This window comes from Rhinopithecus roxellana, chromosome 2 (assembly GCF_007565055.1).
Source record: "Rhinopithecus roxellana isolate Shanxi Qingling chromosome 2, ASM756505v1, whole genome shotgun sequence".
NCBI lineage: Eukaryota > Metazoa > Chordata > Mammalia > Primates > Cercopithecidae > Rhinopithecus > Rhinopithecus roxellana.
Window position 1 is genome coordinate 185956521 of NC_044550.1, and position 72089 is coordinate 186028609.

The 72089-nt window shown below is 35.9% G+C and overlaps 1 protein-coding gene across 1 annotated transcript; it reads left to right on the forward strand.

Moving 5' to 3' along the window:
• The first annotated feature begins 19091 nt into the window (after positions 1-19091).
• On the forward strand, positions 19092-46420 carry UGT2A3 (UDP glucuronosyltransferase family 2 member A3). The gene is made up of 6 exons (XM_010370337.2): positions 19092-19831; positions 26412-26560; positions 42759-42890; positions 44278-44365; positions 44754-44973; positions 45429-46420. Exons 1-6 carry the CDS (start codon positions 19117-19119, stop codon positions 45706-45708), a joined length of 1584 nt encoding a protein of 527 aa, XP_010368639.2. The 5' UTR covers positions 19092-19116; the 3' UTR covers positions 45709-46420.
• The last annotated feature ends 25669 nt before the right edge of the window (positions 46421-72089 follow it).

The window sequence follows — 72089 nt, forward strand, 5'->3', positions numbered from 1 at the left end:
GTAAAAACCAAATCAAGCCCAGTAGGATTTCAAATGAAGGAGATTAACAGGTTTTGTCAAATGATCTCTAGACTTCAGAATAGCTTTATTCTGATTTTCTCAGAAGTGAAACTAGGAAACATTAATAACATTAAAAATTTGACAAAAGAGAATGTGTGTGTCAGATCAGGGAAAAAAAATAAAATAAAATAACGATTCCAGTAGGGTGCAAAATAAAAACATACAGAAAAGTGATAACCTGGTATTCTTTAGGAGATTATTGCAGCCAAGAAATGAGTCATGATTCAATCTGCATTCAAAAACAAAAGTCACTTTTCTTTTGAAACAATTTCTCTGTCTCTCTAGTTCTTTTTCATACTGAAAAAAACTTATAGTAAGAACAATTTGTGTGTAAAATAAGTTTCAGGATTATTATACTTGGCCTTATTATTCACAAAAAGTGCAGCAAGAATTGATCAACCACACTGGCTCTTTTCAAGTTAGCTTTGCTGGAACTTTACCTAAAAATATTCTAGTCAAAGCCTTGGTAAAATAACTAATGTCTCTCATTGTCCTATTTTAAAAATATGTATTTTTAGTAAACATGCCAATAACAATATTGTCACAAAATCAAAAGACTCATGAACAGTTTCCAAATTTTGGAGAACTCAGATAGAAAGGTAAATTTGCTTACAAAAGCAAATTTTACCCAATTGCTCTAAACTATAAAAAAGTCCATAAGAAAAAGATTTATTTGATGCTTCTTTAACTGGCTCAGCAGCTTTTCAAACAAGATGGTATCTGTTCACCTTTGAACTGCTATTCACAAGATAAACAGCTCTTGTAATAGTGAGAGCTTTCTATTAAGCACTGTAGAATATAATAGCTCCTTGCATAGTTAGAGTCCATCCTAAAGGAAAAAGAGTCTCCCTACTCATAAATATGTCCTTCTTGCATCCCAGGTAGCAATATCCTGTATAAACCATTTTTATTTTACCATGGAGCTCTTTCAGTCACCACTGTTCCCATTAGCATAGAGGTAGTTTCAGTTAACATCCCATGGCAAAGCTATAAATGTTTCTCAAGTGGAAATTCTCTAGCCCAAAGTCCCAGTAATTGTCATGTGAAAGTGTTCACAGGCTTTTACCCTAAGCCCCAATAAACTTTCCACAAAGGGCCATGAAGTGGAAAATTTGTCTCAACCAGCCCTTCGGCTAGTATTCACTTAGCTGTTCAAATAACATTTCTTAAAGAACAGGTTTACAGGCCTTCAATTTTATACAACTACATTGGAAAATATCACCCAGTCGGATAGAATACCCATTTTCATAAGACATTTAGTTAAAGGAGTCACAACCACCTTACATCCAACCTGTTTAAACATCTCAAATTTCAAAATCCTCGCAACATTTACAATTTTATGTCCTAATCCCAGGAGCTTTTCTTCTTTATCTTCAAACCAACTTATCTTTCCGGTAAAAAATAAACTCTCCTAGAATAGGGTTGAGCCAAGAGACTCAAGGTCTTTTGTTAATCTTTATCTAAACTTACCTCAACATTGCCACAGGCAATGTCAGCTTTTCCATTAGATTACAAACCTTGCTTTTTTTTTAGAGAAAAAAAATATCCAATCTAAGGCAAATACCAAAAAACTGGTATAGGTCCCTTTGATGTTTGGAGACCAGTAGGAGCTCCCTTTGGTTCACCCGACATTTGATAGCATTGTAAAAGCCTTTGTTTTAAACCTATCAATTTTTATTTTATTTCTTAATAATCATCTAAAGATTTCCACCTTGATGGGATGAGTCCTTTGACTACCTTTTGCCTTCCCCATTTTTTAAAATTACCCTATTTTTAAAAAATTTTATTATTATTATACTTTAAGTTCTAGGGTACACGAGCATAATGTGCAGGTTTCTTACATACGTATACTTGTGCCAAGTTACTGTGCTGCACCCATCAACTCGTCAGCACCCATCAACTCGTCATTTACATCAGGTATAACTCCCAGTGAAATCCCTCCCCCCAACCCCCTCCCCATGATAGGCCCCAGTATGTGATGTTTCCCTTCCCGAGTCCAAGTCTCTCATTGTTCAGTTCCCACCTATGAGTGAGAACATGCGGTGTTTGGTTTTCTGTTCTTGCGATAGTTTGCTGAGAATGATGGTTTCCAGCTGCATCCATGTCCCTACAAAGGACACGAACTCATCCTTTTTTATGGCTCCATAGTATTCCATGGTGTATATGTGCCACATTTTCTTAATCCAGTCTGTTACTGATGGACATTGGGTTGATTCCAAGTCTTTGCTATTGTGAATAGTGCTGCAATAAACATACGTGTACATGTGTCTTTATAGCAGCATGATTTATAATCCTTTGGGTATATACCCAGTAATGGGATGGCTGGGTCATATGGTACTTCTAGTTCTAGATCCTTGAGGAATCACCATACTATTTTCCATAATGGTTGAAGTAGTGCAAAAATCACAAGCATTCTTATACACCAGTAACAGAAAAACAAAGAGCCAAATCAGGAATGAACTTCCATTCACAATACCTTCAAAGAGAAAAAAATACCTAGGAATCCAACTTACAAGGGATGTTAAGGACCTCTTCAAGGAGAACTACAAACCACTGCTCAGTGAAATAAAAGAGGACACAAGCAAATGGAAGAACATACCATGCTCATGGATAGGAAGAATCAATATCATGAAAATGGCCATACTGCCCAAGGTCATGTATAGATTCAATGCCATCCCCATCAAGCTACCAATGAGTTTCTTCACCGAATTGGAAAAAACTACGTTAAAGTTCATATGGAACCAAAAAAGAGCCCGCATTGCCAAGACAATCCTAAGTCAAAAGAACAAAGCTGGAGGCATCACGCTACCTGACCTCAAACTATACTACAAGGCTACAGTAACCAAAACAGCATGGTACTGGTACCAAAACAGAGATATAGACCAATGGAACAGAACAGAGTCCTCAGAAATAATACCACACATCTACAGCCATCTGATCTTTGATAAACCTGAGAAAAACAAGAAATGGGGAAAGGATTCCCTATTTAATAAATGGTGCTGGGAAAATTGGCTAGCCATAAGTAGAAAGCTGAAACTGGATCCTTTCCTTACTCCTTATATGAAAATTAATTCAAGATGGATTAGAGACTTAAATGTTAGACCTAATACCATAAAAACCCTAGAAGAAAACCTAGGTAATACCATTCAGGACATAGGCATGGGCAAGAACTTCATGTCTAAAACACCAAAAGCAACGGCAACAAAAGCCAAAATTGACAAATGGGATCTAATTAAACTAAAGAGCTTCTGCAAAGCAAAAGAAACTACCACCAGAGTGAACAGGCAACCTACAGAATGGGAGAAAATTTTTGCAATCTACTCATCAGACAAAGGGCTAATATCCGAACCTACAAAGAACTCACCCTAATGTTTTAATAGCGTTGGTAAGATCCATGAGAGACAGCAAATTTGGGAAGGCTTCTCAAACACTTGTTTGGTTCTGCAGGAGTAATGTCACGGAGGATGCCCAGGTAGAGGGGGCTCAATTAACCATAGCATTTACTATGACCATGGTAATAGGTATATTTAATTGAATAACATTCTGGTCATCATAAAGCCAGTCCCATATGGCTTGCATATGAAGCATATCAGGGGCTTCATCTGGGGAACTCCACCTGGAATGTTACAGGGTGAGTTGGGCAGTCGCTTTCTCAGGGTAATATAACATTACAGTGGCAATTATTCAGTCCACTAGGCTACTTGTTTTCTTAGGAATCACTTTTTGTGAAGCTGAGTCACATATACTCCTCAGTGATTGTTTATTCGTGAGTTGTGGGACCTGCATAAACCCATGCTCATTCATTCTGCAGCACTTAAAATAAAAAATATTGGCTTTAAAGTATTTTTTCCAATCCATTACAGTACAGGTTTCTCAGAAACTGATTATATTACTCTACAAAATGGAGCAATTTCTTTACATTACACCCTCTGGGTTTAATAGCTAACTTGGTGTTCCCTTTCTCCACATTGACTACAGGATCTTGGTAACTACAGGTCTCAAAAGTAACTTTGTTGCCCTGGCTTAAGATGTGTGTGTGTGTGTGTGTGTGTGTGTGTGTTGTGTGTGTGTGTGTTGTGTGTGTAGCTTTGAGGCTAGCTGAGAAAGACCCATATAAATTTGGTCCAGTCTTAAGGCAAAACCCATTATTCTTTTTCTTTCATTTTAGTGGTTACAGACAGCACTGACTGAGGAAATTAACATTTTGTAGTTTTCTTATTAGTTTACACTTGGTTATGCATTCAGTGAACCAACTCCCTGGGAGTATGTCTATGATCCATCTCTAAATTCCACTGGTAACTTTTACCTTTAGTTCCTGAATGCAGTCCAGCTACAGCTCCTGAAGGTGGGTGATCATGTAGCCACCCAAGAGTCAGAAGTTTCTCATTCCCTGAGTTTTCATTTTTCTATTCATCCATTTGGTCTTATCTGTCTGTCTATCTATCTATCTATCTATCTATCTATCTATCTATCTATCTATCTATCTATCTATCTTTCTATGCTCCTGCATTTTTTTTCTTTTGAGACAGAGTCTCGCTCTGCCACCCAGGATGGAGAGCAGTGGTGCGATCTCAGCTCACTGCAAGCTCTGCCTCCAAGGTTCACACCATTCTCCTGCCTCAGCCTTCCAAGCAGCTGGGACTACAGGCACCCACCACCACGCCTCGCTAATTTTTTTTTTTTTTTTTTTTTTTGTAGAGATGGGGTTTCACTGTGTTAGCCAGGATGGACTTGATCTCCTGACCTCATGATCCACCCGCATCAACCTCCCAAAGTGCTGGGATTATAGGCATTAGCCATCACACCCAGCCCATCCTCCTGTTTTTATAAACCTGTCCCAAAAAACCTTTTTATTCCACAACTATTTTAATTCTTGGTAACATAAATTATCAATGACCGTACTGAGGGTTACTTAATTTAATATAACATAACTCAGATTTTATACTATTGGAGAGAATTTTGAGGTTAAATTTTCTAATTTAATGTTACCAAATATTACTATAGTCATGTGAAGTCAAAGGTATCCAAGCTAGCATTTATTAGTATGATAAGCAATTAACTTTTCTTTAAGTCAATTGATTAGAGCTCTTTCATAGATTTTGATATTTAAATATCACTTCTACATGACACAAGTAATATATAAATATAACAGAGATACAGACAAAGGCAGATATTGGAAACAAGCCTCCAAATATGGCCATAATGTGGTCCCAAAACTGGCCATAAACAAAGTCTCTGCAGCAATGTGACATACTCATGATGGTCATGACACCCACACTAGAAGGCTGTCAGTTTACTGGAATGAGGGCAAGGAATACCTGGTCCACCCAGGGCAGAAAACCATTTAACGTGTTCTTAAAACAAAGACAGAAGATGGCCGAATAGGAACAGCTCCAGTCTCCAGCTCCCAGCACGAGTGACACACAAGACAAGTGATTTCTGCATTTTCCACTGAGGCACTGGGGTCATCTCACTAGGGAGTGCCGGACAATGGGTGCTGGTCAGCTGCTGCAGCCCGATCAGTGAGAGCTGAAGCAGGACAAGGCATCGCCTCACCTGGGAAGTGCAAGGGGGAAGGGAATCCCTTTTCCTAGCCAGGGGAACTGAGACACACAACACCTGGAAAATCAGGTAACACCCACCCCAATACTGCGCTTTAAGCAAACAGGCACACCAGGAGAGTATATCCCACACCTGGCTGGGAGGGTCCCACGCCCATTGATCCTCCCTCATTGCTAGCACAGCAGTTTGCGATCTAACTGCACGGCAGCAACGAGGCTGGGGGAGGGGCGCCCACCATTGCTGAGGCTTAAGTAGGTAAACAAAGCCCTGGGAAGATCGAACTGGGTGGAGCTCACAGCAGGTCAAGGAGGCCTGCCAGTCTCTGTAAACTCCACCTCTGGGGACAGGGCACAGCTAAACAACAACAACAACAAAAAGCAGCAGAAACCTCTGCAGATGCAAACGACTCTGTCTGACAGCTTTGAAGAGAGGAGTGGATCTCCCAACATGGAGGTTGAGATCTGAGAACGGACAGACTGCCTGCTCAAGTGGGTCCCTGACCCCTGAGTAGCCTAACTGGGAGACATCCTCCACTAGGGGCAGACCGACACCCCACACCTCACACTGTGGAGTACACCCCTGAGAGGAAGCTTCCAAAGCAAGAATCAGACAGGTACACTCACTGTTCAGCAGTATTCTATCTTCTGCAGCCTCTGCTGCTGACACCCAGGCAAACGGGGTCTGGAGTGGACCTCAAGCAATCTCCAACAGACCTACAGCTGAGGGTCCTGACTATTAGAAGGAAAACTATCAAACAGGAAGAACACCTATACCAAAACCCCATCAGTACGTCACCATCATCAAAGACCAGAGGCAGATAAAACCACAAAAATGAGGAAAAAGCAGGGCAGAAAAGCTGGAAACTCAAAGAATAACAGAGCATGTCCCCTTCCAAAGGAACTCAGATCATCGCCAGCAACGGATCAAAGCTGGACGGAGAATGATTTTGACGAGATGAGAGAAGAAGGCTTCAGTCCATCAAACTTCTCAGAGATAAAGGAATAATTATGTACCCAGCACAAAGAAACTAAAAATCATGAAAAAAGAGTGGAAGAATTGATGACCAGAATAAATAATGCAGAGAAGGCCATAAATGAACTGACAGAGATGAAAACCATGACATGAGAAATACATGACAAATGTACAAGCTTCAGTAACCAACTCGATCAACTGGAAGAAAGAGTATCAGCGATTGAGGATCAAATGAATGAAATGAAGTGAGAAGAGAAGTCTAAAGAAAAAAGAAGAAAAAGAAATGAACAAAGCCTGCAAGAAGTATGGGATTATGTAAAAAGACCAAATCTACATCTGATTGGGGTGCCTGAAAGTGAGGGAGAAAATGGAACCAAGCTGGAAAACACTCTTCAGGATATCATCCAGGAGAACTTCCCCAACCTAGTAGGGCAGGCCAACATCCAAATTCAGGAAATACAGAGAACACCACAAAGATACTCTTCGAGAAGAGCAACTCCAAGACACATAATTGCCAGATTCACCAAAGTTGAAATGAAGGAAAAAATCTTAAGGGCAGCCAGAGAGAAAGGGCGGGTTACCCACAAAGGGAAGCCCATCAGACTAACAGCAGATCTCTCGGCAGAAACTCTACAAGCCAGAAGAGAGTGGGGGCCAATATTCAACATTCTTAAAGAAAAGAATTTTAAACCCAGAATTTCATATCCAGCCAAACTAAGTTTCATAAGTGAAGGAGAAATAAAATCCTTTACAGATAAGCAAATGCTTAGAGATTTTGTCACCACCAGGCCTGCCTTACAAGAGACCCTGAAAGAAGCCCTAAACATGGAAAGGAACAAACGGTACCAGCCATTGCAAAAACATGCCAAAATGTAAAGACTATTGAGGCTAGGAAGAAACTGCATCAACTAACGAGCAAAATAACCAGTTAATATCATAATGGCAGGATCAAGTTCACAAATAACAATATTAACCTTAAATGTAAATGGACTAAATGCTCCAATTAAAAGACACAGACTGGAAAACTGGATAAAGAGTCAAGAGCAATCAGTCTGCTGTATTCAGGAGACCCATCTCACATGCAGAGACATACATACGTTCAAAATAAAGGGATGGAGGAAGATCTACCAAGCAAATGGAGAACAAAAAAAAGGAGGGGTTGCAATACTAGTGTCTGATAAAATAGACTTAAACCATCAAAGATCAACAGAGACAAAGAAGGCCATTACATAATGGTAAAGGGATCAATTCAACAGGAAGAGCTAACTATCCTAAATATATATGCACCCAATACAGGAGCACCCAGATTCATAAAGCAAGTCCTTAGAGACTTACAAAGGGACTTAGACTCCCATACAATAATAATGGGAGACTTCAACACCCCACTGTCCACATTAGACAGATCAACGAGACAGAAAGTTAAGAAGGATATCCAGGAATTGAACTCATCTCTGCAGCAAGCAGACCTAATAGACATCTACAGAACTCTCCACCCCAAAGCAACAGAATATACATTCTTCTCAGCACCACATCAAACTTATTCCAAAATTGACCACATAATTGGAAGTAAAGCACTTCCCAGCAAATGTACAAAAACAGAAATTATGACAAACTGTCTTTCAGACCATAGTGCAATCAAACTAGAATTCAGGGCTAAGAAACTAAATCAAAACAGCTCAACTACATGGAAACTGAATAACCTGCTCCTGAATGACTACTTGGTACATAATGAAATGAAAGCAGAAATAAAGATGTTCTTTGAAACCAATGAGAACAAAGATACAACATACCAGAATCTCTGGGACACATTTAAAGCAGTGTGTAGAGGGAAATTTATAGCACTAAATGCCCACAAGAGAAAGCAGGAAAGATCTGAAATTGACACTCTAACCTCACAATTAAAAGAACCAGAGAAGCAAGAGCAAACACATTCAGAAGCTAGCAGAAGGCAAGAAATAACTAAGATCAGAACAGAACTGAAGGAGATAGAGACACAAAACCCCTGCAAAAAATCAATGAATCCAGGAGTTGGTTTTTTGAAAAGATCAACAAAATTGATCAACCGCTAGCAAGACTAATAAAGAAGAAAAGACAGAAGAATCAAATAGATGCAATAAAAATTGATAAAGGGGATATCACCACCGACCCCACAGAAATACAAACTACCATCAGAGAATACTATAAACACCTCTATGCAAATAAACTAGAAAATCTAGAAGAAATGGATAATTTCCTGAACACTTAAACTCTCCCAAGACTAAACCAGGAAGAAGCTGTATCCCTGAATAGACCAACAGCAGGCTCTGAAATTGAGGCAATAATTAATAGCCTACCAACCAAAAAAGGTCCAGGACCAGATGGATTCACAGCTGAATTCTACCAGAGGTACAAGGAGGAGCTGCTACCATTCCTTCTGAAACTATTCCAATCAATAGAAAAAGACGGAATCCTCCCTAACTCATTTTATTATGCCAACATCATCTTGATACCAAAGCCTGGCAGAGACACAACAAAAAAAGAGAATTTTAGACCAATATCCCTGATGAACATCGATGCAAAAATCCTCAATAAAATACTGGCAAACCAGATTCAGCAGCACATCAAAAAGCCTATCCACGATGATCAAGTGGGCTTCATCCCTGGGATGCAAGGCTGGTTCAACATACCCAAATCAATAAATGTAATCCAGCATATAAACAGAACCAAAGACAAAAACCTCATGATTATCTCAGTAGATGCAGAAAAGAGCTTTGACAAAATTCAACAGCCCTTCATGCTAAAAACTCTCAATAAATTCAGTATTGATGGAATGTATCTCAAAATAATAAGAGCTATTTATGACAAACCCACAGCCAGTATCATACTGAATGGGCAAAAACTGGAAAAATTCCCTTTGAAAACTGGCACAAGACAGGGATGCCCTCTCTCACCACTCCTATTCAACATAGTGTTGGAAGTTCTGGCTAGGGCAATCAGGCAAGGGAAAGAAATAAAGGGTATTCAATTAGGAAAAGAAGAAGTCAAATTGTCCCTGATTGCAGATGACATGATTGTATATTTAGAAAACCCCATTGTCTCAGCCCAAAATCTCCTTAAGCTGATAAGAAACTTCAGCAAAGTCTCAGGATACAAAAATAATGTGCAAAAATCACAAGCATTCTTATACACCAGTAACAGACAAACAGAGAGCCAAATCACGAATGAAATTCCATTCACAATACCTTCAAAGAGAAAAAAATCCCTAGGAATCCAACTTACAAGGGATGTCAAGGACCTCTTCAAGGAGAACTACAAACCACTGCTCAGTGAAATAAAAGAGGACACAAACAAATGGAAGAACATACCATGCTCATGGATAGGAAGAATCAATATCGTGAAAATGGTCATACTGCCCAAGGTCATGTATAGATTCAATGCCATCCCCATCAAGCTACCAATGAGTTTCTTCACCGAATTGGAAAAAACTACTTTAAAGTTCATATGGAACCAAAAAAGAGCCCGCATTGCCAAGACAATCCTACGTCAAAAGAACAAAGCTGGAGGCATCACGCTACCTGACCTCAAACTATACTACAAGGCTACAGTAACCAAAACAGCATGGTACTGGTACCAAAACAGAGATATAGACCAATGGAACAGAACAGAGTCCTCAGAAATAATACCACACATCTACAGCCATCTGATCTTTGACAAACCTGAGAAAAACAAGAAATGGGGAAAGGATTCCCTATTTAATAAATGGTGCTGGGAAAATTGGCTAGCCATAAGTAGAAAGCTGAAACTGGATCCTTTCCTTACTCTTTATATGACAATTAATTCAAGATGGATTAGAGACTTAAATGTTAGACCTAATATCATAAAAACCCTAGAAGAAAACCTAGGTAATACCATTCAGGACATAGGCATGGGCAAGGACTTCATGTCTAAAACACCAAAAACAATGGCAACAAAATCCAAAATTGACAAATGGGATCTAATTAAACTAAAGAGCTTCTGCACAGCAAAAGAAACTACCATCAAAGTGAACTGGCAACCTACAGAATGGGAGAACATTTTTGCAATCTACTCATCTGACAAAGGGCTAATATCCAGAACCTACAAAGAACTCAAACATATTTACAAGAAATAAACAAACAACCCCATCAAAAAGTGGGCAAAGGATATGAACAGACATTTCTAAAAGAAGACATTCATACAGCCAACAGACACATGAAAAAATGCTCATCATCACTGGCCATCAGAGAAATGCAAATCAAAAGCATGTTGAGATACCATCTCATACCAGTTAGAATGGCAATCATTAAAAAGTCAGGAAACAACAGGTGCTGGAGAGGATGTGGAGAAACAGGAACATTTTTACACTGTTGGTGGGATTTTAAACTAGTTCAACCATTATGGAAAATAGTATGGTGATTCCTCAAGGATCTAGAACTAGAAGTACCATATGACCCAGCCATCTCATTACTGGATATATACCCAAAGGATTACAAATCATGCTGCTATAAAGACACATGCACATGTATGTTTATTGTGGCACTATTCACAATAGCAAAGACTTGGAATCAACCCAAATGTCCATCAGTGACAGACTGGATTAAGAAAATGTGGCACATATACACCATGGAATACTATGCAGCCATAAAAACGGATGAGTTTGAGTCCTTTCTAGGGTCATGGATGCAGCTGGAAACCGTCATTCTCAGCGAACTGTTGCAAGAACAGAAACCAAACACCACATGTTCTCACTCATAGGTGGGAACTGAACAATGAGATCACTTGGACTCGGGAAGGGGAACATCACATACTGGGGCCTATCATGGGGAGGGCGTAGAGGGGAGGGATTGCATTGGGAGTTATACCTGATGTAAATGACGAGTTGATGGGTGCTGACGAGTTGATGGGTGCAGCACACCAACATGGCACAACTATACATATGTAACAAACCTGCACGTTATGCATATGTACCCTAGAACTTAAAGTATTAAAAAAAAAAAAAAAAAAAAAAAAAGAAACAGAACAAAGACAGTAGCATAAGTGATCTGTGCCTTAAGGACATGTTCCTGTTGCAGATAACTAACCAGAGCCTAACCCTTTGTTTGGGCTTTATTTCCCACAAGGAATAATTTTAGCAAATCTTATCACTGGCTTGCTGTCAATAAATATGGGAGTAAATCTCTGTTCCAGGCTCTCAGCTCTGAAGGCTATGAGACCACTGGTTTCCCACTCCACATGCTGTATTTCTTTGTGTGTGTCTTTAATTCCTCTAGTGCCGCTGAGTTAGGGTCTCCATGACTGAGCTGGTCTCGGCAGGCAGAACCAAAATATGTTTTTCATTTGCCTGTTTTCAAAAACTGTCTCCCATACTTTATTAATGAAAAGAAATGTTACAGAATTTAACAAAAGTTTAAGGAGAGAGTTACCACCCCAGGCCTTCTCAAAAGGGAGAAAGAGCTGAAGCAGCAGGTACAGCAGAAACTAAACTTCTATTAAACAGATTATACAGTTTAAAAATTGAAATATTCTTGTATTAATTCAATTTTTAATATAATTTTTTACAACCAAACATTAGTTTTGTATTAGTTTAATTTTAATATTAAAGTCCAATTACCAGAAAGACTATTATAGACTCCTTTTAATTATAGCCAACATAATCATATATATTTCATTTTTTTGAATACATTTCATTTTACTAAACTTACTATGACCTACACAGATTATTCATAACATACTTGAACATTGAAGTTTCTCTTAAACATCCATATTCTTAGACAACCTGTTATTTTATTTTAGAACACAAATTTACCATACAAGATTTATTTTCTTGTAATCTTTTTTACCGAAGGTAACTTTTTATATTGATGTTTCTTTAACTCTCTCTTATTCCCTAGTTTATTTTGTCTTGTATTATATACACCCTTTAAATAAACTTTGAACTAGAAAAATAATTGTCTTTTAATAAGAAAACATTTTTAAAGTTTCCTTATAATTTTTGGAATCAAATATTACCCATACATTTAACAAATATCTATTATTGAATATAATTTTTGATTACAAAATATATGACATTCATTTTATTTAAGTCACATAATAAATTTATTTAATAGTTTACCCAGATTATTTATAAAAACTGTGACAGTCATCATTTAGTTTTTTTTTTTTTTTTGTTAACCATTTTTATACCCTATGAATTTTAGGTATTTACCTTACTAAGAAACTTAAGGTTAAATATATGGGTATTTAAACTATCACTCAGGATTTAGTTGCCTCCATTAAGCCAATAATATTAAATGTCTTCTTTACTAAAAATTACGCAAGCAAAGATTATTCTGTTTGGGGCTGGGTTCATAGTTTTATAAACCTCATGCCAAATTTTGGCACCTTACAATATTTTGCAGGAAAAAAATATATTTGGCAAGAATAAATAAGAAACCATTTGATCAATAAGTGGAAAGAAAAATGGTGACAATTCTTAAGACATCTCTAACATTAGTTTACCAATAATTTTAAAGCTAGCTTATTCATTAAAGATTTTACTTAAGTCACATGGACTTGAAAAGCCATTAGGCTTGTTGTTTCCTTAATTTATGAGATGTCCTTAACTTTAATTTTATTTGGTTCCTTGTAGCTATAACACATAAAAAAAATACACATATGTACATGTAGACACATACACACTCATAAAAAGATTTTAGCACTTTTACTTTAGAACTCCAGACATGAGATGTTGATACAAACTCACTGGTTTACAAATAATAATAATCATAATAAAAAGAAAATCACCAAAATAATGTTTCTAGCTAAAAGGTAATTTTTTTTTTTTTCCTCAGTAGAAAACTGCCAGTAGACTTAAAGCAGGTAGGAAAAAAATATGTCAAAATAGAGAACCTAGAAACTTTCTAGTTAAATGTAAGCCTTTGGGTCTAAATTTTTACTTAGTGGAATTTGGCCATCAGTTTAAAATATGCAAAACAGAACATAATATGTAACTATCTGGAGCCCTAGAAAGTCTGATACTCCATTATCACACAGTTATAAAGAACTACCTGAGACTCGGTAATTTATGAAGAAGAGATTTAATTGACTCACATTCCACACGGTGTATAGGTAGCATGACTGAGGAGGCCTAAAAAAACTTACAATCATACCAGAAGGTAAAGTGGAAGCCAACATATCTTACATGGCTGGAGCAGCATGAAGGTGGCCGTGGGGGGGAGGTAATGCACACTTTTAAACAACCAGATCTCATGAGAGCTGTATCACAAGATAACACTAGGAAGATGGTGCTAAAACATTAGAAACCATCCCCATGATTCAATCACCTCCCACCAGCCTCAACATCTAGCACCGAAGATAACAATTCATAATAGTTCATTCTCATACTGCTAATAAAGACATACCCAAGACTGGGTTAATTATAAAGAAATTTGTAATTTATGGTTCAGTGGACTCACAGTTCAGCATGACTGGGGTGGCCTCAGGAAACTTATCGTTGTGGTGGAAGCAGAAACAAAGATGTCCTTTGAACAAAAGGGAGAAAAGCCCCTTATAAAACCATCAGATCTCATGAGAACTCACTATCATGAGAATGGCAGCATGGGAATAACCGCCCTCATGATTAATTACCTCCCCCTGGGTCCTTCCCAAAACACATGGGGATTATGGGAACTATAATTCAAGATGCGATTTGGATGGTGACACAGCCGAAACATTTCACAATTTAACATGAGATTTGGGTGGGAACATACACCCAAACCGTATCATTCTCTCCCTGAACCCTCCCAAATCTCATGTCCTTCTCACATTTTAAAACAAAATCATGTCTTCTCCACAGTCCCCCAAAGTCTTAACACATCCCAGCATTACCCAAAATGTCCAAATCCTAAGTCTCATCTGAGACAAGGCAAGTCTTTTCCATTTATGAGCTTGAAAATAAAAAACAAGAGAGTTACTTTGAAGATACAGTGGGGATACAGCAACTGAGTGAATGTTCCCATTTTAAAAGGAAAAAAATGGCCAGAAAAAGGGAGTTACAGGCCACAGGCAAGTTGAAAACTCAGCAGGGTACTCATTAAATCATAAAACTCCAAAATAATTTCCTTTGACTCTATGTCTCAAAGCCAGGGCACATCAGTGCAATGGGAGGGCTCTCAAGGCTTTAGGCAACTCAGGCCCTATGGATCTGCCTGTCCTTTTCTCATCTTCCTGTCTTATTCTGAGCCCTCCAAACTGTTCCAACCTCTGCCTATTACCCAGCTCCAAAGTTGCTTCCACATCTTCAGGTATATTTATAATAATGAACCACATCTCTAGTTTTCTGTATTAGTTTGCTGTTCTATTGTTCTCACATCTTCTTTATTACTTTGTTTTCACATTTGTTCTCATATTGCTATAAAGAACTACCTGAGACAGTGGTAATTTATGAAAAAAAAAAAAGAGGTTTAAATTACTCACAGTTCCCCAGGCTCTATAGGTACCACGACTGAGAAGGCCTCAGGAAACTTTTAATTATGAGGTGAAGGGGAAGCCAGCATGTCCTACCTGACTGGAGCAGGAGGAAGGTCGGGGGAGCCACTACACACTTTTAAACAACCAGATCTTCTGAAAACTCCATGACAAGACAGCACTGGGGGGGTGGTCCTAAACCATTAGGCGTGGAATGCCCTCAAACGTCTCCATTTTACACAAATGCTTGCAAATGGGAGCCCCATGAAACTAAAGAATTGCCCCAAAAGAGTTTTTGTCCTTGTCTTTCCTCATTCTTAAATTTTTTCCCACTTTTTTTCTTAAAAGGAGGAACTAAATTGTGGCCTAGGGTTTTTTGTGTGGTGCGTCAATGTGAGCTGAGTGTAAGTGAGACTCCACATATTTTAACGTTGAGTTGCTTCTGCCTGTTTACATGTCTTAGTGAATCTTTGAAATGCTTTTTCTTCAGTGCCACAAAGAAATAACACCTGAACATAAATTTAATTTCTTCAACAAGGCCATTTTTTTTTTTAACTTTCTGCGGAAAGTGTGCACTCACCAGCAGTTTAGTCCATGAAACTACACCGAACAAAGGAGACAGGGTCATTTATAAATTGACGTGTCCACCTTACTGCTGTGTCAGATTTGTACTGGAAGGAATAGGACCTCACATTCTGTATTAGTGCGGGTTGGCTATCAACTTAGAACTTTTTAAGAGGCAAAGGCAGAGGAGAACAAAGGAAGGAGGAAGTAACTTGTGGAATGCTGAGAAAGGTAGAAACACCTTCAAATAAGGAAAAGGAACAGGCTATTACCTAATGCTTGCTTGGAAGAGTGTTAGCATGCCAGGGCAAATATTTAGACTAAATTGTGGGAGTTAAAAACATAAAGTACATTGATGTCTTTATTACGGCTAGCAGATATTTAAGAATGTTAGCACAGGTCTTTGAACAAATTTTGCTTCTAAGAGAAGTTACTACTTATTCTTAATTAGATGGGGAGGAAAGTCTTTGAAGAGGAACCTCTACTTTACTTTTTACAGTGAAGCAGGCTAGGGTCACTGGAGTAGTCTTGTTGTTGAGGTATTACCGGGAGTTCTTGAGAGGGTTGTCATTTCACAGTTGAATGAGAAGACTTTTATAAAAAAAAAAAAAAAAAAAAACCTAATGAGGCAGAGTGTTTCATTTGCATAAGACATAAAAAAACAGTCAGGATTGGATGTCTTATTTGCATACATACAAATTCTTATTAGTTTCACTTCTTCCCTTTAGTGTGCATGTATATCCTTAGCCTGACTTACTGCATGTTGTTTTATTTTGCTTACTATGCATGTGTCACAGAGGCGTGTCTGGTTCTATGTAACTTTCCTTATGTATACAGCTGCAGGTCTGTCTAAGGCAAGCAGCCTGTGCAAGTTCCTTTATCCGAGTATGCCCCAAAAGAAAAGCAATGTTCTCACTGAAGGCCATCATATATAGGCAGAGCTCACTGTTTGCAAAGGCTTTGGACTTTGCTTCCTTACCTGCGCTTGCAGCTTGATTTCTTAAGCACTGTTATTTTTTGGGAGATGACTTCTACCAAGAACCTTGTCCTAACTATCTGCCTGTTTCCTTATTTTTTCTTCTCTCATTAGTTTCTCTCTCCAGACTTCTATCACCCCCATGAGGGCTTAAAACACTGAGTAACCAGCTCTTACATGCATTTTCTAGATGAGTTTTTTAAAACTCATTGTGTTGGGAGGAATTCTCTGTTTGACCACTATACATCATAAAGGTTTTAACACCCCAGACATTCCAAATAGGCCCCTTTGGCTGGGAGGAGCAAAATTTCCTTTCTCTTTAGTGCTGAGGAGCTCAGTCTCTCCTCTCGTATTTATCTTCAAAAATAATAGTTCAACTTCTCATGCAAATATGCAGAGAAGCCATTTGAGCTTATCTTTGGGAGAAAAGGCAATGGAGAGGACCCTTTAGAATGAACTCCTGAACTATAATTAGGATTCTAAAAGACAACCTCTAAGGAGAAAATTACAAAAAGTTCAGAATAAATCAAGGACTATAAACCAAAGAGAGATCCAAGGCTCAAAAGGACTTACCAGTTCCACTGGAGAAGCCGCTCAAAATTGGAGAGGCATTCAGTGGGCCTCTGTTGCTACTTTAGCTTCAAGTTTGGGCAAGTTTTATGGTGTTCTGAGTTTTGTCTGAGGCGCCAGATTTTCAAGTGTCAAGTTGTTATTGATGGAAAGAGTCAAACACTTTAAAATATTTGAAGAATTTTATTCTGAGTTAAACATGAGTCAGTAATGGCCTGTGACATATCCCTCCGGAGATCCTAAGAACATGTCATCATGGTGCTCAGGCTACAGCTTAGTTTTCATGCAATTTAGAGAGACATTAGACATCAATCAGTATATGTGAGTTATACATTGACTTGGTCTGGATAGGCAGGACAACTGGGAGTAGGGACTTCCAGGTCATAGGCTATTTCAAGGATTTTCTATTGGCAATTGGTTGAGTTATATTGTTGTCTAAGTCACAGAATTAATAGACAAGAATGTCTGGGTTAACATAAGGGGTTGCTAATACCAAGGTTTTATCATGCAGATGAAGCTGTCAAGCAATAGGCTTCAGAGAGAATAGACTGTAACTGTTTCTTATCAAACCTAATAAATCTGTTCTATTGGTTTTAAGGTCTGTGTTGATGGTAGTGCTAATAAGTTTTTCCTGAATTCAAAAAGGGAGGAGGGTATAATGAGGCATGTCCTATCCCATCACCCCACTTCCCATCATTGCCTGAACTAGTTTTTCAGATTAACTTTGAAATCCACTTTGTTGAGAGTAAGGGTTCATTTAGATGGTTGGAGATACTTAAGATTTTATTTTTGGTTTACATCTACATAGAGTTGTTGAATAATTAGAACAGTAACCACAGGAAAAATAACCCAGTTAGATCGTATTGATTCTGAAAACTGCTCTAAATTTTGTGCATAATATTTTACCTAATGTCATTATCCGCCTTCTGCTAATTAAGACAGAAAGAACAACCATGTATTTTCTCCTATACATTTTTTCCTATCTCAGATATTATCAGTAAATACAAATTTAAAATTAATTTTTTGCATTTACTGTTAACAATTTATGTTTCATTCCATTAGGTTGACATGTCTCAGTAACTAACATAAAATTGTTATCATTTTCCATGTTTTTAAACTCTTACCTTTACATATCACTCTGTTGAGATGCAAGAGTTTTTTGCTAAAGAAAAGCTTGATCTTGTGACTGTCTTTTAAAACTTGAGTAAATAATTATTTGCCTATAAATTATCATTCAAACTCATAATTGCTTATTTAAAACCATGTTCTCCTATTTCAAACTAACTTTCTTCTGAAACATCCTGCCCTGAACTTTCTCTGTGATCACTACTCACTGGAATGATTTTCAAGTATCCTATACTTTCATCATGCTTCTATTGATTGTGAAATGTTTCCTTTGGCAACAATAAATCCTACCAAAACTTTCATCTCACCTCCTGAGTCAAATGCCTTACTAAAGTTTTTATTAATTATCCCATATTAAAGCAATTGTGCATTTTTCCCTCTGAAATACTGAACACTTTGTACTTATTATATAAAATTAATCAAAATAGTTATCCAAAGTCCCCAAGTGTATTCTCAGTAAATCTTTGTATTGTCCATGTGAAACATGTGCTGTCCTAAACCATCTGATACTTTGCACTTAGTGTGGAATGAATGTAAGTGTGATTGTGTGCATGTTTCTGCACATGAATTATTAAATCTAAAGATTTAGAAATTTTTTCTTTATCATCAGTATAGATAATAAAAGTATCTTTATGTATTTTATAAGTTCTAGAAGGTTGGAACAACGTTTCCCTGTTACATTGCACTTCTTTTTGATACCTTCAATAAATGTTATACTGGCAATCAACCACTGAACTTTAGTCTTAAGATATTAATTTTTAACTTCTGTGCTTATATTGTCATTTCAACTCCATGCTTAGTAACTACAAAACCATTGCAGATCAGTGTGTGAGGGAACTGCCGCCATGAGGTCTGAGAAGTCAGCTTTGGTATTTCTGCTCCTGCAGCTCTTCTGTGCTGGCTGTGGATTCTGTGGGAAGGTCCTGGTGTGGCCCTGTGACATGAGCCACTGGCTTAATGTCAAGGTCATTCTAGAGGAGCTCCTAGTGAGGGGCCATGAGGTAACAGTATTGACTCACTCAATGTCTTTTTTAATTGACTACAGGAAGCCTTCTGCACTGAAATTTGAGGTGGTCCATATGCCACAGGACAAAACAGTAAACCAAGAAATATTTGTTGACCTAGCTCTGAATGTCTTGCCAGGCTTATCAACCTGGCAATCAGCTATAAAATTAAATGATTTTTTTGTTGAAATAAGAGGAACTTTTAAAATGGTGTGTGAGAGCTTTATCTACAATCAGACACTTATGAAGAAACTACAGGAAACCAACTATGATGTAATGCTTATAGACCCTGTGATTCCCTGTGGAGACCTGATGGCTGAGTTGCTTGCAGTCCCTTTTGTGGTCACACTTAGAACTTCTCTAGGAGGCAATATGGAGCGAAGCTGTGGGAAACTTCCAGCTCCACTTTCCTATGTACCTGTACCTATGACAGAACTAACAGACAGAATGACCTTTCTGGAAAGAGTGAAAAATTCGATGCTTTCAGTTTTCTTCCACTTCTGGATTCAGGATTATGACTATCATTTTTGGAAAGAGTTTTATAGTAAAGCATTAGGTAAGAGATTTTGTTTTATTTTTAATTTGGTTATCAAAAGAAATATTTTTAAAAATTGCCATACATTGTCTATGACATACATATGCAGGTCAATGAGTTTTCTTTTTAGAAAATGTTATAGCTGTTTTTCATAAAGAAAGTATATTTGTTCTTAATACCAGTAATATACTTAAAAAGATCGTCATTAACAGAGATTATATTTTATATTTCCTCCAAATAGCGCAAATCTACATCACATATTTCGAGAATTGATTGTTAATCTGAATTTTATACCATTTCTATTGAGATAAGATGCTAATAATTCTTTTATCTCTCATCATATATTCAAAAAACAATCTTCACAAAGTCCTCTTTGAATTATTTTTTCAAGAGTCATTAAAATGAAACATTTTCTAGAATTCTTTAATTTCTTAGGTGATTACTTAACAAAAACTTGAAAAAATTAATTTTTAACTTCTGTGCTTATGTTGTCATTTCAACTCCATGCTTAGTAACTACAAAACCATTGCAGATCAGTGTGTGAGGGAACTGCCACCATTTTTAATAAAAAATATTATTAAAAGTTAAAAACCTATGGTCTTGTGGGGCATGAGATAGTAGAATTTTTGCTTTACTGGTATACACCCCCATTTGACTTATTTTTATTTCTTTGCTTTACTGATAAAAACTTCTTTTGCTTTGCAATTTTCATATACAGTTGTGATCTGAACTAGTCAATGCAAGACACGTTTTTATCCAAATATGTTTGAGAAATATGTAGAAACACGAACAAAAGAGCAATCATATTAGACGCTAAAATACTGTTTAATGTATTCCGCTGAATTCTAATATATAGACTGTTTCACAGAAATAATATTCAGAGAATCCCACTTCACATGTCCTTAGCCTTAGGCATGATTTGGATTTACATGTATTGATTCACCTTAAATAATTTTGTATTCAGTAATCTCTGACTAGCAGCAAATAGCCCACCAGGCTATATGGATGTAGGTAAATAATTCAAAGACCTTGGGCTCAAGTCTATATTAAGATATGAATTGAAAGAGGTACAGCTATATGGAGATCACTGGCAAACTTTGGTAAATTATGACTATAGTTAAAGCCCCGTGATAAGACTGAATTTAAAATAAAACAAAACTGTTATCAAAGATGAATAAAGGGGTGAAAGAGTATTTTCCTATAAACAAAAGTAGGTTCTGGCCATGCGTTCAGAAAACCCCCAACCATTCTTGCTTTTTTGCTTTTTTTTTTTTTTTTTGAGACGGAGTCTTTAAAAATCATTACACTTGATCATTGAGCAGCTTGAAATAAGAAATTAAATTAATAACTAGATTTATTCCATAGCTCCAACTTACTAAATTATTGATTATTATATATTTTATAGGATTACCTATTGTGAGTCTAAATCAAGAGTACATATTAAAACAACTATAGGAAAAAGGATATCAATCAATTTCAATTCATGGTTTTATTTCCATAAGTTCTTATGCACAGGCATATTTCATTTTATTATACTTTGCTTTATTGTGCTTCACAAAAAATGAAATTTACAAGTTAAAAATTTTTGAAAACCCTGCATCAAGCAAATCAATTTTGCATAATATTTCCAACAGAAAATATGTACTTTTTGACTCTATCTCATATTGGTATTTATTGGACTTTTTCAAATGTTTCATTATTATATCTGTTATGGTGATCTTGGATCAGTTTTCTTTGATGGTTACATGTTTACCAGCTTGGGGACACCTTGGTTTCTTCCCGTATAAGACTGCAAACTTAATTATAAATGTTGTGCATGTACTAACTGCTTCACTGATTTGTTTCCCTATCCCACTTCTTCTGAGGCCTCCCTGTTCCCTGAGACACAGTAATATAACATACAATGACTTCTACATGTTCCAGTGAAAAGAAAACTAGCAGTTCTCTCAATTTAAATCAAAATGTAGAAAGAAATAAGTTTAACGAGTACTATAGTTTAGATAGAGTTTGCTTGTCTCTACAAAATCCTGTGTTGAAATTCGATCACCAATAATGGAGGTGGGTATTGATGGGAGGTGTTTGGGTAATTAGAGTAGATCTCTTATGAGTACATTAATGCTCTCCCTGGGGAAAAGGGTGAGGGAGTTCTCACTCTATTAGGTACTAGGAGAGATAATTATTAAAAAGAGCCAGGAACATCCACCCTCTTTCTCTTGCTTAATCTCTCATTTTCTGATCACTGCACTTGCTGGCTCCCAACATCTTCTGCAATGAGTGGAGGAAACCAGAGGTCTTCACCAGATGCAGATGTTGGTGCCATGGTGCCGTGTTTCTTGTATATCCTGAAGAATTGTGAGCCAAATAAAAACCTTCTTTTTTTACAAATTAGACATGCTCAGTTATTCCTTTATAGCAACAAAAAGGACTGAGACAGGCCAAAACCTACACCATTGTACCAAACAGTTAAACAGAATGTGAATACAAAGGAAAAGTTTTGGGAGGAAACTAAAAGTGCTACTCCAGTGTACATATAAATGATATTAATAAATAAATATTATCACTGCAGATATGGAGAAAATTTTAGTTGTCTGGAGAGAAAATCAAATCAGCTAGCTGGCTGCAGTGATTCATATCTGTAATCCCAGTGACTTGGGAGGCTCAGGTGGGAGAATGGCTTGAGCCCAGCAGTTTGAAGTCCAAGGCTGCAGTGAGCTATGATTGCTCCACTGCACTCCAACCCAGATGATAGAGCAAAACCACTTTAAAAAAAAAAAAAAAGGAAAGAAAAAAAAAGAAAAAATTAAACCAGCCACAACATTGCCTTAAGTTTTGGCTTTAGCTAAAAACTGATACATAGTAAAACCTTTACTATTCAATTGCATGAAGTCTCAGAGAGAAGAGGAAGGTGCAGAAAACAGACTGAAGCTAGCAGAGGTTGACTAATGAAGCTTACAGAAATAAACTGCCTACATGATGTAAAAGTTCAATGTGAATCAGTAGAAAGTCATGCAGAAGACTTAGCTAATATTCTCAGCAAAGGTGGTTGCAATAAACAACTGATTTTCCATGTAGACCAAACAGCCTTCTGTTGGAAGAAGATGTCATTTAAAACTTTCGTAGCTGGCCGGGCGCGGTGGCTCAAGCCTGTAATCCCAGCACTTTGGGAGGCCGAGACGGGCGGATCACGAGGTCAGGAGATCGAGACCATCCTGGCTAATACGGTGAAACCCTGTCTCTACTTAAAAATACAAAAAACTAGCCGGGCGACTGGGCGGGCGCCCAGGCTGAGGCAGGAGAATGGCGTAAACCCGGGAGGCGGGGCTTGCAGTGAGCTGAGATCCGGCCACTGCACTCCAGCCTGGGTGGCAGAGCAAGACTCCGTCTCAAAAAAAAAAAAAAAAAAAAAAAAAAAACTTTCGTAGCTAAAGAGGAAAAGCTAATACTTGGCTTCAAAGCTACATAAAACAGGCTGAATCTCCTGTAATGGCTAAAACAACTGGTAACAAAGTTAAAGCCAATGCTCATTTACTGTTGTAATAATTACAGAGGACTCAATAATTATGTTAAATCTACTTTCTCTGTGTTCTATCAATGGAACAACAAAGCCTGGATGATATCACATCTGTATATGACATGGCTTATTGAATATTTTAAGCACACTGTTGACCCCTAATGCTCAAAAAAAAAAAAAAAAAAAAAAAAAAAAAGGATTTTTTTCAAAATATTGCTGCTCATGGACAATTCACATGGTCACCAAAGAGATCTGATTAAGATGTACAGATATTAATATCATTTGCATGCTTGCTATCATTACATCCATATTACATTCCATGGATCATATAACCTTGACTTTCAAGGCTTATGTAAGATATATATTTTGTAAGACTATAGCTCTCACTAATAGAGAAAGTATATTAAAAATCTTCTCAAAAGGATTTTTCATTCTAGATTCCATTAAGTACATTCATGATTCATGAGAGAAATTCAACATATTTACATTAACAAGAGTTTGGAAAAAATTTATTCCAACTCTCCTGGATGATGTTGAGGGATCGATGCCATCATTTGAGGAATTAACTGTGGATGGGGTGGTCATGGAAAAAGAAATAAAATTATAAGTGGGCCTGAAGGTTTATCTAAATTGCTATAATATCATGATAAAACTAAAACCTGTAAAACAGGTGAAGAGATGCTTTTTAAACAGTTGCTTTTTGTAGATGAACAAAGAAATTGGTTTCGTGAGTTGGAATCTTCTCCCAGTGAAAATGCTATGAACGTTGTTGAAATGGCTACAACTGACTTAGAATATTACACAAACTTAGTTGATAAGACAGCATCAGGGTTTGGGAGAACTGACTCAAATTTTGAAAGAAATTCTACTATGGGTAAACTGCTATGAAACAGCATCATATGCTACAGAGAAATCTTTCATGAAAAGATGAGTCAATTCATGCAAAAATCTTCATTGTTGTATAATTTTAAAAATTGTCCAGCTACCCTGATCAATCAACAGTAATCAACAGCGAAGCAAGATCCTACACCAGAAAAAGAAACAAACAACAACAACCAAAACCTCACTTGCTGAAAGCTCATCTGACTATTAGCACTTGTTAGCAATACTTTTAACTAAGGTATGTGCATTGTTTTTTAAACGTGATGATATTGCACAGCTAAAAGACTACAAGATATGGTTAACATAACTTTTATATGTCCTGGGACCCAAATTTGTGTGAATCACTTTATTGGCATATTCCTTTTATTGAGATGAACTGAAATTTAACCTGCAATATCTCCAAGACATGTGTGTATGGCATTTCAAATAAGACGTAATTTATCTACTTTAATATAAAAAGCAAATTTAATTTTCCTTCCGTTGATCATCTTTATACACGTTACTGCATATTTATCCTTAAAATATTGAATGACTCCAATTGTTCAAAACTGAGTCTTTCTGAAATGAGAACTAATATCATATTAATTAAAAACACCTAGAGGATGGTAATGCAGGTAGCATGTGAGGCACAGAAAACAACAAATCTAGAGGACGTAAATGCATTTGCTTGGAAGTTGAGAGATAGCTCTATTCTAATTTCTGGTAACTTCAAACAGAGTATCTTCAGTACAATTTATTCAATATCAAATTAAAGGCATTTGGATTTATGACCTAGGAAATAACTCCAAACCTTAAAATGTGATGACCTTAAAAAAGAGGCTCTCCACACAATGGTGTATAACACCACCAACTTTGATTTGAATTTTAAAGAGAAAAGAATTCTCTTATGGGGTTTTATCTTTTTATCAGTTACAAAATATGTTTTTGTAAAGAGATACGAATTACTTCATTATTTGCAGTCAGCCATTCTTCTGATTAAAAGTGTAAAATTAAATCTTGAAACTGTGTTTTTCTTCAAAACACATCATTTGAGAGAAACACTACAGTAAGTATATGATAATCATAGTAGGTACATGGGTGCTTCACAACCCAAAAAGAGGATTGCTATGGGTGAAAATTAGTCAAGGAATTCCTACTAATAAAATGATAACCTATTAATTAAGGTAATGATATTCAATTCAGCATGTTAAAGGGAACTGATCCTGGTGGGATTATGGAAAGATACACCTCTGACTATAGATTAGAAAACACAGAGATGTTATTTGGTGAAGATATTGTGGGACTCATCTATCATCTACAATTAACTTGGAGAGGGAAAAAATGAGTAATAAATTTATTTGTATTTTGGAGTTGTGTCTTTTTTTAAGTTGTGAAAATACACTTAAATATAACTGTTTGTCATCCGCGAAGGCCGTTACCGTTCCTTCCGTGCAGGTCCGTGAGTAAGCGACGTAAGCCTTCCATCCTGCCTCCGAAACGTCCACTCTTCCTCCCGACGACTAAGGAACGCGGGATGCACTAGGACTTGGGGACTCCTTTCTTCCTGGTAAGGCCTTTGTTGTCCTGCCTCCGCTTTCCTTCCTTCCTTTCTCCCTTCCTTCCTTCCTCCTTCCTTCCTTTCTCCCTTCCTTCCTTCCTTCCTTCATTCCTTCCTCCTTCCTTCCTTTCTCCCTTCCTTCCTTCCTTCCTTCCTTCATTCCTTCCTCCTTCCTTCCTTTCTCCCTTCTTCCTTCCTTCCTCCTTCCTTCCTTTCTCCCTTCCTTCCTTCTTTCTTTTCTTCCTTCCTTCCCTCCCTCCCTCCCTTCCTTCCTCCTTCCTTCCTCCTTCCTTCCTTTCTCCCTTCCTTCCTTCTTTCCTTTCTTTCTTCCTTCCCTCCCTTCCTTCTTCCTTCCTTCCTTTCTCCCTCCCTCCCTCCCTCCCTCCCCCCCCCTCCCTCCCCTCCCTCCTTCCTTCCTTCCTTCCTTCCTTCCTTCCTTCCTTCCTTCCTTCCTTCCTTCCCTCCTTTCATTCTTTGTCTTCTTTCTTTTTTCCTTTCTTTCTTTTTTCTTCTGTATTATTTCAATAATTCTCCCTTTCATTTGACATCTAAAAGCCATGCTGTTCTAGAGGACTTAAACTTATTTTTTTCTTAATAGTTTATTGAAGAATTAGTGGTAAAATTGTTATTTAAATTGTATGTTAATTCATTCTGTTATTTATTTTATTTAGGAAGGCCCACTACATTATGTGAGACTGTGGGAAAAGCTGAGATATGGCTAATACGAACATATTGGGATTTTGAATATCCTCAACCATACCAACCTAATTTTGAGTTTGTAGGAGGATTGCACTGTAAACCTGCCAAACCTTTGCCTAAGGTAGGACTATTATATTAAGGAATATTATGTACTTTATGACATGACTTGTTTTCCCCTGAAAGATTACAACCTTAATTATAGAAAGATGATGTTGAATGTCTTCTGTTTGCAACTCTGTATTTATTTTCCATGCCACAGGGGCTTTTATAGGTGATATATGTGTTTTCTGCATTACAATAAGAAAGTAGGCAGAAGAATGTCATGATTAGAATAAATTTTAAAATACTAGTGTTACAATAGTTTGGATAATGCGTTGAATTAGTACAGAGTTGGAGCCATGAAGATCACTAAAAAGAATGTTCAATCCTTTCTCACAATCAAACTGGGCTTATGAACAAGGATATTTGTCATGATAGTACAGAAATAATCGTATTTTCATGAGACATATTGGATACATTCCACAGGAGTTGGTGAGTGAGAGAAAATAAGTGATGAAGGAAGACAAGAAATAAAGGAAATTTTCTATAAATGGAATGTTTACGTGTTTAAAGATAGTGATGGCTTTTACTCAAATAAGTACTTAGAAGTAATCTTGTTTGTGATTTGTGTGATGAATTCTGTATTGTGACTATCCACTTAGAGCTCATGAGAATTTTAGATGAGGTTTTATAAAAGCCACTTGAGAAAAACAAGGTTGCAATCTCTGTAGACAGAAATCTAAATATTGATAGTCATCAGGACAAAGTAGAGCTCATGGAAATGATTTTGCAGCCTGCGGGTTTCTTTTTGAGTGAAAACAAAATTGTATACTATATTCCTAAATGATTAGAGGAAAAAAATTATAGTTCAAGGAATGTTGAAACAGTATTGAGAAGCAAAAGCGAATAATAGCTGTTCTCGATTTTTAATAGTTTTGTAAGTATGTCTTGAGTTCATTGTCCCAAAAGTGGCTATTAGCTCTAGCTTTGACCTGACAAGGTTCCAGGGTATTTAGTCATGGAAATTCATAATCTACCTCTCATGAGATACTTTTTATTGTGATGAACAGCCTAATGCCTATGTGTGCAATCTATACCAAGATTGTTCTTATAGGGAACTTGTTTACATTGGAAGACACCAATGTGTCTCTTGTATGTTCTATGTCTTCTTTATTTCTACAAAGGTAACCACTCTATAGGAAATCGTGACCAGGCCAGACGTTATGTTTGTGTTGGTCAAGTGAGAAACAGAGGAGAAACTTAACCAAACGCGTAAAATAACAGAATCTGTGCACTTTCACCATTTCTAGAGAAGAGTTCAGCATCCCTTACAGGGACACTGGGAATAAGAAAGTTCTCTGGGAAAAGCACATTCGACAATGAATGGAGACCAAGAAAGACAGTGAGGGACCTGTGTTCCAAAATGTTTACTGGGATCCAGGGTGTTACCTACGTGGTTTTCCAGTGGGGAACTGTAATTGGGAGGTTTAATGCAAGCAGGCACAAGTTCCTTGGAGGCATTCTGAGACTGAAAGGTAGTCACTTTGGCATATCTGCACAATCACTGTGGAGTACAGAGGATCAGTGATGCAAGTCCAAGTGGGTTGTATCTAGATATCCTATAGGATGGTTATCAGGAGGCAGTGTGTAAGCAAAGATACTGACTGAACACATTGAAGAAATGGAAGGGGGTGGAAGATTTTAAGTAGAGTCAGTGTTGACTGAGACCTGCTTCTGCTATGGGAAAGTTCAACTTATATTTTAAATGCATAGCTAGACAACATAAAATTGTAAGAATTTACCACAATAGCTATGGTAACAATACTAGGTTTACCAATCGCTACAGGGTGAAAAGAAAAACCTCATTTCCTGTTTTACGGAAATATAATCAAAATCCTTTTAGGAAGGTTTCAGAGCCAGTAGGATTTCCAGAAAAATTATGGGCTTTGTGGTAAGATGTGTATTGATGAATACAATTTTATTTGTTAATTGCTAATATAATTTTACTTACCAGGAAAGTTATACCAGAAAATCAATATCTCGTAAGTCATGGCATCTGTATCTAAAAAAGAGATACAGAAGGAGAGGTGACAATTTTCATCATTCTCTAGGTAATCTCCCATGCCTATTAGCCTTTATCCTCACACTCCAAATTTTACACACACACACACACAAACGCACACACACAAACACACACTCACATAAATAATCATAGAAGTCATTTTTTTAAAAAGTTGGATCCAAAGAGTATTAATTTATTAGGTAAAAGCTTTCATGCTGATAATTTTACAAGTTTAATTGAGATACAGTTTAGGGCTGTCTTACACTAAATATTTCTTTTTATTTTTATTTTTAAAATTTGATGTATAATAATTGCACATGTTTAAAAGAAATGTTGTGGTTTTGCAATACATTTATACATTGTATAATAATTATATCAAGATACTTAATAAACCCATCATCTAAATATTTATCATTTCTTTGTGGTGATAACATTCAAAAACCTGCTTTCTAACTATCTTGAAATATATAATACATTACTATTAACTATAGTTACCCAACAACTTAATATAATAACAGAACATATTCTTCCAAATTATAACTTTGAATCCATTGATCCACCATTTCTCATCGCCCTCCCTACTATCTCTTCACCCTCTAGTAACCACAATTCTACTCTCTACTTCCATTATGATTAATTTTTTTGATTCCACATATAAGGGATACCATGCTATCTCTGCCTGGATTATTTCAGTTAACATTACGCTCGGCAGGTTGATTCATATTTCTACAAATGACAGAATTTCATTCTTTTATATATATATTTAATGAAATGTATATATATGCACATTGGAAAAAATATATATATCTCTCTCCAGTGGAATGCTATTGAGCTATAAAAAAGTTAATATATAATAGAAATAGCGCTTATATATATCTAATGGAATGGAGATATATATATATATATAATGGATTTGATATCCATGGCTATACAGATAAACACACATGATACATATATCCATTCCATTGAATATATGTGTGTATATATATTCAATTACATATATATTAATTCCATTGAATATATATATTCAATTATATATATATATTCATTCCATTGAATATATATATTCAAGAAAGCATATATATATCCAATGGAATGGACACATATATATGTATATATTTTTTCCATATTTTGCTTATGTATTTATTCATTAAAGGATGTTTAGGTTGACTCATTCCTTGGGTATATGAATAATGGTGATGTAAACATAGAAGGAGAGCTATCTCTATGACTTTTTAGTTTATTTAAATATATACCCAGTAATGGAAATGCTGTGTCATATGGTAGTTTTATTTTCAATTTTTGAGAAACTACCATACCATTTTCCTTACTGATTGTAATAATTTGCATTTCCCTCAACACTTTATAAAAGATCCTCTTTCTCAGCATACTTGTTAACACTTGTTTTTTTTTGTTCGTCTTTTTGATAATAGCCATAACAAAGGTGATGTGATATCTCATTTTAGTTTTGATTTGCATTTCCCTGATAATTAGTGATTTTGAGCATTTTGCAATATACTTCTTAGTCACTGATAGTCTTCTTTTGAGAAATGTCTATTCAGGTATTTTGCTTATTTTTTAATCAAATTAGTAATTAATTTTTATTGACTGATGTTACTTCTTCTTTTTTTTTTTTTTTTGTCTTTTTTTTTTTTTTTTCCTTTTTGTGGAGAACGGGGTCTCGCTGTATTACCCAGGCAGGTCTCGAACTCCTGGGCTCAAGCTATCCTCCCGCCTCTGCCTCCCTGAGAGCTGGGATTACAGGCGTGAGCCAGCGCGCCCGGCGACTGATGTTACTTCTATGTATATTTGAGATACTAACTCATTGTCAGATTCATAGTTTGCAAATTTTTTTCGTGTTGTGGATTGTTTCTTCACTCTATTGTTTGCTTCATTTTCTCTGCACAAGTTCAATACTTTGATATAAACCATTTATATACTTTTGCTTTTGTTGGCTGTGCTTCTGAAGTCCTATCCAAAAAAAAAAAAAAAAAAAAATCATTGCCTAGACCAATGTCACAAATCATTCCTCTTATAGTTTCTTCTAGGAATTGTATAATGTTTGGTCTTTATTTTAAATTTGTAATTCATTTTTACTTACTTTGTGTATGGTAAGAGATAGTGGTCTAGTTTCATTTTTTGCATGTGGATATGCAGTTTTCCTAGCATCATTTAGTGAAGAGGTTGTCTTTTTTTCTATTATGTGTTCTTGGCACCTTTGTCAAAAATCAATTAGCTGCTATCTTCCTCCATTTGTGTTGTTATAAAGGAATACATGAGACTAGAAAATGCATATAGCAAATAGAATTATTTGAATCATAGTTCTGCATACTGTACAAGAAGCACAGAACTGACTTCTACTTGGCCTCTGGCAAGGTTCTCAGGATGCTTCCACTTGTGGTAGAAGGCAAACAAGAGGTGGTATATGCAAAGGTCACATGACAAGAGATGAGTCCACAAAGAGGGGATGTGGGGGAGTGCCAGGTTTTGCTAAACAACTAGCTCTTATAAGAACTAATAAACATTCCCCTCTCAGGAAGGGGATTAATCTATTCATGAGGGATATGCTTCCATGACACAAGCACATTCTGTTAGGTTCTACCCCCAATATGGGGGATCAAATTTTAACATGAAGTGTGGAGGGCTCAACTACCCATACTATGATAGCAGTAAATGCATAAATTTATTTTGTGGATCTCTATTCTATATAGCATTGGTCTATATATCTGTCTTCATGCCACTACCATACCGTTTTGATGATGACATCTATATATATAATCCTTTAAGTTCTAGGGTAAATGTGCATGATGTGCATGTTTGTTACATAGGTACACATATTCCATGTTGGTTTGCTGTATGCATCAACTTGTCATTTACATTAGGTGCTTCTAAGACTATCCCTCCCCCAGCACCCCAGCCAACAACAGACCAGGTATGTGATTTTCCCTGCCCTGTTAATTCTATTTTTAATATTTTTTTGAGAAACCTCCATACTGTTTTCTAGTAGTGCCATTTTTTTCCCTGGTGTGTGATGTTCCCCTTCCTGTGTCCAAGTGTTCTCATTGTTCAATTCCCACCTATTTCAATTCCCACCTATGAGTGAGAACATGCTGTGATGTTTGGTTTTCTTTTTTTTTTTTTTTTTTTGAGATGGAGTCTCGCTCTGTCGCCCAGGCTGGAGTGCAGTGGCCGGATCTCAGCTCACTGCAAGCTCCGCCTCCCGGGTTTACGCCATTCTCCTGCCTCAGCCTCCCGAGTAGCTGGGACTACAGGCACCCGCCACCTCACCCGGCTAGTTTTTTGTATTTTTTTTAGTAGAGACGGGGTTTCACTGTGTTAGCCAGGATGGTCTCGATCTGCTGACCTCGTGATCCGCCCGTCTTGGCCTCCCAAAGTGCTGGGATTACAGGCTTGAGCCACCGTGCCCGGCCGTGATGTTTGGTTTTCTTTTCTTGTAATAGTTTGCTGAGAATGATGGTTTTAGCTTCATCCATGTCCCTCAAAAGGACATGAACTCATCCTTATTTATGGCTGCATAGTATTCCATGGTGTATATGTGCCACATTTTCTTTATCTAATCTATCATTGGTGGACATATGGGTTGGTTCCAAGTCTTTATTATTGTGAATAGTGCTGCAATTAACGTATGTGTGCATGTGTCTTTATAATAGCATGATTTATAATCCTTTGGGTATATTCCCAGTAATGGGATCACTGGATCAAATGGTATTTCTAGTTCTAAATCCTTGAGGAATCTCCACACTGTCTTCCACAATGGCTGGACTAATTTACATTCCCACCAACAGTGGAAAAGTGTTCCTATTTCTCCACATCCTCTCCAGCATCTGTTGTTTCCTGACTTTTTAATGATCATCATTATAACTCACATGCAATAGTATCTCATTGTGGTTTTGGTTTGCATTTCTCTGATGACCAGCGATGATGAGCATTTTTTCATGTGTCTGTTGGCTTCATAAATGTCTTCTTTTGAGAAGTGTCTTTTCATATCCTTTGCCCACGTTTTGATGGAGTTGTCTGTTTTTTTCCCATAAATTTGTTTAAGTTCATTGTAGATTCTGGATATTAGCCCTTTGTCAGATGGGTAGATTGCAAAAATTTTCTCCCATTCTGTAGGTTGTCTGTTCACTCTGATGGTAGTTTCTATTGCTGTGCAGAAGCTCTTTAGTTTAATTAGATATCATTTGTCTATTTTGGCTTTTGTTACCATTGCTTTTGGTGTTTTAGTCATGAAGCCCTTGCCCATGCCTATGTCCTGAATGGTATAGCCTAGGTTTTCCTCTAGGATTTTTACAGTTTTAGGTCTAACATTTAAGCCTTTCATCCATCTTAAATTAATTTTTGTATAAGGTGTAAGAAGGGATCCATTTTCAGCCTTCTACATATGACTAGTGTGTTTTCCCAACACCATTTATTAAATAGGGAATTCTTTCTCCATTTCTTGATTTTGTCAGGTTTGTCAAAGATCACATGGTTAGAGATGTGTGGTGTTATTTCTGAGGCCTTTGTTCTGTCCCATTGGTCTATATATCTGTTTTAGTATCATTACCATGCTGTTTTGGTTACTGTAGCCTTGTAATATAGTTTGAAGTCAGGTACTGTGATGCGTCCAGCTTTGTTATGTTTGCTTAGGATTTTCTTGTCAATATGGGCTTGTTTACACTTCTACATTCACTTTAAGGTAGTTTTTTTCCAATTCTGTGAAGAAAGTCATCGGTAGCTTGGTGGATGGGCATGGCATTGAATCTATAAATTACCTTGTGCAATATGGCCATTTTCACGATATTGATTCTTCCTATCCATAAGCATGGAATGTTATTCCATTTGTTTGTGTCCTCTTTTATTTCGTTGAGTGGTGGTTTGTAGTACTCCTTGAAGAGATCCTTCACATCCCTTGTAAGTTGGATTCTTAGGTATTTTATTCTGTTTGTAGTAATTGTGAATGAGAGTTCAGTCATGATTTAGCTGTTTGTCTGTTATTGTTGTATAGGAATGCTTGTGATTTTTGCTCATTGATTTTGTATCCTGAGATCTTGCCGAAGTTGCTTGTCAGCTGAAGGAGACTCTGGGCTGAGATGAAGGGGTTTCTTAAATATGCAGTCACGTCATCTGCAAACAGGGACAATTTGATCTACTATTTTCCTAATTAAATACGTTTTTTTCTTTCTCTTTCCTGATTGCCCTGGCCAGAGCTTCCATCACTGCATTGAATAGGAGTGGTGAGAGAGGGCATCCTTGTCTTGTGCCAGTTTTCAAAGAGAATGCTTCCAGTTTTTGCCCACTCAGTATGATATTGGCTATGTGTTTGTCATCAATAGCTCTTATTATTTTGAAATGTGTTCCATCAATTCCTAGTTTATTGAGAGTTATCAGCATGAATGGTGTTAAATTTTGTTGAAGGCATTTTCTGCATTTATTGATATAATCATGTGAGTTTTGTCATTGGTTCTGTTTATGTGAAGGATTGCATTTATCGATTTGTGGATGCTGAACAAAACTTACATCCCAGGGATGAAGCCAACTTGATCGTGGTGGATAAACGTTTTGACATGCAGCTGGATTTGGTTTGCCAGTATTTTATTGAGGGTTTTTGCAGTTATACTCCTCAGAGATATTTGTCTAAAATTCTCTTTTTTTGTTGTTGTGTCTTTTCCAGGCTTTGGTATCAGGATGATGCTGACCTCATAAAATGAGTTAGGGAGGATTTGCTGTTTTTTCTATTGATTGGAATGGTTTCAGAAGGAATGGTACCAGCTCCTATTATTTGTACCTCTGATAGAATTTGGCTGTGAATCCATCTGGTCCTGGGCTTTTTTTTTTTTTTTTTTTTTTTTGGTTGGTAGACTATTATTGCCTCAATTTTTGAGGCTGCTATTTTTCTATTCAGAGATCAAATTTTTCCAGGCTTAACTTAGGAGGGTGTATGTGTCCAGGGATTTATCAATTTCTTCTAGATTCTCTAGTTTATTTGCATAGAGGTGTTTATAGTATACTCTGATGGTAGTTTGTATTTCTGTGGGAACAATGGTGATATTCTCTTTATCATTTTTATTGTGTCTATTTGATTCTTCTCTATTTTATTCTTTATTAGTGTTGCTAGTGGTCTGTCTGTTTTGTTGATCTTTTCAAAAAACCAGCTCCTGGATTCATTGATTTGTTGAAGGGCTTTTTGTGTACCTACCTCCTTCAGTTCTTCTCTGATCTTAGTTATTTCTTGTCTTCTGCCAGCTTTTGAATTTATTTGTTCTTGCTTCTCTGGTTCTTTTAATTGTGATGCTAGGGTATTGATTTTAGATCGTTCTTTCTTTCTCTTGTGGGAATTCAGTGCTATAAATTTCCCTCTATACACTGACATAAATGTGTCCCAGAGATTCTGGAACATCATATCTTTGTTCTCATTGATTTCAAAGAACATCTTGATTTCTGTCTTCATTTTGTTATTTCTCCAGTAGTCATTCAGGTGCAGGTTGTTCAGGTTCCATGTAGTTGTGCAGTTTTGAGTGAATTTCTTAATCCTGAGTTCTAATTTGATTGCACTGTTGTTTGAGAGAGTTTGTTGTGATTTCTGTTCTTTTGCATTTGCTAAGGAGTGCTTTAGTTCCAATTATGTGGTCAATTTTCGAATAAGTGTGATGTGGTGCTGAGAAGAATGTATATTCTATTGATTTGAAGTGGAGAGTTTAGTAAATGTCTACTAGGTCTGCTTGGTGCAGAGCTGAGTTCAAGTCCTGGATATCCATGTTAACCTTCTGTCTTGTTGATCTGTCTAATATTGACAGTGGGGTGTTAAAGTCTCCCATTATTATTGTGTATCTCTTTGTAAGTCTCTAAGGACTTCCTTTATGAATCTGGGTGCTCCTGTATTGGGTACATATATATTTAGGATAGTTAGCTCTTCTTGTTGAATTGATCCCTTTACCATTATGTAATGGCCTTCTTTGTCTCTGTTGATCTTTGTTGATTTAAAGCCTGTTTTATCAGAGACTAGGATTGCAACCTCTGCTTTTTTTTTTTTTTTTTTTTTTCCCATTTGCTTGGTAGATCTTCCTTCATCCATCCATTTATTTATTTATTTATTTATTTATTTATTTATTTATTTTTGAGATGGAGTCTTGCTCTGTCGCCCAGGCTGGAGTGCAGTGGCCAGATCTCAGCTCACTGCAAGCTCCGCCTCCCAGGTTCACGCCATTCTCCTGCCTCAGCCTCCCGAGTAGCTGGGACTACAGGCGCCCGCCACCTCGCCTGGCTAGGTTTTTGTATTTTTTAGTAGGGACTGGGTTTCACCGTGTTCACCAGGATGGTCTCGATCTCCTGACCTCGTGATCCACCCATCTTGGCCTCCAAAAGTGCTGGGATTACAGGCTTGAGCCACCGCGCCTGGCCCATTCCTTTATTTTGACCCTATGTGTGTCTCTGTATGTGAGTTGGGTCTCCTGAATACAACATACTGATGATTCTTGACTCTTCATCCAATTTGCCAGTCTGTGTCTCTTAATTGGGCCATTTAGCCCATTTCCATTTAAGGTTAATCTTCTTATGTGTGAATTTGATCCTGTCATTATGAGATTAGCTGGTTATTTTGCCCATTAATTGATGCAGCTTCTTCATAGCATTGCTGGTCTTTACAATTTGGCATGTTTTTGCAGTGGCTGGTACCAGTTGCTCTTTTCCATGTTAAGTGCTTCCTTCAGGAGCTCTTGTAAGGCAGGCTTGGTGGTGACAAAATCTCTCAGCATTTGCTTGTCTGTAGAGGATTTCATTTTTCCTTCACTTATGAAGTGTAGTTTGGCTGGATATCTGATTCTGGGTTGAAAATTATTTTCTTTAAGAATGTTGAATATTGGCCTCAACTCTCTTCAGGCTTGTAGGGTTTCTGCTGAGAGATCTACTGTTTGTCTGATGGGCTTTCCTTTGTTGGTAACCTGACCTTTCTTTCTGGTTACTCTTAGCATTTTTTTCCTTCATTTCAACCTTGGTGAATCTGACAATTATTTGTCTTGGAGTTGGTCTTCTCAAGGATTATCTTTGTGGTGTTCTCTGTATTTCCTGAATTTGAATGTTGGCCTGCTTTGCTATGTTGGGAGAGTTCTCCTGAATAATATCCTGAAGAGTGTTTTCTAACTTGGTTCCATTTTCTCCATCACTTTAATGTATGCCAATCAAACATAGATTTGGTCTTTTTACATAGTCCCACATTTCTTGGAGGCTTTGTTTCTTTCTTTTTACACTTTTTTCCCTAAACTTGTCTTCTTGCTTTATGTCATTAATTTGATGTTCAATCACTTATATCATATTTTCCAATTGATCAAATTGGCTATTGAAGCTTGTGCATGCATCACAAAGTTCTCATGCCATGGTTTTCAGCTCCACCAGGTCATTTATGGTCTTGTCTACACTGTTTATTCTACTTAGTCATTTGTCTAACATTTTCTCAAGGCTTTTAGCTTCTTTGCAATGGGTTAGAATATGCTTGGAGAAATTTGCTATTACAGACCTTCTGAAGCCTACTTCTCTCAAGTCATCAAAGTCATTCTCCATCCAGCTTTGCTCCATTGCTGGTGAAGAGTTGCAACCCTTTGGAGGAGAAGTAACACTCTGGTTTTTAGAACATTCAGTTTTTCGGCTCTAGTTTCTCCCCATCTTTGTGGTTTTATCTACCTTTGGTCTTTGATGTTGGTGACCTACAGACGGGGTTTTGATGTGGATGTCCTTTTTGTGGATGTTGATGCTATTCCTTTCTGTTTGTTAGTTTTCCTTCCAATAGTCAGATCCCTCAGCTGCAAGTCTGTTGGAGTTTGCTGGAGGTCCACTCCAGACCCATTTGCCTGGTGTCACCAGCAAAGGCTGCAGAACAGCAAATACTGCAGAACAGCAAATATTGCTGCCTGATTCTTCCTCTGGAAGCTACCTCCCAGAGGGGCACTCACCTGTATGAGGTGTCTGTTGGCCCTACTTGGAAGTGCTTCCCTGTTAGGCTACACGGGGATCAGGGACCCACTTGAGGAGACAGTCTGTCCATTCTCAGAGCTCAACCGCTATACTGGGGTTCCCACTGCTCTCTTCAGAGCTGTCAGGCAGGGATGTTTAACCCTGCAGAAGTAATCTGCTGCCTTTTGTTCATCTATGCCCTGCCCACAGAGGTAGAGTCTATAGAGGCAGTAGGCCTTGCTGAGTTGCAGTGGACTCTGTCCAGTTTGAGCTTCCTGACCACTTTGTTTACCTACTCAAGCCTCAGCAATGGCAGATGCCCTCCCACCACCAGGCTGCCACCTCTCAGGTGACTCTCAGACTGCTGCACTAACAGTAAGCAAGGCTCTGTGGGTGTGGGACCTGCCAAGTCAGGTACAGGAGAGAATTTCCTGGTCTGCCATTTGCTAAGACTGTGGGAGAAATGCAGTAGTTGAGCAGGACTGTTCCATTTTTCCAGGTACAGTCTGTGATGGCTTCCTTTGGCCAGGGAAGGGAAATCCCCTGACCCCTTGCACTTCAGCTCACCTTCCTTGGGCTGCACACCACCCTGCTTCAGCTCACCTTCCTTGGGCTGCAACCTCTGTCCAACTAGTCCCAATGAGATGAGACAGGTACCTGAGTTGGAAATGCAGAAATCACCCACCTTCTGCATCAGTCATAGTGTGAGCTGATGACCAGAGCTGTTCTTATTTAGTCATCTTCAAATGGAAGCCTTCTAATGATATATTTTGAAGTTAGGTAGTGTGATGCCTCCAGTTTTGTCTTTTAGATCAAAGTTGCTTTGACCTTGGTATTTTGTAGTTCTGTACAATTGTAATGTGTTTTCCTATTTCTGTTTAGAATGTCAGGGTATTCTGATAGAGGTTGTTAAGAATCTGCAGTTTCCTTTGGGTAGTATGTACATTTTAATAATACAAACTCTTCCAATTGAAGAATGTGACATCTCTTTCTAAGTATTTGTGTCTTCTTAAATTTCTTTCATCCTTGTTTTATAGTTTTCATTGTAGATATGTTATGCCTCCTTCATTAAACATATTCTTGGGGGTTTTATTTTCTGTAGCTATATTGAATGAAATTGTTTTTCTAAATTTTTGCAGATAGCTATTTGCATACAGAACAACACTAATTTATGGATTATGATTTTATATTATAAAAGTTTACTGAATTTATCAATCATAAGTGTTGTGTTCATGAAGTCTTTAGGTTTCTCTCTACATAAGTTCATGTCATCTGCAAGGAGGAGCTATTTTATTTCTTCCTTTCCAATTTTTATGTCCTTCATTTATTTTCTTGGTTAATTACTCTGGCTAGACCTTCCAGTATTAGGTTGGATAAGAGTGGTGAATGTGTGCATCTTTGTCATGTTCCAGATCTTAGGTAAAAGAAAACCATTCTACTTTTCCCCACTCAATATGAGGGTAGTTGTGTGTTTATCATGTATGGGCTTCATTATTCTATGTATGCATTTATTAGGAACTTAATATTTTGAGAATTTTTATCTGGAAGAAATATTGATATTTTATTAAATGACTTTTCTCTATCTATCTATCATCTTTCTATCTACCTATTTTTTTTCCTTCATTCTGTTGATGTGGTGCATTACATGTATTGACTTACATATGTTGAATCATCCTGGCATCCCTGGGATAAATTCCAGTTGATCATATTGTGTAATATTTTTATAGGTATAGTAATTTTCCTATAGGAAAAATATAGTTGGGTATTTTATTTTATCCATTTAACCATTTCTATATATGTTAATTGAAGAATTTAATCCATTTACATTTAAGAATATTATTAACAATTAAAGATTTAACACCGCCATTTTTAAAATTTTTCTCTGGCTGTTTTTAGATTATTTTGTCCTTTACTCCCTTCTCTTACTGTGTTCCTTTGAGGTCAAGTAACTTTCTCCAGTACTATGTTTTAATTCCATTTAGGTAATTTTTCTGTGTCTATTATAGGTTTTTGCTTTGAGGTTACCAGGAGGCTATGGAAACACCTTAAGTTATAAGAGGTTATTTTACATAAATTACAACTTTAATTCCAATGGAAAAAAAATTAAACTCTGCATTTTCACAATATTTACCCAACAGCTGGACTTTTTCATGTCTCAATTTACATCTTTCTATGTTGTCTATCTCTTAATTGTTGTAGTTATTACCTTTATTAGTTTTCTTTTATGCTTTTATACTAAATATCAATTAGAGCATTAGAGTATTCTGAATTTGTCTATATATTTACATTTACTAGTGACTTTTTATATTTTTATTTGTTACCTGTTAGTGTCCTTTTCCTTTAGTGTGAAAAATATCCTTTGCATTTCTTCTAAGACAGGTTTGGTGTTGGTGAATTTTCTTAGCTTTTACTTGTATTGAAAAATCTTTATCTCTTCCTCATATATAAAGGCATGCTTTGATGAGTATAGTATTCTTGGATTAAAGGCTTTTCAAATTTTTGTTTACTTCAGCATTTTGACTATATTATCCCACTCTCTTCTTGCCTACAAGGTTTTTATTTTATTTTAGCTGATAAATTCACTGAAAACAGTTTTGGAACACTATTGAATGTGTTATGCTTTTTTTTTGTTGTTGTTGTTGTTTTGTTTTGTTTTATTTTGTTTTTGTCTCTCCTGCTGCTTTCAGTATTGTTTTTGTTCTTTGATTTTTGGTAATTTGATTATAATCTGCCTTTGGAAATTACTTCCTGGTTGAATTTGTTTGGTGATGTCTAAGCTAACTGTTCCCAGATAATTATTTTCTTTCTCCAAATTTGGAAAATGTTGAGTCCTTGTTATCTTGAGTTGGTTTTCTAGTACTTTCTTTTCTATCTCATATCCATTCAAAACTTATATTATGTGGAAGTAGTTCCCTTCACAGTGTCATATAAGTTCTATGGCTGCCACTATGTCTTTTTTCTTTTTATTCCTCTGATTGGGTAATTACATATTTTCTTTCTTTGAGCTTACTGATTCTTTCGTGTTTAATCAAGTCTGCTGTTGGAGTTTTCTAATGAGTTTTTCAGTGTAACAATTTTATCGTGCATTTTAAGGATTTCATTTTTTTATTATTATGATTTCTTTCTCAAATGCCTAATATTGTGTCTGCATTATTTTCCAAGTTTATTTAGTTTAGTTTTTTGTTTACAGTTTATGTGATTCCTGAACTTGTCAAGAGATTTATTGTGAATTTGTTGTCAGATATTTAAGCATCTTCAAATCTTTTGGTGCATTATTGAAACTTGATTGGTTTATTTTGAAGATGTCATATTTCCCAATTTTTTGTTGTTGTTGTTTACCAATGCTTGCTCTTTACATTAATACCTGCATATTTAAAAAGATAGCCGGCCGGGCGCGGTGGCTCAAGCCTGTAATCCCAGCACTTTGGGAGGCCAAGACGGGCGGATCACGAGGTCAGGAGATCCAGACCATCCTGGCTAACACGGTGAAACCCCGTCTCTACTAAAAATACAAAAACTAGCCGGGCGAGGTGGTGGGCGCCTGTAGTCCCAGCTGCTCGGGAGGCTGAGGCAGGAGAATGGCGTAAACCCGGGAGGCAGAGCTTGCAGTGAGCTGAGATCCGGCCACTGCACTCCAGCCTGGGCAACAGAGTGAGACTCCGCCTCAAAACAAAACAAAACAAAACAAAACAAAACAAAAAAAGATAGCCATCTGATTCAGCTTTTTAAGGTGTTATGAAGTGGTGTTAAAACTTTACTACTTGGCCGGGCGCGGTGGCTCAAGCCTGTAATCCCAGCACTTTGGGAGGCCCAGACGGGCGGATCACGAGGTCAGGAGATCGAGACCATCCTGGCTAACACGGTGAAACCCCGACTCTACTAAAAATCCAAAAAAAGCTAGCCGGGCGAGGTGGCGGGCGCCTGTAGTCCCAGCTACTCGGGAGGCTGAGGCAGGAGAATGGCGTAAACCCGGGAGGCGGAGCTTGCAGTGAGCTGAGATCCGGCCACTGCACTCCAGCCCGGGCAACAGAGCAAGACTCCGTGTCAAAAAAAAAAAAAAAAAAAAAAACTTTACTACTTAATATCAGAGCTGAATCAGTGCCCTGAGGATTCTTTCTTTTCTGAGGAGAGCTTATAGTTGATAGCAGAACCTAAATAGTGTACTAGAGCTAAATCTCTTCCATGCTGCTGTTTTCCTGTCTGGGGAAGACTTATCATTACCATGAAAACATAATGCTATGCCAGAACTTAAACCCAAACCTGTAGTAATGTCTAGGTTGGGGAAGGCTTAAGAAATAACTGCAACTTAGTTACTGACCTGATAGTTGTTTCTGGGTCAGAAAAGGGCTCTGTATGATCACCTGGGATATTTGTGAAATCTAACCAAAGACTCTAGCCTTCCCTTGGATTGTGCCTCTTGTACTACTGTAGTGCTGCCTAGACCCTCTCAGTGTGAATTCCCTGCTGATAGGACCGCAAAACTTCTTCCAAGATCTGTTTGCCATTTGCTGTGATCAGTGCTTCTGCTTTTTGCTTCCAATTCAACCCAGGTGGTTCAGCCCTTCTGCCACTCCTAATACCTCCTGTGGTATGGAACAAAGAAGGTTTCTCACAATGATTCACACAGTGATATGGGGATTGAATGTCCACCTGCAATTATTTTCTTCCACCTGTGTAATTGCAGGTACAGGGAAGTTTTCTGTGAGTGGTACTCTTTTGGTTTGGAGAATGGATTGATGCAGCACAAATGAACTTTCTTCTTTCTGCTCATGGATTTTTTAATTTCAATGAACCCATAAGATTTTTCACTTTTCTCCTGAGCTCTGATGCTTTCAGAGTGGAATTTTTATATTTCAGTATTTGCTAGTTGTATTTTTAAGAGGGATTGATGCTGGTGGTCTCCTATTCCACCATCTTGCTGATGTCATTCCTCAAAGAATAATTTTATATTTTAGCAAATTATTTAGTTTTTAGGATTTTGTGTCTACATGACATGGACATGAAAAGAAATGTACTCTTATCACTGAAACTTTTTCTATACTATTTTGGTTGTGTGTCTTTTCTAGTAATCAATTATTATATTTTAAGCCATATGTTTTATACATACACTTTCCTATAAAGAGACTAGATGGTTCTGTGCACCAGCATATAGGAACAGAATATAACTACACATTAATAATTTCTCAAGTCTTTATTTTAGAAGTGTAAATAACCTTTATTTTAATCTTTATTATGTTACACCTCTGTAATGCAAAGAAATTTTTATCTTCAGGAAATGGAAAATTTTGTCCAGAGTTCAGGGGAAGATGGTATTGTGGTGTTTTCTCTGGGGTCACTGTTTCAAAATGTTTCAGAAGAAAAGGCTAACATCATTGCTTCAGCCCTTGCCCAGATCCCACAGAAGGTCAGTAAAACCTCCAATCCTGATAAGCAGCTACTCACATAATGAGACAGTATGGCTTTATTTGGGACTTGAATCTCATTTTTCACTTGGTATAACAGGCACCAAAATTTGTGCCAAAATTTGTAAAGCATTATAGTAGTGTACATGGGCGTAATTGATCATTTGCCTACTGATTCTTGCTGTTACTGGAAACAACTCTCTTGACTGTCATTTGTTTATAATAAAATAGAAATAATAAATTAAGCCCCACCTTATATTTTAGGATTTGAAATCTAAAAATGTGTGCCAACTATTACAAAAAAAAAAAAAAAAATCTGACATGTATTATTTCAAAGGACCAGAAAGAGGAAAACTGATATAAAAAAATGCAAAGAAGAATCAATCTCAAGAATATCCTTTCTTATATTTGAGTGTATAAAACTGTATTCAGGGTACTTTTGCTTAGAAATAAAAGCTCAGATTAATGTAGTCTTTCTAAATAATTAGAGGTTTCAAAAGTTAAATGTCAATTAAAATTACATTTTAGTAACTTAATTATTTAAGTAATGTAATTATGATACTCAACTCATTTTAACTTTATTACTATAATTCTAGAATTTCACACTTTAGATAGTAATATATATAAACTATCCAAAGATATTTCATTTGATGTTTAGCTAAAATACATCAAACTCAATAAAGGCATGTATACTAATCAGGAATTTGAAATATTGTAATTTTAATTATGAAATTATCTGTTAAGTAGTTTGAAATATCTATGCCATCCTTTTTTTTTAAGTGTACAAAATTTTTATAGGTGTCCCACAAATACAAATTATGTAAAAAAAAGTTTCAATCCCAAAGAAAATTTATCATGGAACAATGGAATTTTCTAGCTCATTCTTCTTCAATAAAACTATTAAATATAAGAAGAAAGAGACCAGGAAGGAAATAGAGAAGAAAAGACACCCGATTATCCAAAATGCGCACACAATTGAAAGCAAATTATATCTGTGGGGAACTGTAAATTTGATGGTAGAAGTAAAATGGTCCCATGAGTTAAAATGACACAGAGATCAGGTACTTACACAATTTTTAATTCTTATATGAAAAAGGATTAGCCAGTACTGAATTATTTTTTAAATATTCACTGATATTCTCATTCTCAAATATTTTTAATTGATAATAAAATAATAGAATACTTAATAGGCAACTGGTAAACATTATTTTTAAAGATATTTGTAAAATGTTCAACTATATCTTTCAGTGTTTATGCGGTACCTCTGCATATCCCTGTCGGAACCATCACCTGAAGTACAATGAGTTTATAATTTATAACTATATCTACATCCTTAGAATGCTAATATCCTGTGATTTAATCTGTGAAATACATGTGTTTCTTCCACAGGTGTTATGGAGATACAAAGGAAAAAGACCATCCACATTAGGAACCAATACTCGTCTGTATGATTGGATACCCCAGAATGATCTTCTTGGTAGGACTATGAGAAAGTAAAAATATGAACTAGATGAGAAAAAATAAATAAATGTTAAATAGCAAGCAAATTCAGCAAGGATTTAAAATTATAAAACTTTATTTTACTTACACTTTTGAAGCAGATATAATTAAAGGATTGGCTAAAATTGTATAGATTCACACTTTCTATTGTTAAAATGAGAGTGACATGAAATGCAGAAGGAATTAATGCCTCTTTTTCTGAAGATAGAAATGATCTTTAGTAGCAATGCTCCATGTGCACTCCTTTTAAAGAAAATGCTGTACGCTTCAGTGAGTTATCTCATAATTCCCATCTTTAGTCTTGAAATTACTTTAAAATTTTAGAATAAAATAGTTCACAATTTCTCATCTAATTTGCATACTAGGTCATCCCCAAACCAAAGCTTTTATCACTCATGGTGGAATGAATGGGGTCTATGAAGCTATTTACCATGGGGTCCCTATGGTGGGAGTTCCCATTTTTGGTGATCAGCCTGAAAACATTGCTCACATGAAGGCCAAAGGAGCAGCTGTAAAAATAAACTTCAAAACTATGACAAGTGAAGATTTACTGAGGGCTTTGAGAACAGTCATTACCGATCCCTCGTAAGTACTACTGTTTGTACAGACTGATCTAACATTGATTATGTTATACATTATGCCAGAAAATGTTAAATATCACCCTGGTAGACAGTTTTAGGGAATTTTCCCTGCAATATTGAGTCATTCATCAGCTTTGTATTGGAATAGTCCTGGAAATTATAGTTCATAGAGTGTCAATGTTTCTTCATGGAAATATTAGGTTTAAGTTAACAACTGGCTTACTAAGCTTCTATTCACATCTTTATTTTACCCCATTGTGTTAAGGATATACTCTTTTTCAGTCTCTCCACTATATCTGTTTAATGCTATGCAACCAACAATGTTCTTGTCACAACCAGAATCAATCTTTTACTCAACAAGTTTTTGGCTTGCATAACATATACTACTGTTTATCTACCTGTCTTTTATGAAAACAAAATGACAACTTTCTAAGTTCTATGTGTGTTTTTGCCTTCCAGTTATAAACAGAATGCTATGAGATTATCAAGAATTCACCATGATCAAAGTGTAAAGCCCCTGGATCGAGCAGTCTTCTGGATCGAGTTTGTCATGCGCCACAAAGGAGCCAAGCACCTGCGATCAGCTGCCCACGACCTCAACTGGTTCCAGTACCACTCTATAGATGTGATAGCATTCCTTCTGGCCTGTGTGGCAACTGCTATATTCTTGTTCACAAGATGTTTTTTATTTTCCTGTCAAAAATTTAATAAAACTAGAAAGATAGAAAAGAGGGAATAGATCTTTCCAAATTTTGGAGAGACCTGACGGTGTAATCCTGTTAATTCCAGCCACAAAGAATATAGTGAAAACATGTTAGCTTTCTATTTTCTTATTATCTATTCTGATATTTTATCTTAGCTATGAAGCCTAGAATTCCACGATCATGAAGTTGTGAGTATATTTTATTATTTCGTTGTATTTTCCTAGGTGTCTTTATTCCGTTCTCTCACTTTGTGACACAGGGACATGAATGCATCTAAATTTCCCTGTTTCTGATATTACTGTTTCCATGATGTCATTACTTCTATAACCCTAAGTGATAGGGTGACATGAAATATGCTGATTCCTGGTGTGTGCCCGAACACATGGATGTAAAGAGGTAAAACATGTAAAATTCACAAAATTCAGTAAACCACGCAAATCAGGTAAGAGTTCTATGAGATTAGCTTGCTATGAGAAACATAATGATGTTTCTTTCTCAATTTAAATAAGCCCTTTTCCATACCCAGTATCAGTGATCTCAGAAAATGAATTGCTAATAATGATGATACAGCATTACACTTGGAAAAGTTTGCTATATTTCCATCGACCTATCTTGCTGTCATGTCCTATATTTCTGCCATCACTCAACCAATATTTTTTGTGTTTTCTTGATGATAAAAAAGATCATTCTCATTATTGCCCTCAAACAATAAAATAAACTATTTTTTTCTCACATAGAGAAAATGTCAGTAAGATATTCAAGGTGAACAGATTATGTTGGGATAAGTAACCATTAGAAATATATATTACTATTATTATTATTATTATTGAGAGGGAGTCTCTCTCTGTCGCTTAGGCTGGAGTGCAGTGGCACCATCCCGGCTCACTGCAACCTCCACCTCCCGGGTTCAAGCAATTCTCCCGCCTCAGCCTCCTGAGTAGCTGAGATTACAGAAGCCCGCCACCACCTCCAGCTAATTTTTGTATTTTTAGTAGAGACGGGGTTTCACTAAGTTGGTCAGGCTGGTCTTGAACCCCTGACCTCGTGATCCACCCGCCTCGGCCTCCCAACATGCTGGGATTACAGGTGCAAGCCACCGCGCCCAGCCAGAAATATATGGTTTGAATTACTGAGTTTATAAAATTTGTTTGATGGTACACTTAATAAAGAATATTTAAATGTCTATATTTAAAAATGATGAATACTCATAATTCTAATCTCTATAATCAAAAGTATAATTTCCTGTAGAAAAAGAAAGAGATGCTTGCTCTGAAAGTAAGATCAGTAAACTGCTTTTCAGTCTCAATCTTTAAGAATTGCAAATTCATCAAATAATTGCTTACATGGTAAAAGTTTAAGGTATTAGAAAACCTACTTAAACAATATTATATATTAAATATTTTGATACGTAAAGCTCTACACAAAACTAAATATAGTTTAATAATCTTTACACTAATAAGGAAATATGTCAATATTTTCTTTTTTTACGGTAATATAATCTTAGTGATATGCCTATTTATAATTTTAATATAAAGACTTGATTTATTAAATAAACAAACTGGCTCAACTGGTTTTTTGAAAATTTTGAAATTCTTACAGATGTTGATAAGGTATATCTATAAATTAATTTCAATTTTTAAATGATGATATAAAAATAAATATAAGTATTTTTCTTGTCTATGTATATAATTAAATGTAAATAAAATTATTTACTATGTTTTTAAAGTTTCTTAAGGTTTTATACCAATATGTTTTTTGACTTTTACAATATTATCATAATCTAAGAAAAGCTGATTATATCTGTTTTAAGCCTCATCTTTTCTCTGCAATTAAACACAGCAATTGATTCACATGCTGTGACAGGTAGGAAGCCATTTCTGGAGTTGAGCCTGCTAACACTCTGGGGGTTTTTAGGTTAGACATTCATTGTACGTGGGACACTCTGCCTCTCAAGAGCTGTTGCTCATAAGACTCTCCTTCATCAATCTGGCATTGACTTTTGAGATCAGTTGCAATTAGAATCCAACTGGCCTTACTGTTGTAATATGTTCTATCTTAACCAGCACTTTATTACCAGGAGTCTGCCCAGGTTTGTTCTCTCATTCCTGTAAGAAGCTCCCAGCATAGATATTCTAAATTTTGGACTATTAATCTATTAACAAACCTTTGGAACACGTTCACTTTAAGTTGAGCATAGTGTGATGAGATGCAAATTAAATTATAATCCTATATGTGTGTGTTATAAATTTTAAAATGTATAAATTAAATAGCATATTCTAAGTATCCAACAAGGGACAAATAAATGATATAAAGTCACTAAATCAAGGCTATTTGATCTCGTCTTGTTTCAGAAATCTTCTGGTAACATCATCTTTTGTTTTTAAAATTATATCAATTATTGCAAACAAAGGAAATCTCAAAGGAATTTTTAATAATTACCTAGAATCTCACTTCTAGACCTAACAAATAAGGGCAAATTCCCATATTTTCATCACACCGTCTTTAAAATTTGCACATGATGTGGTGGCAAAGTTAATGTTTTAAAGGTGGCAGAGTAGGAATGCCCTGTCCGTGTTCCCCCATGCAGAAGGAGACTTAACAACATCATATAGACCAAATTTTCATGGTGATAATCCCAGAAACTGGTGAAAAGGTTGCAGCACCCCAGAAAAGAGTAAAGCCAAGAAGAATTTTATTTTAATATCTAAGAAATGTTGTACCATATCCTCTCTATAGATCCTTCTCTAGCCAGTACAGCATTACACAATAGGAAAAAATTCCTTAGTCATCATTTTTCCCACAGGAGTGAAAGAAGAGTGGAATGTCTTCTAATGCTCTGGCTCCTCAGGGGATGTCCCAAGGGTCTGATTTCTGTCACTGAACTTAAATCACTTATAGAAATCCCAGCCTTTGAAAGCCTGGGAATAAAGGCAGTGTGGCAGTTTTGGGCCTTACCAGAAGAGCTGCATTATTACTACAGAATGACAACAGCTGATGCAAAATATTACAAAATCCTGAAAACAAACAAATAAACAAAAAACCCTATTTAACTTGGTAATTACATTCAAAAGCCCGGAGAGGATACATCTCTTGGAATGGTTTGCAAAGCTCTCAGCATCTCTAGCTGGGGTGATTGATGAAGGTCTTCCCCTACAACAAGCCAGGACATAAAGACTGGGAGACTTGGATGTTTCTTTAAATCTCAAAATTTAAACAAAGAAATGCAAAACAGGCAGACAATGGAAAGTGTGACCTATTTTAAGGAACAAAGTAATCCTTTTTTCAACCCTGAATGAACAAAGGTCTATTAATTACCTGTCAAAAAATTCAAAATATATTAAATACCTATCAAAAATTTCAAAAATAATTAAGGATGCTTGATTAGCTAAAAGAACACAGAAAAGTTTTTAAAAATCAGGAAAATAATACATATATGAAATAAGAGTATCAACAAGACATAAAAAGTATAGAAAGGAACCAAATAGAAATTCTGGTACTAAATAATACAATAACTAAATTGAAAAATTTGCTAGAGAAATTCAATAGATGACTTGATCAGCATTTGAAACTGTTAAGGGAGAGGAGCAAAAAGAATGTGATAATAAAGTGAAGAAAGTCTGAGACTCATGGGGCATTGTTCACCTGACCAGTTATGCATTATGAGAGCCGTCATGGGACAAGAGGAAAAGATTGAGACAAAAAGTCTATTTAAAGAATTAATGGTAGGCAGAAAATTTCTCAAATTTGAGGAAGAACATGGACATAGAATTGTTTTAAAACACAACTACTCTACACTGAAATCAATTCAAAAATTTTACATCAATAAATATTATAATCAATCTTTCAAAAGTCACAGACAAAGAAAGAATATTGGAAGCAGAAAAAGAAAAAATAAATAATGACATAAAAGGGAATTCACATGATATCAACAAAATACCAGAAGATAAATTTTTAAACCGAAGTAAGCGACATAATATATTCAAAGTGTTGAAAGAAAAATAAGAATAAAACCCTACCACACAGACATTCATTTGGCAAACATATTATCCCAAAATTATGGAAAATGGAATATTTTCTCAGGTTAAAAAAAGGTTGAAGAAGATAATTATTATCACACCTATCGTACAAAAAAAGCAAAAAGAAGTCATTAAAGTCGAAATGAGGGAGGCAAGGTAGCAAAACGAATGAATGTAAAAGTATAAATCTATCTGGTAGAGATAAGTAAGTAATTAAATATAAAGTTTTTAATGTTGATGCACAAGTTACTGTTAATTCTGATATGCAATTTAAGAGAGAAAAGCATAAAAGTAACATTGCATTTATATTATTTGGGACACAATATAAAATATATAACTAGTGATATTACTAACATAAAGTAGGAATGGGAGATGTAAAGGAATAGAGTTTTCATATATAATTAAAGGTTTTTGGTTTAAAATGGACTATTATTTTAAAATATTCCTATTTTAATTAATATTTATTTATAATTTTTTTATAATTTATAATTATAAATACTTATATAAAATAATTTACTTTTATATTTATATTTTCATTTATTTATTTTTTAAAATACTTTTTATTATACAATGTTTATTATAAAATTTTGTATGCAATCCTCATGGTAAGCACAAAATGTACCTATAGAACAAGAGTGTTCAATCTTTTGCCTTCCCTGGACTACATTGGGAAAAGCATTGCCTTGGGCCACATGTAAAATACACTAGCACTAGCCATAGCTGGTGAGCCGGGAAATCATAACGTTTTAAGAAAGTTTACAAGTTTGTGTTGGGCCGCATTCAAAGCCATCCTGGGCTGCATGCAGCCCTCAGGCTGCAGGTTGGACAAACTTGTTGTAGAGGATACACACAAAGAAGTGAAAAAAAGCAACCTGAACTTACGAATGTAGCAAAAATAATACTATGAGGATAGTTTATAGTAATAAATGTCTATGTCAAAAAAGAAGAATTATCTATAGCATTCTAACTTTACATATCAAAGAACTGACCAAAATTATCAGAAAGAAGAGAATCATTAAGATTACAGCAGAAATAAATACAATAGAAATAGAGAAAAATCAGCAAAACTGAGTTGTTGCTTTATTTTTTTTTTAAATATCAACAAAATTGAGAAATTGTTTTCTCGACTATAAAAAAAAGTGAATATTTGTATAATTAAAATCAGGCTGAGCATGGTGGCTTATGCCTGTAATCCCAGCAGTTTGAAATGCTGAGGCAGGCAGATTCCTTGAGCCCAGGAGTGGGAGACCAGTCTGGGCAACATGGTGAAACCCCTGTCTCTACTAAAACTACAAAAATTAGCCAGGTATGGTGGCATGCACCTGTAGTCCCAGCTACTCAGGAGGCTGACGTGGGTGAATTGCTTGAACTCAGAAGGTGAGGGTTTCTGTGAGCTGAGATGGTGTTGCGGCTGTACTCCAGCCTGGGGACAAAGCAGAGACCCAGTCAAAAAAAAAAAAAAAAAAAAAAAAAAACAGAAATGAAAGAGAAGACATTACAATTGACGCCATAGAAATAAGTAAGTTGCAAGAGAGAAAATATTGGTAAATCGCTTATCTGCTAAGTGTTTTATATTCAAAATATAAATATATGACTATATATATTCAAAATATAAATCTATGACAATAAATATAAATATATGATAAGATTACATGGGAAGTCTAAATATATATCCAAGATGTCTTATGGAGTTTAGACTTCCCATGTAATCTGAGCCTCTTTACTTTCCCTAATTTTGAAATAGGACTATTCAGAGTGTTGTTCATGGGACTATTCAGAGAAAGAAATCTCAAGGCTCACCCACCTTGAGTCTAGGCACCCACTCAGCCAGGTAGTTTAGAGAAATAGAAAAACCAACCTGGCTTGATAGACTAGACCTTGCCAATGTCTGAAAGGAAGGTGTAACAGAAAGGAAGGGGATTGGATTCTGTCCTTAAGGTGGACCATGTTCAGTATAAAATGTCTTCCCAAAAGACTGCCCCTCTAACCCATGTATTTACACTGTTACCCACTTAAAGAAGAAGAGGATATTAGAAAGAGTCAAGGTCAGGTGTGCTGGCTCACACTTGTAATCTCAAGATTTTGAGAGGCTGAAGTCGGAGCATTCCTTGAAGCCAGGAGTTTGAGACCAGCCTGGGCAACATACAGAGACCCTGTCTCTATAAAAAGTAATAATAATAATAATAATAATAATAATAATAAATAGAAGTGTGCAGAGGTGCATGCCTGTAGTCTTAATTATTCTCGAGGCTGAGGTAGGAGGACTGACGGAGCCCAGGAGTCTAACATGGCAGTGAGCTATGATCACACTTCTGCACTCCATCTGAAAGGCAGAGTTAGACTGTTTTGAGGAGGAGGAGGAGGAGGAGGAGGAGGAGAAGGAAGAAGAAGATGAAGAAGAAGAAGAAGAAGAAGAAGAAGAAGAAGAAGAGGAAGAGGAGGAGGAGGAAGATGAAGGAGGAGGAGGAGAGAAGGAGAGAAGGAGGAGGAGGAGAGAAGGAGAGAAGGAGGCAAGGGGAGGAGAGAAAAGGAGAGAAGGAAAAGGAAGAGGAGGGGGAGGAGGAGGAGGACGAGGACAAGGATGAGGACGAGGAGGAAGAATATCAAGCAAGGAGAGAAGTTCAGATACCCTAACCCGTAAAATATAGTAATAACTAACTTTCTAATATGTACAACACACTATGGTCTTTGAATACTTACGAAATACTCTTTATTTTTATTTTCTATGTAGCTTTTTGTAATTACCTATACTATTTTTTTTTGGCTGCAAATCTGAAGTTACTTTTAACACTCACATAAAAAATAAATTTCAAAACTTGTAAATTATGCACTACTTTATGAAGATTGCCTGGTAATTCCAAAATTCATACCTCATTTTGGTACTAGGCATGTATCAAATGGCTTAGCTATAGACAACCATATTAAACACTGCTGTCAATGCTTTGGAGTATGTCATTGAAGATTCAATAGTCTTTGAATACAATTTAGCATCATTGCAATTTTAGGATTTTTTTCAAGAGGTCTGTTATTTATAAGATGCCAATCATTCTTTCCCACATCTAAATAATATCTATGCTAGCAAATGTATAATATTATGGATATATGTGAAAAATGCCATTTGAAATATTTTCTCTTTATATGTAATTCCTAAGCAGAATTAATTTATTTCTCATACAGAGATGATTGCATAGATTTGTTTTCTTTGTAAATCAAAATATGTCAGACTCTAACTATGGAACAAGTGAATATAAATAAGTTATCTACCATTTCATTGTTTTAAAAATAAAAAGCTTAATAATAAATTTGGAAGATGAGGGTGAGTATAGTACAAACATTAATTTAAAAAGTGTGGACCATTATTAGTTACTCCTCTTCACACTAGAATTATGACTGTCTAACAATGAAATACATGAATTTTTCATTTATTATCTCAGTTGTCTAAGTCACTACATATGCAATATTATGATTACATTTAACCTGATTTAATGTAAAAACAATTCCAGGACATATAATTGTCCTATTTACTTCAGTCTTCTAGTAGTTCTCATTAACTAACCTGTCTTATCCTCATTTCTTTGTCTGCTATATAGAAGGCATTTAGCAGAGAGCTCAGTCTTTTTAGAATTCTAACAAATATACTTTAATTTGAATTTGACTCAGAACAAAGTATTTTCTTTATATAAATGATTACATGGAAATTTGAAGACGGAAAATCAGATACCTTAGTACCAATACTTCGCTGTATAGTGGGTATTCCAGACTGACCTTGGTGAGACTCTGAAGAGCAAAGATTGAAAACATGGGTAACAGCCAATCATGATGAAAATACTTCAATAGAAAACAAGCAGATTCACCATTTATTATTTGAAAACTCAAAAATAAAATCTAACATCTTTATATTTACATTCCACTCCTGGGGGGAAAAATACAATAAACTACAACAGTTGACTTTATATATATATATACACACACACAGTTACATTCTTTATAGCCAGAAACAAATTACGGTTATTTCTATTTCAACTGTAGTTACCACTTAAAAATAAAAGCTCAATAATTTTCTATCCTGTGTTGTCTGTCTCCTAATTCAATCATTACACCCACCCTTTCTCCTTATGTTGGGATATTTCAATTGTGACTGAAAAATTATGGCTCATCTTTTATTTCCTGTGACTGCATTTTCAATGGGAATAAATCCCCAGTCTTTATCATGAAGTGGTAACACACTTCATACTGGAGGTGGCCTATACTTCTTTTTGGTGGTTTTAGTGGAAATATTTGTCAGAGGTTCTAGGATAGTGCATAAGTTTTAAAATAGTCAAAAAGTGAAATAAGAGGAATTGCTGCATAGTATTCCATACTATGCAGCCATAAAAAAGGATGAGTTTGTGTCCTTTGTAGGGACATGGATGCAGCTGGAAACCATCATTCTTAGCAAACTATCACAAGAACAGAAAACCAAACACCGCATGCTCTCACTCATAGGTGGGAACTGAACAATGAGATCACGTGGACTCGGGAAGGGGAACATCACACACCCGGGCCTATCATGGGGAGGAGGGAGGGGGGAGGGATTGCATTGGGAGTTATACCTGATATAAATGACGAGTTGATGGGTGCTGACGAGTTGATGGGTGCAGCACACCAACATGGCACAAGTATACATATGTAACAAACCTGCATGTTATGCACATGTACCCTAGAACTTAAAGTATAATAATAATAATAATAATAATAATAATAATAAAAGAAAAAAAGAGGGATTGCTGAAGATGGTAACAACAAATTATAAGGAAGACTGAGAACAATGCTGAAGCAGGGAAGCATGAATATTATTAGAGTACTGACTAATTTAAGCATGTTGATGCAAGCCTCTCAGCATGAGAGCTCATCAAATGTTATTTTTTGAATAAATTTTATTTGGTTTATTTAAGGTATACAAAGTGATATTACCAGATACAAATACATTGTGAAAAGGTTACCGTAATGAAGCAGGTAAGCATGTCCATCATCCCACATTAGTTACTCATTTTTTATTGTTTTTAAAAGTCTTCCAAAATGCTTCATTTTCAGTAAATTGGTATGACATAATCAATCACTAGCTTATCTTCTATTTAATTATAAGGAAATAATTTTGATGCTACTGTTTTTATCCCATCACTGATAAATTGTAGACCACTAGATCTTTCAAATTTACCTTTTTAAAGAGATTGAAAAATTAAGATACTAGTATAAATGTGACCATATCCTCGTTATTGCAGTTGTGGTTGCTTTTATCTCATTTGAAATAATTATAAAATAATGAACTTGAAAGAGATGAATTGGAATATTTTTGGTTAACAGCCAAAATGTCTGAAACCAGAAATATGTAGTTTTTAAATTATTTCAGTACCTACAATAATTTTACTTATGCTATTATGATTGTGTTTTTAATATGAATTAATTTTAACAAATGTCATTCTGGTGTTGAAAAATAAAAATAATTTTTAAATAGTTGACACATGTTGAATGTATGTGAAATGACATGCATTGTATTGGTTCCTTGTATTATGTAACTTCTTGATTGTAGTTTTATACAATTGTATTAAAAACATGCCAGGATTACCATTATCCTGTGAAAACACAGTCTTTCCTTTGTGATTTTTAAATAACTAGAACAGAAGTTACCTCCATTGCTATTGTTACAGTGCCACACATTAGCACTTTGTAGTTTTAACTTCGTAAGCATATACTTATATGCATTCTTATTATTTGTCTATTAGTCCATAATTATTTCAACAGTAAATGCCTCAAAGCATTCAGTACAATGCCCCAAAGTAAAATGTTGAACACTTCCTAAATTCTAAAATCAAAATACACAAGAAAAAACAGTAATAATAGCAAACATTTACTGATAATCTCTTTATGATGAGAACATTATTACCAAGTATTCTAAGAATCATTGCATGACTATTCTGATTCATTCCATTTAACAATGTAAAAACTAGGAGGAGATGTGCTTTTTTAACTTATAGTCAGCATATATATAATTGACAAAAGTATATTTTTCAGTATTTTCTTATAAAATTTACATACAATGAAATGCATATATCTTCACTATACATTTTCCGAGTTTCAACAAATGAGTACACCTCTATAAACACAAACCCCATAAGACATTATTATCACCACAAAATTGTCCTTTCATGTCTCCTCCCAGTGCAACTCAGCCCTTGCTACCCAGAGATTGTTCTAGAATATCTTATATATGAAATGATGTATGGAGTATGTACTCTTTTGTGGCTAGTTTCCACTCAGCCTAACATGTTTTGGATTCATCTGTTTTGTTGCCTGTCACAGATGTATATGAGTAAACTGCATACTCTGCACCTCCATTTGTTTATTCATTCTCCAATTGGTGGACACTTGGATTGTATCTACTGCTGTTTCAGTTCTTTCACAGTGTCTTGTGAGTGGGAGTTTTCACTGTTGTCATTTGTTTGTTTATGAAGTCTAATTTATTATTTCATTATTTTTTCTTTTATAGTTTTTCTGTAAATCTGTCTAAGAAAGCTTTGCCTGTTGCCAAGCAATCAAGAGAAATGGCTCCTGTTTTCCTCTAAAAGTTTTATGGATTTTTTTTTTTTTTTTTTTTTTTTTCTTTTTGAGATAAGGTCTTTCTCTGTTGCCCAGGCTGAAGTGCAGTGGTGCCTCTGAGGCTTACTGTAACCTCCGACTCCTAGGCTCAAGGGGTCCTCCCACCTCAGCCTCCTGAGTAGCTAGGACTACAGGAGCACCACCATACCAGTCTATTTTTTTTTTTTTTTAAGTTTTCTGTAGAGACTTATTTTTTTATTTGATTTTTTATTATTATACTTTAAGTTCTGGGGTACATGTGCAGAACATGCAGGTTTGTTACATAGGTATACATGTGCCATGGTGGTTTGCTGCACCCTTCAACCCGTCATCTACATTAGGTATTTCTTCTAATGCTATCCCTCCCATACCCCCCACCCGCTGACAGACCTCAGTCTGTAATGTTCCCCTCCCTGTGTTCATGTGTACTCATTGTTCAACTCCCACTTATGAGTGAGAACATGCAGTGTTTTGTTTTCTGTTCTTGTGTTAGTTTGCTGAGAATGATGGTTTCTGGCTTCATCCATGTCTCTGCAAAGGACATGAATTCATCATTTTTTTATGGCTGCATAGTATTCTATGGTGTATATGTGCCACATTTTCTTTATCCAATCTATCATTGGTGGGCATTTGGGTTGGTTCCAAGTCTTTGCTATTGTGAACACTGCCACAGTAAACATACATGTGCATGTGTCTTCATAGTAGAATGATTTATAATCTTTTGGGTATATATCCAGTAATGAGATAGCTGGGTCAAATGGTATTTCTTGTTCTTGATCCTTGAGGAATCACCACACTGTCTTCCACAAAGGTTGAACTAATTTACACTCCCACCAACAGTGTAAAACTGTTCCTATTTCTCCACATCCTCTCCAGCACCTGTTGTTTCCTGACTTTTTAATGATTGCCATTCTAACTGGCATGAGATGTTAACTCATTGTGGTTTTGATCTGCATTTCTCTAATGACCAGTGATGATGAGCTTTTTTTCATATGTTTATTGGCTGCGTAAATGTCTTTTTTTGAGAAGTGTCTTTTCATATCTTTTTTAAAAGGTGGTTAGATGTCAACTCAGGATTCAAACTGAGGCCATCTGCTTTCATATTTTTAACCACTGACCCACTGTTATAATGTCAATAATGACTCCTGATCAATGACAACTTCTTATGAGCTTTGCCTTGACATGTACCTGAACTTTGTCATAGATTCGTCTCCTATCTCTAGTTCTTAAATTGCAATTTTTTGATAAACAAAAATTTACTTTTCCTGTTCTTTGCCCGCATTTTAATAAAGTTGTTTGGTTTTTTCTTTAAAATTTGTTTGTGTTCATTATAGATGCTGGATACTAGGCCTTTGTCACAGGCATAGTTAGCAAACATTTTGTATCATTCTGTAGGTTTTATTTTTACAGTGTTGATAGTTTCTTTTACTGTGCAGATGCACTTTAATTTTAATAGAACCCGTTTGTCATTCTTTGTTTCTGTTGCAATTGCTTTTGACATCTGAGTCATATAAGCTTTGCCCCTTTCTATGTCTAGAATGGTATTTCCTAGCCAACAAGCATAAGAAAAAAGCTCAACATCAATAATTGTTAACAAGGACATGGAGTCGATGTAAATGCTCATCAGTGGTAGACTGAGTAAAGAAAATGTGGTACACATTCAACATGGAATACTGTGAAGCCATAGGAAAAGCAAGACTATGTCTTTTGCAGGAGGAATATGGATGAAAGATGGAGGACATTATCCTTTGCAAATTAATGAACTAATGCAGGAACAGAAAATCAAATATTGTATATTCTCACTGGTAAGTTGGAGCTAAATGGTTAGGACATATGAACACATAGAGAGAAACAACAGACACTGTGAAGGTGGGAAACAACAAACATATGATGGTGGAGTGTTGGAGGAGGAAGAGGAGCAGAAAAAAAAAAACTATTGGGTACCAAACTTAATACTTGGGTGACAAAATAATCTGTACAACAAACCGCCATGACACAAGTTTATCTACATAACAAACCTTCACATGCACCCCTGAACATAAAATAAAAGTTAAAAGAAAGAATATAACTTTTCAGTTTTTGATTGATTTTTTTAATATATGCAGAAAGTAGTGATACTTCACAAGATATTCTGCACTAGCCCATTCTCAAATGGTAGCATAAGAATTCCATGGATCAAAATTCAAGGAAAACAAGAATAACTAGTGAAAATTGTTTTTTAAACTACCATTTGATGTCCCTGGCAATAATCCTAAAGGGATATAACAAATAAAGTAACATTCACTGAAGAAAATCCACTAATTTGTGGTGAAAACAGCGAGTGTCTTTGGCATTTAAGCCACAACATGCTCACTTGCCCACCCTCCTAGTTCAATAACAGAAAACTCCCTCTCTTCCAGGGAGGTGCTGTTGCTACCACTCATTTTCTCTTTCCCATGACAAGGTGAAGAAAGACATGTTTGCTTCACCTTCCACCATGATTGCAAGTTTCCAGAGGCCTCCTCACGCCAGTGGAACTGTGAGTCAATTAAGCCTCTTTCCTTTATAAGTTACCCAGTCTCTTTATAGCAATGTGATAGCAGACTAATACATTCACTAACCAGTTTCTTAATATCTGTCTAGGCAGTCAATTAGTGAATAGCCTATGTTCGTTTTGCACAATCTTCAGTTTTGCATTAAATGCTACAACAACTTAAACTTTTTACTGAAGCTTTTTAAAAATAGTTGAAAGATTAGTAATAATTTTCACTAAATATAAACTGTGATGATGTCAACTTGACTTGAATGAAGGATACCCAGATGGCTAGTAAAGCTTTGTTTCTGGGTGTATTTGTGAAGGTGTATCAAGAGGATATTGAAATTTCTCTTTTCTGGCAGATACCCTTGTGTTTCTTGTCTGACCTGTGTCTTTTTTATTCCTACCAAGATAGCCACTTCAGAGGAGACAGGACAGATGTTAGGTTTGTGTTCGTTGGTCAAGTGAGATACAGAGGATGATTCACACGGCTAATGAGGAAGAGAAAGCTCTCTGGGTCATGCAGTACAACTAGTGGGTGGGGAGCAAGAGAGAGTGAGGGATTTGTGATCCAAAGCCTTTATTGGGGTCTAGGGTGTTATCTAAGTGGGCTTCCCTTGGGGAAATCCAATTAGTGGGTTTAGTGGTAGTAGGCATACCTTCCAGGATTCATTCTATGACTTAGATGTGGTCACTGCATAGTATATGTGGGGTCTGGGGATCAACAAGGTGATCCAAGTATGTGGTATTTACAGGTCCCGTAAGAGATGGTCATTAGGATGCAGTTGTATGAGATAGATATTAGGACCACCCTGAGGAATTTGGAGGACGAAGAGGAACCTGAAACTGTATCAATGGTTTCTAAGCTCTGCTTCCAGAATGAAGAAGTCCAACTCATATTTAAAATGAACTGCCAAGGTCCCATAAAATTTTAAGACTTACCTAAAATAATTATAGTACAAATTATGTTTAACTGTCAGTATGGAGTGAGGAACAACCCTCTCATTTCTTGCACTGTAGAAATATGAATAAAATTATTTTAGGAAGATTGCAGATTCAATGGTATTCCTGAGAGAATGATTGATTTCTTTTTCTAGTAAGATGTGTATAGATGAGTACCGTTTCATTTCAGAAGGATTAATATTCTTTTTCTTTTTCTTTTCTTTCAAGTTGCAACTGCAAACCAAGTTCTGTTAAGTAGTGACATAATTAACCTGTATCTAACTAGCAGTGCCAAACTACTCTTTATTCTCACACTTCCACTTTTACACACACAAGCACACAAACAAATGCATGCACACACCCACAAGAGAAAAGTATTATAGAAGCCATATATAAAAGGAATGTAAATCAACACAGTAATAATTTACTAGATATAAACTGTCATGCTCATAATTTAATAAATTGAATACAGACATATTTGGAGGCTTAATTACAAAATATATTTTTATGTGTTTGGAAACCACTCAGTTTTTAGAATTAGGTGTCCACTAAATATGAAAAGAACTGTACTCTTATTGCTTCATGTTTTTCTATAATGATTTGGTCGCATGCTCTTTCTAGTAATTAATGATTGTTGATTTAAGCCAAATTTTTCACACACAGACATTATCTTAAAGAGACTAGATGGTGCTATGTGTCAGAATGTGGAGACAGTCTATGCTTCTGAAAATTCTTTTCTGTCTTCATTTAAGAAGTATAAGTAAATTTTATTTTATTCTCTATGGATACTTCACTTTTGTAATGCAAATATTGTTTTTCTCTGCAGGACAAGGAAGAATTTGTTCAGAGCTCAGGCAATGATGGTGTTGTGGTGTTTTCTCTTAGATCAATTCTCCAAAATCTTTCAGAAGAAAAGGCTGATATTTTTGTTTCAGTCCTCACCCAAATTCCACAGGAACTCAGTATAAACTCCAAATCTGGTAAGCAGCTATTCCCACGGTGGATCGAGAGTGTGGATAATGGTGTCTTTTTTATTTGAAAGTTAAATCTTATTTTAAATTTGGCATAACAAGTACTTGTATTAAGAAAAAAAATCATAAAATATTATACTAATGTAGTTTGGCATAATTGATTATTTGTCTACTGAGCCTTGCCATTTCCATGGAAACACATCGTTTTGAAGTTATTTGTTTGTAATAAAATGGAAATAAAAACTTAAGTCCCACTAAGTATTTAGTACTTGAAATACTAAAATACTTCAGACCTGTGGTAACTTCTTCAAAAAAAAAAAAAAAGTTCTGAAATACATTGGCTCCAATGACCTAGGAAAAGGGAGGATCATTTTTATCAGCATACTGATAGAGAAGAATCATGTTTAAATATATCCTCAGCTTAAGTGGTTTTAGGACTCAATGTAGCAGGGCATAGAAATAGAAGCCTAGATTTATGTGGTTTTTCTAATTAGCTAAGAGTTCTCTAGAATTAAAAGGCAATTAAAAAGTTCTACAATGAATACATAAGGCTATTTATGAAATATTCAAAGGCTCTTTTAAAACTATTTAATTAAATTTTATGAAACACAACATGGCAAGAATATTAATTAGGAGTGTGAAATCTTGGGTTGTGATTATGCAGTTCTCTGTTAAGGGGTTTGATACATCTATACATCCTTTGGATTCAAATGTAAGATTTCTTATAGACTTCCTAAAAATAAAACTGTATATAACAACAAGTACAAATCCAGACAAGATGCTCAATTGAAAAATGGAATAAAATTAACCCATGTCTCATTTTTTCTTAAATATTAAATAAAGGTGAGAAGGAGGTAGGATGAAAAGACTACTACTCATCCAAAAACAGACAAAATCTAAAACAGGGTATATTTGTGAGAAATTCTAAATTTGAAGAGAGGGAGAAAGGTCAAATAACTATAATTTAAACAAAAGTCATGTATCCATAATAATTTTTATCTCTCAAACACTGATTAGCCAGTACTGCTTTATTTTCTAATTCCTTACTTATAATCTCATTCCTTTGTAACTGATAATATGCAAATGGCAATAAAGATAGATGTATAAAAAAGACAGATATATAAAATATATAAAATAGACAAATATGTAAAACCCTATTATTTATTTCAGTATTTACAAAGTAACCCTATGTACTTTTCTCACTATGTAATCTGAAATAGAGTAGGATATACGAGTTATAAATATTCCTACAGCCTTAAAATGCTATTATCCTGTGGCTTTACTTGTGAAATACATATATTTCTTCCACAGGTTTTATGGATATATATAAAAAAGAAAGAAACTAGCCACATTATGAACGAATACTCAGCTCTATGATTGGATATTCCTGAATTATCTTCTTAGTAAGACTATGAGAAAGTAAAAATAAGCAATTAGATGAGCAACAAAGTGAATAACAGTTTAACAGCTAAAAATTCAATATTTTAAAATTGTATAAGTTTATTTACTTCTAAAGCAGATTTATTTTAAAAAATCGATCATCAATTTTATAGATTCACACTTTCTGTTGTTCTTGTAAGAGTTTCAGGCAATGCAGAAAGAATTAATGCCTTGTTTTCTGAAGACAGAAAATTTCTGTGGTGGCAATGTCCCATGTGCTCATCTTTTGTAGAAAATGCTGCTTTCTTCAGTGAGTTATCTGATTGCTTGCTTTTCTCCCTTCTTTTTCAGAAATTCTTTTAACATTATAATAGAATTCTTACCCATTTCCCAATCTGATTCCAAAATTAGGTCATCTCAAAACCAAAACTTTTATTACTCCTGGTGAAATTAATTGGACCTGTTAAGCTGTTTATGATAGGTCTCTATGGTACGAGTTCCCATGTTTGCTGATCTGCCTAATGGCATCATTCACATAAAGATCAAAGGAGCAGCTGTGGAGGTGAACACATTGACAAGTGCACAATTGCTCAATGATTTGAGAATTTTTATTCATAATTATTTGTCAATATTGCTACTTTTAAAGTTTTTCCAACCATTGATTATGTCACCAATCACACCAGAAAATGTTTGAGGCCATGTGACTTTTCTAATCATTTTTAGTTTGGTAATTCACCATCTTGGTCTTGGACCTAAAGTGTTATGCTGACTCACAATATGCTGATTCCTGGAGAGTGCACAAATACAAAAAAATGATAATTTGAATGGATGCAGAGAAGCCAAAAGAGTAAAACTGACACACGCAATAGACCATACACATCAGGAAAATATCTTAGGGAACAGTTTGATATGAGAAGCATAATGATTTAAAATTTTCTACATGCTCAGCACTACTAGGCTAAGTATATAAATTGAAAATAATGATAATAGGGTATTACACTAGGAAAGGCTTACTATTTTTCTATAGAGTCCATTTAGACCATCACAGTCTACATTTCCACCTTTGTCAACCAATATTTCTTGTGTTGCTTTAAATATAAGGGCCTATTCTTGCTAAAACTTTAAATAGTAAAGGTCATTAATCCTTTTTCAAGAAGAGAACATGTCAACAATATATTCAAAAGAAATGGATTATTTTAAGGGAAATAATTATAAGAAATATAAAAAGAACTCATTTTATGAAACTTTTCATTGACAGTGCACTTGATAAACTTGGATTTATTAATATGTTTTTTGCTGTACTTAAGAAAATCACAAATATTCCAAATCTCTCATTTCTAATCTTTATTTACAATCTAAAGTTATTTACTGTGGAAAAATAAAAACATATTTACTCTGAAAGTAAGATTATTATGATATTTTCTAATCTTACTCTTTAAAATGTATAAATTAGTTAAATAACAACTTATATGCTAAGGATTTAAGATATTAGAAAACCTACTTGATCAAGAATATGTTGTATTAAATATGTGACAAATTAAAGCTCTACATCAAAGTATATACTCATATTTAAATCAGTTTTACATTAATTTCACAAATACAGGCTTGTCTCAGAGGTATTGGGAGTTCAGTTCCACATCACTTCAATAAAGCAAATATTGCAGTAAAGCAAGATGCATGAATTTTTTGGTTTCCCAGTGCACATAAAAGTTATGTCTACACTATATTATAGTCTACTGAATGTGCAATACCATATGTCTAAGGGAAAATATACATGCTGTACTTATAAAATACTTCATTGCTTAAAAATTGCTAATGATATCTAAGCCTTCAGCAAGTTGTAATCTTTTTGCTGATGGGGGGGGGGTCTTACAGTGACATTGATGGCTGCGAACTGATCAAAGTTGTGGCTGCTGAAAGTTGGAGTGGCTGTGGCAACCTTTAAAAATAACACAACAATAAAGATTGTTGCACCAATTGACTCTCCTTCCAGTAGAGATTTATCTTTAGTATGTGATGCTGCTTAATAGTGTTTTCCCCACAGTAGAACTTCTTTTAAAACTGTAATAAATCATTTCAAATCCTGCCACTGCTTTATCAAGTAAATTGATGTCATATTTTAAACCATCTGCTGTCATTTCCACAATATTCACAGCATCTTCAATGGGAGAAAATATCATCACAAGAAACCACTTTATTTGCTCATCCATAAGAAATGGATCGCCATCTGATCAAGTTTGATCAATAGAGTGTAGCAGTTCATATCCTTTGCCCACTTTTTGATGGGGTTGTTTGATTTTTTCTTATTAATTTGTTTAAGTTCTTTGTAGATTCTGGATATTAGCCCTTTGTCAAATGGGTAGATTGCAAAAATGTCCCCCCATTCTGTAAGTTGCCTGTTCACGTTGATGATAGTTTCTTTTGCCGTGCAGAAGCTCTTTAGTTTAATTAGATGTCATTTGTCTATTTTGACTTTTGTTGCCATTGCTTTTTGTGTTTTAGTCATGAAGTCTTTGCCCATGCCTATGTCCTGAATGGTATTGCTTAGATTTTCTTCTAGGGTTTCTATGGTTTTAGGTCTAACATTTAAGTCTTTAATCCACTTGAATTATTTTTTATAAGACACTTTTAAAAACAAGACATTTATGCAGGCAACACACACATGAAAAAATGCTCATCATCGCTGGTCATCAGAGAAATCCAAATCAAAACCACAATGGGATACCATCTCAAACCAGTTAGAATGGTAATCATTAAAAAGTCATGAAACAACAGATGCTGGAGAGGATGTGGAGAAATAGGAATGCTTTTACACTGTTAGAGGGAGTGTATACCAGTTCAGCCATTGTGGAAGACAGTGTGGCAATTCCTCAATGATCTAAAACTGGAAATACCATTTGACCCAGCAATCCCATTCCTGGGTATATACCCAAAGGATTATAAATCATGCTACTATAAAGACACATGTACACATATGTTAACTGTGGCACTATTCACAATAGCAAAGACTTGGAACCAACCCAAATGCCCATCAAGGATAGACTGGATTAAGAAAATTTGGCACATATACACCATGGAATACTATGCAACCATAAAAAACGATGAGTTCATGTCCTTTGCAGGGACGTGGATGAAGCTGGAAACCATCATTCTGAGCAAACTATCACAAGGACAGAAAACCAAACACTGCATATTCTCATTCATAGGTGAGAATTGAACAATGAGAACATTTGGACACAGGGTGAGGATTATCACACACTGGGGCCTATCATGGGGTGGGGGGATGGGGGTGGGATAGCATTAGGAGAAATGCCTGATGTAGACAACAAGTCGATGGGTGCAGGAAACCAACATGGCATGTGTATACATGTGCAACAAACCTGCAAGTTGTGCACATGTACCCTAGAACTTAAAGTATATATAGATAGATAGATAGATAGACAGATAGATTGTAGCAATTCATTCACATCTTCAGGCCCCTCTTCTAATTGTAGTGCATTTGCTATTTCCACCACATCTGCATTTACTTCCTCCACTGAAGTTTTGAATCTCTCACAGTTGTCCATGAAGGTTGGCACCAACTTCTTCTAAACTCCCTTCAGTGTTGATATGTTGACCTTCTTTCATGAATGATTGTTATTATACTCAATGACATCTAGAATGGTATATTTTTTCCGAAGGTTTTCAATTTATATTGCTCAGATCCATCAGTAGAATTAGTATAGCAGCTATTTTCTTATGAAATATGTTACTTAAATAATAAGATTTGAAAGTTGAAATTACTCATTGATCAGTGAGTTCCAGAATGGATGCTGTGTTAGATGAAATGAAAACATTAATCTTTTTGTATTTTTCCATCAGAACTCCTGGGTAATCAAGTGCATTGTCAATGAGTAGTAATATTTTAAAGAAATATTTTATTTCTGAGCAGTAGGTCTCAACATGGGCTTAAAACATTCAGTAAACCTGCTGTAAACACATGAGTTGTCATCCAGGCTTTGTTTTTCCACTAATGGAGCACAGGCAGAGAAGTTATAATGTAATTATTTAGGGCTGTAGGATATTCCAAATGGCAAATGAGCACCCACTTCAACTTAAAGTCACAAATTGCATTAGCCCCTAACAAAAGAGTCAGCCTGTACTTTGAAGCTTTGAATCGGTATTCATTTCCCTTTAGCTATGAAAGCCCTAGATTGCATTGCATTTAAAGTGAATGTCGTTTCATATACATTGACTATCTTGACACCTTGACCTTCCTTAGATGTATTGAATAACTTGCAATTTAATTATCAACACTTGCTGCTTCACCATACACTGTTATTTTATGCAGATGGCTTCTTAAACTCATGAATCAATCTCTGTTAGTGTCAAACATTTGTTCTACAGAATCCTCATCTCTCAACCTTCATAGAATTAGAGAGTTAGGGCCTTGCTTTGAATTAGGCTTTGGTTTAAGGGAATGTTGAGAGTAATTTGATCTTCCATCCAGACCACTAAAACTTACTCTTTATCAGCAATACAGCTATTTCCCTTTCTTATATTTTATGTGTTCACTGGAATAGCACTGTTAATTGTTTTTGTGTTTTATAAAGATCTCCAGGGGATGTGCAGTAGCCTTGGAAACACTAGATTAATGTCTAAACAGTGAGCATAGTTACTATTTTTATTGGGATTTAATTAATTATCATCATTCCATTAGTTATTGACTAGATTAAACACAAGCTGTCTGTATATTTTATATCTACATACAGTTTTAATCAAAGTAGTGGAAAACTAAAAAAAAAAAAAAAAAGAGAAAAGAAAAAAATTATTCCAATATATTAATACTTCACAAAACAGTGGCTCTTCTTGTTTCCATGACAGGTGTACATGAATTTTGTCACAATCTTTTTTCACTTTATTTTAATCTATCTCAACAGTGTCACCTATTGACAAGACCGGGAATGAGTATATGTACTCTCTTTTCATAAACAACTTGTGGAGGGAAGTATTTTTGTATTATGAGTGTCTTGCTCTTTTCTTCCACTTCATATTTTATTCTGTGTGTTTTCTCCATCTTATTTATCAGCAGCAAGCATCTCTTTAAAATCTATTTTGCTTTATCCTCGAGTTTTGCTTGCCTCAAAAGGAAATAAGGTTTACATTATAGTTATTATTTGTTTATCTACAAATGTTCTAATAATGCAACATTAGCATAATATTATGTATGATTTCTTACATTGAATTTACCAGAAATTGTGTTACATGACTTTTGTACTTTAATTCTTAATAGATTCCTGGGAAAAGTATTATTATTGAACTTTATACTAATAGGCTCAACTCTCTTTGTCACATGCCATTACGGGCCTTTAATCAGCTTATCAATGTAAGAAACAAAATAAATTACAAAAGCGTGGTTGAGATCATAGATCTGAACACCACAAGCAGATTTTCCATATTGATTTCCTGTAAATGATTACAAAGAATACTATATATTTAATGATCTTATTTATACATTTTATCTACCAATATTTCAGCCGTGATGTTTATTGCAGTTATTTAATACTTACATTTAGTATTTTGGAATCTTACCAGTTAGCCAAATATTTATATGTTTCTGTTAAAAAAAGAGAAATTTTAAATTCCAGACTACTCAGCTACAACCAAACTTTTGGAACATGCTCACATTAGGTTGAGCATGGTCTGAAGACACTTAAATCAAATTATAACCCCATTTACTAATGCAAACATAAATATCTAAATAAATTATTATAATTAAAATCAAATAATGGTCAAATGGATTATTATAACATCACCAAAGCTATGTCACGTTTATTTTACCTAACCACAAGATTTCTTGGGATATCTTCTAGTATTTTTAATTTATATGAAATATTACAAACTGAAAATATAGTTTTAAGCACTTAAATAAGTGCCTATAGTCTCGCTACCTAATACAGAACATAAAAGTATATTGCCATGTTGTCAGTACATATCCTTTAAAAGTGATACGTGGTGTGTAGGTGGAGGGATATTGATGTTGGCGGAATAGGAAATGGACTTAACAAATACACACACACACACACACACACACACACACATATATATATATATAGAGAGAGAGAGAGAGAGACCAAATTACCTTTATGAAAACTCCGGAAACAAGTTAAAACATCGCAGCATCCCAGACAAGAGCAAAGCCAAGAAGAACTTCACTGAAATTGCTAAGAAATTTCACAGAATTGTCTCACTATAGAGAACAGCCAGTACAACATGACACAGTTAGGAGAAAATTCCCTAGCCATAGCTTCCCCCCCGCCGGAAAGAAAGAGAAAAGTAAAGGGTGCTTTAATGGTCTAGCTTTTGGAGGGACTGCACAAGGGGCTAGTTTCTCTGATCTAATTCAAAGAAATCCCAGGAACTAGCAGAATTCAGATGCCTGTGAGCTACTGAGAAAAAACCGCGTTTGGCAGTGTTAAAAAGGCTGCCCTACCACAGAATGACAGCAGAGGGAACAATAGACTACAAACTCCTAAAGAGGATGTAGGGAAACAAAAAATCTTTAGCTGGGTAATTACATACAAAAGCTGAGAGAAGACACATTCCCAGAAAAGGTTTGCGAGATCCGCAGAATCTCTAGCTAGTGTGACTAGTGAACACAGTCTTTTGTACCAAGTTAGGTGGTAAACAATGGGAGATGCAGCTATTTTTCAAATACCCAAATTGTAGCTAAAGAACACAAGGCACACACACACACACACACACACACACACACACTCACCACAAAACCATTGCCCAATGAAGGGAACAAAATAAACTTCTAGAAAATAACCCCAAGGAAATGAAGATCGATGAATTACCTGTCAAATAATTCATAATTATCATTTTAAAGATAATTAACTAAGAGAGAACAAAAACAACTATATAAAATAATAAAAATAGTTCATATAAAAATGAAAATATTAATGAAAAGGTAAAACTCTATAAAAAAGAGTTGAACAAAAATTCAGAAGCAGAAAAGAAATTAACTGAATTTTAATATTCACTAGAGGAGCACATGAGAAGACATTATCAAACAGATAAAAAACATACACACTTAAGAACATAGATTATTTGAAATTATTCAGGCAGGGGATCAAAAATGTAAAGAAAAAAATACACAATAAAAAAGTGAAGACAACCTAACTAATTTATAAGACACCATCAAGCTAACCAATAAAGCATTATGAGAGTCCCAGTAGGTGCAGCGTGCCCAAGATGGCTGAACAGGAACAGCTCCAGCCTCCAGTTCTCAGCATGAGTGACGGAGAAGACAGGTGATTTCTGTATTTTCAACTGAGGTACCAGGTTCATCTCACTGGGGAGTGCCTGACAATCGGTGCTGGTCTGCTGGTGCAGCCTGACCAGCGAGAGCTGAAGCAGGGCAAGGCATCGCCTCACCTGGGAAGTGCAAGGGGGAAGGGAATCCCTTTTCTTAGCCAAGGGAAACTGAGACACACAACACCTTGAAAATCGGGTAACTCCCTCCCTAATACTGCACTTTACCAAGGGTCTTAACAAACAGCACACCAGGAGATTATATCCCACACCTGGCCCAGAGGATCCCACACCAACAGAGCCTCCCGCATTGCTAGCACAGCAGTCTGAGATCTAACTGCAAGGCAGCAGCGAGGCTGGGGGAGGGGGGCCCGCCAACACTGAGGTTTAAGTAGGTAAACAAAGTCGCCTGGAAGCTCAAACTGGGTGGAGTCCACCACAGCTCAAGGAGGCCTGCCTGCCTCTATAGACTCCTCCTCTGGGGACAGGTCATAGCTAAACAAAAAGCAGCAGAAACCTCAGCAGAGGTAAATGCCGCTGTCTGACAGCTTTGAAGAGAGCAGTGGATCTCCCAGCATGGAGGTTGAGATCTGAGAACGGAAAGACTGCCTGCTCAAGTGGGTCCCTGACCCCTGTGTAGCCTAACTGGAAGACATCCACCACTAGGTGCAGACCTACACCTCACACCTCACACAGCAGGGTTCACCCCTGAGACAAAGCTACCAGAGCAAGAACCAGACAAGCAACACTTGCTGTTCAGCAATATTCTATAATCTGCAGCCTCTGCTGCTGATACCCAGGAAAACAGGGTCTGCAGTGGACATCAAGCAAATTCCAACAGACCTACAGCTGAGGGTCCTGACAGTTAGAAGGAAAACTAACAAACAGGAAGGTCACCCACACCAAACCCCATCAGTACATCACCATCATCAAAGACCAATGGCAGATAAAACCACAAAGATGGGGAAAAAGCAGGGCAGAAAAGATGGAAATTCAAAAAATCAGAGGGCATCTCTCCCTCCCAAGGAACACAGCTCATTGCCAGCAATGGAACAAAGCTAGATGGAGAATGACTTTGATGAGTTGAGAGAAGAAGGCTACAGTCGATCAAACTTTTTAAACTAAAGGAGGAACAATGTAACCAGTGGAAAGAAACTAAAAACCTTGGAAAAAGAATGGATGAATAGATAACTAGAATAATCAATGCAGAGAAGACATTAAAAGAACTGATAGAGATGAAAACCATAACACGAGAAATACATGACAAATGCACAAGCTTCAGTAACTGACTCGATCAATGGGAAGAAAGAGTATCAGCGATTGAAGATCAAATGAATGAAATGAAGCAAAAAGAGAAGTGTGGAGAAAAAACAGTAAAAAGAAGTGAACAAAGCCTCCAAGAAGTATGGGATTAAGTGAAAAGATCAAATCTACATCTGATTGGTGTGCCTGAAAGTGACGGGGAAAATGGAACCAACTGGAAAACACTCTGCAGCATATCATCCAGGAGAACTTCCCCAACTTAGTAAGGCAGGCCAACATTCAAATTCAGGAAATAGAGAAAATGCCACAACGATACTCCTCGAGAAGAGCAACTCCAAGACACATGATTGTCAGATTCACAAAAGTTGAAATGAAGGAAAAAATGTAAAAGGCAACCAGAGAGAAAGGTTAGGTTACACACAAAGGGAAGCCCATCAGACTAACAGTAGGTCTCTAGGCAGAAACTATCCAAGCCAGAAGAGAGTAGGGGCCAATATTCAACATTCTTAAAGAAGAGAATTTTCAACCCAAACTTTCATATCCAGCCAAACTAAGTTTTTTAAGTGAAGGAGAAATAAAATCCTTTACAGACAAACAAATGCTTAGAGATTTTCTCACAACCAGGCCTGCCTTAGAAGAGACCTTGAAGGAAGCACTAAACATGGAAAGGAAAAACAGGTAACAACCATTGTAAAAACATGTCAAAATGTAAAGTCCATCAATGCTAGGAAGAAACTGCATCAACTAGCAAGCAAAATAACCAGCTAATATCATAATGACAGGATCAAGTTCACACATAACAATATTGACCTTAAATGTAAATGGACTAAATGGTCTATTTAAAAGACACAGAGTGGCAAATTGGATAAAGAGTCAAGACCCATCAGTTTGCTGTATTCAGGAGACCCATCTCACATGCAGAGACACACATAGGCTCAAAATAAAGGGATGGAGGAAGATCTACCAAGCAAATGGAAAACAAAAACAAGCAGGATTTGCAATCCTAGTCTCTGATAAAACAGACTTTAAACCTTTAAACCATCAAAGATCAAAAGAGACAAAGAAAGCCATTACATAATGGTAAAGGGATCAATTCATCAGGAAGAACTAACTATCCTAAATATATATGCACCCAATACAGAGGCACCCAGATCCATAAAGCAAGTCCTTAGAGACTTACAGAGAGACTTAGACTCCCATATAATAATAATGGGAGACTTTAACACCCCATTGTCAACATTAGACAGATCAACGAAACAGAAAGTTAACAAGGATATCCAAGAATTGAACTCAACTCTGCACCAAGCGGACCTAATAGACATCTACAAAACTCACCACCCCAAATCAACAGAATATACATTCTTCTCAGCACCACATCACACTGATTTCAAAATTGATCACATAGTTGGAAGTAAAGC

Bases quoted from the DNA above. Each gene is read 5' to 3' on its own strand.
- UGT2A3 (XM_010370337.2), top strand. From the start codon at position 19,117: ATGAGGTCTGAGAAGTCAGCTTTGGTATTTCTGCTCCTGCAGCTCTTC. The intron at 26,561-42,758 runs GTAGGACTATTA...TTTTATCTTCAG, and splicing joins CTGCCAAACCTTTGCCTAAG to GAAATGGAAAATTTTGTCCA. The intron at 42,891-44,277 runs GTCAGTAAAACC...TTTCTTCCACAG, and splicing joins TTGCCCAGATCCCACAGAAG to GTGTTATGGAGATACAAAGG.